The 72,089-nt window shown below is 37.3% G+C and overlaps 2 protein-coding genes across 3 annotated transcripts in view; one reads left to right on the forward strand and one right to left on the reverse strand.

Moving 5' to 3' along the window:
* Positions 1-12,027: 12,027 nt before the first annotated feature.
* LOC127100709 (uncharacterized) lies at positions 12,028-13,928 on the reverse strand. Its single transcript, XM_051037968.1, has one exon. The coding sequence runs from the start codon at positions 13,750-13,752 to the stop codon at positions 12,274-12,276; it is 1,479 nt and encodes a 492-aa protein (XP_050893925.1). The 5' UTR covers positions 13,753-13,928; the 3' UTR covers positions 12,028-12,273.
* A 37,304-nt stretch (positions 13,929-51,232) lies between these two features.
* Positions 51,233-72,089, forward strand: part of LOC127100711 (MADS-box protein AGL24) — a 22,573-nt gene continuing 1,716 nt past the window's right edge. The window contains exons 1-2 of one of the 2 annotated variants that reach the window (XM_051037974.1): positions 51,233-51,499; positions 51,683-51,885. In XM_051037974.1, the coding sequence (XP_050893931.1) occupies positions 51,704-51,885 (182 nt within the window). In that variant the 5' untranslated portion in view covers positions 51,233-51,499; positions 51,683-51,703. The remainder of the gene's footprint in view (positions 51,500-51,682; positions 51,886-72,089) is intronic. The other variant, XM_051037973.1, reaches the window with a different exon arrangement.

The raw sequence follows: 72,089 nt of genomic DNA on the forward strand, positions 1-72,089 counted from the left end.
TATACTCTAAGCCTACTTTCGACAACATTATCAGGTCATAAATCCCCATATCTTTCCAAGTTTGGGCTTTGAATTTCTCTATTTTGTTTAGCCATTCTATGTAATCGGTTGGGTCTTTAAATGAGGGAGTGGAACGAAAAAACCTAAAGACATTGTTCATAAATCTTAAATTTATGGTTTCGGCTGTTTTGGGTCCTTTAGCAGTGGTTGGTTCAACCCTAAGTTTCTTGGCTTGCCCTATGGGTTTACATTTGTGATAAGTAGGGAAGTATTCCTTAAGCTTACTAAAATCAGTATCTAAATCAGGAAGAGGTCCAAATAACACATGGTTTTTACCAGAAACAGAAATGGGAATAAGTACCTGAGAGGCGTAAATCCTGCGTTGTTCTTTAGTTTTTGGTTCTGGGATATACTGTTGGTTGCCCACCGTTACTAGACCATGTAATGTAGCGATAAGAGGTATTTCTGAAATCTTCTTGTGGGTTTTTGATTTGACAGACACCTTGGCGACTTTACTTATGTCCTTGGAGGTTTTACTTGAGGTTGCCATTGTTGTTAAGTTTTGAAGGAAAGGAGAAAATATGAGTTTGCTTGAAGGTTGTTTGAGAAGATAATAAGTTAGAGTGTTTGAGATTTCAGAAAGCGTAAAAAATGGAATTGATATGAGGTGTGTCTTTTATAAGCGTTTTGGAAGAAAAAAACGGTTCAAATCAACATTAATGGTTGACAAGCTAGTGGGACATGTGTCTTTCCTAGATTATGCGTTGAAGAGGTGGTAATTAATGCCTAATCCCATGATCTCCTAGGATCTAGGAAACATGATGATTAAAGAGATTTGGTTACGGGCTGAAAAGACGTTGTTGGGAAAAGGGTAATGATGACTCTGACGTCACGAGACAACTGGGAGAAACTTTTTTCGTAATATTGGGTCATTAGTGACATGCAAGAATTGTCTAAGGCGTCGAAGCATGTTCTCAAAAAATGCCTTTTTCTTCGATGTGTCAAAAATGACATTTTTGGGGGGCAATTTGTTAGCTCCCAATTTTGACGCCCATATGAATTAAGAGAATAAAGTCTCCTATGAAGATGTTTCGGAAAATTATGCATTTGAAGTTGTTGTCGAAGATGTCTTGGTACAAGGGTAACAATGTCGCGTAGACTTAGAAATATTTCTAAGTAGTTTAAGGTGTTTTTTAGAAAAAAGTGTTACTAGTTGGGGATTCGACGAGAGATTTAAATTCAAATAAAGGAGGAAACTTTTGTTCTTATCTGGATGGATGAAGATACACGTGGAGCATAGTGGATAGTTGCATTCATGCAAAGCACCATTTGTCTCGATATGGTATAAAGGCCGTTAGAAGCGGTTATTTCGATTAGTATAAATAAAAGATCTTAGTGCTATGATTGTGTGTGTTCAAAGTGTGTACAAAATATGTAAAATTTACCAAGTATCTGTGTGTAGAGAAACAGTAAAGTGAGAAATGTATGTTTGATTTACACCATTGTCATTTACTTTGAAGTAATTCAATTCATCTTTTATTTCCAGAAATATCTCTTTATTTAAAGGATATATCTTTGTTGCCATTTATCTTCGTTTTTACAACATTCTATTTACTTTATGTTGTTCATCTCCTTTTTCGAGTATTTTCACGAATTTCTATTATTATAAACAATATCGAAGTGTTTATGTTCATTAGAATTCACTTTAACAAATAATTAGCACATGTCCTGGGATCAATCTGATCGATCTTGTAAGTAACCAAATTTAGTAATTTGGAAGATCAACGATTGTTTACCAATTTTCACGGTAAACAGCATGTCAGTTAAAATGGTCATGATGAACGGTAGCAGTTAAAGGCTAGCCACGATCTCCTAGGGGATAGGAGACGTAATGATTACCTAAAGATCCTCACGTGGGTTTTGAGGAGATGTTTTGTAAAATTTGTCATCATGACTGTGACGTCATAGCAGATGAATAATTTGTGATCTCGAATTGGATTGTCAAAAAATGCCTTTTTCTTCATTATGTCGAAAAAGACATTTTTAGGGGGAAATTTGTTAGCTGGAAGTTTTGACGTCAGGCTGGAGCCAATAAGCGAAGAAGAGACAAAACTTTTGAAAACAAATTGGACTTCGACATGAAAAACATGGTATGAGAAAGTCAATCGAAGTTTATCTTGTGTAAGAGGGAATTGCCGTGAGGCTTAGAAATGCTTCTAAGTTCAGAGTGGTATTTTGACAGAAGGTTGCGTTTGACACATGTTTGAGTTTGAATGAAAGAGGGATAGTTGTATTTCATTCTTATCCAGTTTTTAAAGAAAAGACACATGGAGCGTTATCATGAATTGAAGACATGCAGAGTGCGATGTGTCATTGCCTGGGAGAAAAGTCGTTGGTAGCGGTTATTTCGATTTAGTATATATATATATGAGTCTTAGTGTTAGGATTTCGGGGTGTTCAATTGTTGTACCATTACTCAAAATTACTCAAAGTATCTAACGTGTTGAGAAACGAGTATCCTTAAGAATGTACGTTTGATAACACCACTTTTTTTATATCAATCAAAGTTTATTTATACTTTTTGTCCAGAACTTACCTTTTATTGCAAGTCATTCATCAAGTGCTTTTAATACACTTTCTTTACATTCTGCAATTTATCCCTTTGAAAACGCTTTAAACAAACAATCTTCATATATGAATAATGTCGAAGTGTTCATCATTTTTCAAATACAATTTTAAACAATAACACATGTCCTAGGATCAATCCGGTCGATCATGTGAGTAACCAAAGTATTCTTGATTTGGAAGATCAACAGTTGTTTACCAATTTTCACGGTAAACAACCTTCAGTACCACTGGTGACTTAGGTACCTCGGGCGCTTGAATAGGTGAAACCTGACGCCTGCGGAAAGATGGTTGGAGATGTGTCAGTAGGTGAAACTCGTCTCCTAAGGGAAGAAGAAGACGAATAAGCATTAGGAGAAGCACGGGCCCCAGAAATAGATGGCTCTGCATGGCCAGATGGACCATGAGCATTTGAAACCTGTTGACTCTTCTCCCGCCGCTTTGTGAAACCCTTCAGTGCCTCAGTATATCGTGACTATCAATCATTATGCATAAGTTAAAGTAAAGCATATAATTAGTACAAGCATACAACACCACAAGCAAGAGAAACAAACAAAAAAATAACAGAGAAAATTCTGGAGATGCATCTCCGGTTGCTAAAAAACTAAAACGTTGAAAAATTCCAGAGATAATCTCCAAAAATTTATGCAACTCATCAGTTGCGTCAATGGCGTCAATGCAAACATAGAAACCAAATAAATATTTCATTGATCATCATTTTCAACCAATTATCATATTTTATACTATGTATGAACTATCAATCATCCAATTTCTACTCATTTCCTAATTTAATCATCAATTTCTATTCATTTACACAAAAACTCAAATTATTCAAAACTTCAAAAAATTTATAATTTTTCACTTTGCTTAAGTGTTAGATGATGTTTCTGATGTTGATTGATGTTTTTACATATAAGAAATTGAGAGAGTTTGAAGAGGTTTTGAGAAATATGAGAAATAAGGAAGGAGAAAGGTTCTAATACAATTTAAGCTCTAAGACATTTCGAAGATGCATCTCTAATAGTTAGAAAAACATATAAAAATTCACCACCACCTTAAATAGTGAAGATTCACCTCTAAATATTTCTACGTGATGGTTAAAAAACATATAAAGTGCATTAAAAAATTCCCTAAATCTTAAAAGATTCACCGCCAATCTTAAATAGTGAAGAGTTGAACGCATTATCCAAAACTTCTGACTAAATATTTAGCTATTGTGATTACTGGTTTCTTTAAATATGATGGTATGCTAGATCAATTAAATTAGGATAAAGATAATGCCCAACTCAATTGTAAAGAAAACATGGATTAAATTATGATGTCTTAGAGGGAGATGTTAGATGTGTCGATTTCAAAACATGGATTAAAGTAATAATATCTTAGAGGGAGACGCTAGATGTGTCGATTTCTTTGGTAAAGGAGAGTTTGAAACAAATTTGACTCCTTGAAATTTAATTTCCTAGACACTAAAGGTGTACTCTTATTTTGTCTCTGTTGTAATTAGAATTTACTCAAATTTGAATTTATACTGCTTTATTAGAAATTCTTACAAAAATAACCCACTTTTTCAAGGAAATTCCCAAAATACCCCTAGTTTCAAAAAAAATCCCAAACTACCCCACTTTTAGGAGGAGTCGTCAATTGAATTGGTGACTCATCTTAAAAATTGAATGCAGGTGCCAATTGGATTGGCTAGAGCAGGTGTCCTAGCCAATTGGATTGGCGCCCCTGTGTATACCTTGAGAGGAGGCGCCAATTGGATTGGCGCCTCAGTGTAAAATGCAATTTTTGTGTTATAAATAGATATGTTGTGTGAGTCATTGTTCCACATCTCAATTAATCATTTGGCAATCATGTTTGGTGTTCGTCGCCGATACGGAAATGTGATTTATGCGAGAGACAAACCTCAGATGATGATGTTGTTCTGGAACATAACTATGTTCGATCAACTGAAGAGGTAGCTGGTTCGCTGGTTAGATGGGAAAATACCATAAGGGGAAAAATTAAAAGTATTGAGAGACTTGACGGTATCTTTGGTTGGGTGCGAATGAAGACTGATAAGGATCTAGGGAAATGATGTTCAGTCGAGATGACATCAATTTGATTGTTGTAATCAGTTAGAAATATTTCTGTTTTCAGATAGCTTATTTTGTACTGATGTTTGTTGTGAACCTCGTTGTAACAAAAACTTAATGATATATAATGATTGAAGGTTACATAAATACAATGTTACAAAAAGCTTAAGACCCAAATGATGCTCCTCGATTGGGACAGTTGTTCTTGTTGTGTCCTGGTTGACGACAGATACTACATAATCTTATCATTTTATCTATGGAATCCATCTCTATCCTGATACGTGTGTTGTTTGACCTTCCTTTTATTCTTTCTATGTATCTCGTAATTATGCCAAACTATATCACCTTCATATGGAGGCCAGTATTTCTCCATTGGTAGTACCGAGAAGCTTTGATTATATACATTCATGACGGTGACGGTCTTGTACACATCAGATAAATGGTTGTAAGCGTCTTGACGGGTATAAGCGCATGCTGCAATGACATGGGAGCAAAGAATGCGGAAGGCCTGGAATTTTCCATAATCGCACCAACTTCTGTTTAGTCTAACAGCATAGGCTAAATTTGGTCTCCCCTCGTTGTGATCCATTGTTTCCTGGACGCTGAAATTTTGCCTATGACGGTCAAAGACTGTTACAGCGTGTGTGCTAGCTTTAATGCTCTCCTCTTTCATGACCTTCATGCAACACTCACTGAACACTTGCCCGAACATTAACACCGCACTCCATCTTTCACCTCTAGTTGCGAACATAGAAGCCAACCTATAATAGGTCGATCTTACCAAGGCGGTTATCGGCAGATTTCGAATTCCTTTGAATACCCCATTCATGCATTCCACAAGGTTTGTTGTCATGTGGCCCCATTGACAACCTCCGTCAAATGCCCTTGTCCACTGCTCTACTGGTATGTTATTTAGCCATCTCCATGCGCCTTCATTAGACAGTCTAATTTCATCACGATAATATTGAAATGACGGTTGAGTTAGAGCATACCCAGCATTCACCATCTTCTTGCGAAGATTCTTATATTTTATAGCACGCATGAAGTTTTGTGCAATGTGTCTGATGTAATAGACATGGGTAGAAGGAGGATCATTCCATCAATTGTCATGGTTGTTGTAGGCACTCTCAATGGCAGTGTGTCTATAAGAAATCAAATAGAGATTGACTTGTGGAGCCACATGCATTCTGAGATGTCGAAGAAAGAAACCCCATCCACCAGCCATTTCACCTTCAACCAGAGCAAAGGCAATGGGAAAGACATTGTTGTTTCTGTCTTGTGCAACCGCCATGAGCAAAGTACCCTTGTATTTTCCATATAACCAAGTGCCATCAATTTGAATAATAGGTTTGTAGAATGCGAAACCTTTGATGCACGGGTCAAATTCCCAAAAGAGACGGTGAAAGATTCTATTACCTGTAGCACAGGTTCCGTCTGGCATCATCGCTGGCAATGTCTCCATAATTGCCACAGTTCCTGGGAGATATGTTTTTAGTGCCCATAAAAACCGTGCCAATTCCTTGTATGAATCCTCCCAGTTGCTGAAAACTTGTTCAACAGCCTTTGTCCTCACAATCCAGGCTTTCTTGTAAGATGGAGTATAATTATATGTTGTTCTGATATGGGATATAATTATACCCACCTTCACATATGGGTCTTTATTAACCAACGGCAGAATGTCTTGACATATCAACGTTGGACTTAGTTTACGGTGATCTTATGCAACGTTAGTTGCAATGCAACTGTGAGGTGGGCCTATTGAAGCGATCTCCCAAGAGTCGTTTTTCTTTTTGTAAGACGCAGCCAAACGAAACTTACAAAGCATGTTACGACATTCGATAACATACCTTCTAGAATCAGTGTGTTTCATTGTAAAATCAGCAGAGTTGTTCATGTGGAATTTTTTGATAGCTAGAACACATTCTTCTTCGGTACGAAACATGTCTCCCACCTTTAATTCGCCTTCTGATCTCGGATACGGATTATAGAAAACACTGTTGGATGTTTTATCGTCGTGCAGATCCATATTTGTCATATGTTGAGGCGGATTATAGACATGACTAAGAGGTATTGGTGGTGGTTGATCATCATCTTCAATGTCGTTGTTCAGCATGTGATCAACTTGTATCCCGGTCTCCTCTTTTTCTTCATCAACGACATCCACTTCTGCTTCTACTTCTGGGTTGACGTCATCTGACCATTGTGGATCAAATTCACCATATTCATCCTGACTGGTTATTTGTGACTGTTGAGATGGTATACATGGTTGAAGAGTAACGTACAACTCAATATAGTTGCAGCTTGAATGTTCATGACTAACAAACATGTAGTCAACATCTTCATCATCTCACACCTTTAGGGAAAAAAACTTGCATTGACTATTCTCAAAAAATATTGGATTTCGATATGTGATCTTTGACACAATACCCGATCCTATACATGATTGTATTCTTTCTTTCAAATGCAAGAAGGTTACATTTCTCTTGATCGTGATTCTAATGGTATCAGTGTTTCGAAAATAAAAACCATACAACTCAGACTCGTACGTTTCACCGTTGCAGTGAACATTGACAATGTATTTTGGTGAAGATGACATTATGCAGATGAAAACTATTTTCTTGCTGCAGACGAATATGAGTGAAGTGTCTTGGATGTTGATAGTAAGACACTTAAATAGAGGAGTGAAGTGTCTCACATGCTAGCTAGTTTGAAGTGACATGTCACACATGCAAGCTACTCCGAAGTGACGTGTCGCACATGCAAGCTACTCCGAAATGATGTGTCAGCCATGCAAGCTACTAAGAAGTGACATGTTCAGCATGCAAGAGAGAGGACAACCACGTGCCAGACATGCAGACACACACTCCAAATGAATTGGCGCCCCCATTCATTCCTTGCACATGGGTGCCAATCCATTTGGCGACACCTTGTCAAAGCATGCATTTAGACCTCAAAACCAAGCAATCAGACCTAGGTCTTGCATGCATGTCCCTATGGAGGCGCCAATTTGAATGGCGACCCCTCTTAAAGGTTGTACATGGTCGCCAATTCAAGTGGAGACACCATGCAAGCATAACTTTTCATGCTCCCATCCATTTGCCTATAAATACATCCACTCCATCAACACTTCTTCCACACCATCACTCTCACTACTTCTATAATACTTCTTCTAAAATTTCATCTGCAACAACTTCTTGTAGTTTCATCTACACCAACCCCCCGACAAAATGTCTATCCTCACAATGGACGAATCACATAGAAGAACGGTTGCAAACATCGCAACATATGTAAGTTTTTTCTTTTGTTAACTTTTTATCTTTCATCTTCACCAACCCCCTTTTCTTTTAATATACCAACTTAGTCAAGTTTTTTGTTCTTTATTTTATAGGATGTATCAAGGTTCCGGACTCGGGTCCACGAATATGTCCATATGGACCTGATGATTCAACCTTATGTTGAACTCGCCGGTTTTGGTCATATAAGCAAGATTTTATCTTGGTCCGTAGATAACAAATTCATTCTAGCTTTATGCGAAAGATGAAGACCAGAGACACACACATTTTGGTTCCCAACCGGTGAGTGTACCGTGACGTTAGAAGACGTCTACATGCTTTTGGGACTGCCCATTGAAGGTAAGGCTGTTAATGGTAAAATCAACTATGCAAATTCAATTTGCATGGATCTCTTGGAGACTGATTTGTTAGATGATAACACAAGAGGTCAAGGTATACTACTTTCGCTCCTTAAGCCGTACTATAATAGTTTATACTTAGATGAGCATTCTACCGAAGATGCTCGAATAATAAAAACTAGGTGTTACATTATGTTGTTAATTGGCTCATTTTTATTTCCCGAAGGTAGTGGTTCTAGCATGCATATTATGTATTTACCTTTACTTAGACATGTAGATAGAATAGGAAGTTACAGTTGGGGATCTGCTTGCCTAGCATATCTCTATAGCTCCTTGTGCAAAAACTCACACAAAGACACATCTACATTTTCTGGATGTGTTGTTTTGCTATAAGCATGGGGTTGGTCAAGACTATCGTCCCTAGCACCAGTCAACAACAACTCTTTCACATTTCCGTATGCACAAAAGTAAGTTGTTTAAATTGATATATCTTTAGTTACTTCTTTAAAGATTATTATCTCTAACTAATATTTATTGACTTTTTCGTGTAGATGGTCTGCACGTGGTATGAGTTACAACAAATGTCCAAGACAATGTATTACTCAGTATCGCAACATGTTGGATCACCTTCGACCGACAGACGTAAGGAAAATAACTTAATAATTTTGTTATATTTTGTTAATTTCTTCTACCTAGATTATAATCCTATCTTCTTTCACATTTCAGTTCATTTGGTGTCCATACCTTAATTTGGATCATGACCATCAGGTCAACGCTGAAGACGCGGCCGTATGGACTGCATGCACACCGATAATACGGTTCACAACTGTGGAGATGCACAACAGTGATCGTGTGAAGCTGCAATTCGGTATGCCCCAAAACATCCAAGATCCCCCAACTAGCCTAGGAGAATGGCATCTGCGCAAAGTTAACGACCAATGGAAATTCAATCCATGGCAAAGCTTCGCAAGATCGGAGTGTCGCAAATGGAAGCACCGTCATGACCATGTGTTAACTGACACAGTCATGCCAACTGAAGAAAAACCAAGTCGTACTTATATAGATTGATACAGATCGGTTGGTTTTTAGTTCATCGCCGAGGATATGTACTTGTACGACCCACACCAGATGACTTACACACATGACACCTCAACATCAAACCCCCAACAACAGTGTCAGACCGGATACACACAACCCTCTGTCCGTCAAACGTTCTGTTCAACCAACACACAAACATACAACCAAAACATACCATACACCCAACCCCAATACCAAGAGCATACCACATACCACCACCACCAAATTGACCATCAACCTGAGACTCAACATCGCTTCGCACCCACCCCATCACCCTACCAAAGTCGCCTAAGCCAGAACACCCAATGATCATTCAACACTAACCGCCCCTCCTTCTACCATAGCCAAGAAGCACAAACCTCACAAAACCAAAACATCCAACAACCATATCTCTACCAAACACCCCAACAACCTTTCCTCGACGCATCGTTCACACCCATGTCTTCCTTCAACTGTCCTGGTCGCCCATCAATGAGTCAACCACAACCCAACTTCTCTGGCATGGGTCATGAGCTCAGCTACGGCGGTACACCATCGATGCATACTGAAGACTATGCCGACTTGTCTGACTACCTCAACAGGCCTTCTCCTGTAGTTGGAAGTGACGTTCCTGGCCCCTCAGATGCTCAAACACCGGTACCGAATCATCAACGTGGGTTAGGGTCACGGGTTAGGGTAGCAAGAGGATGTGGGACCGGAGGTCGGTTATGTGATCCCGGTCATCACTATTAGATTTCTTTGTGTAAACGGCAAATTTTATTAATATCAATTGGTCTTATATCAAATTTATCTATCACATATACCATTTACCAAAAAAAATATCATTTTACACTGAGGTTCCAATTGAATTGGCGTCTCCTCTTAAGTATAACACAGGGGCGCCAACCCAATTGACTAGGGCACCTATCCTAGCCAATCCAATTGGCGCCTCCATTCAAGTATTTAAGAGAAGGCGCCAATTCAATTGACGCCTCTTCCTAAAAGTGGGGTAGTTTGGAATTTTTTTTGAAACCATAAGTATTTTGGAAATTTCCTTGAAAAAGTGGATTATTTTTGTAAAAAATCCGCTTTATTGTGTGTACTATATTTAAAATTTTAATTTGAAAAATAAATGTGAAATTATGACAATTTGTTATGTCTTGTGAAATTTTTTAAGTGTTATGATTTTTTTCATAATTTTTGAGATTGAGTTATTCATACAATATTTTTATAGAGACCATATTATTTGACCGAATTGTTCAATTTTATTAGAGTCAGTCAAGCATTCTACCGGTGACCATGTAATTTAATCATCGACTCTTAACCTTGTCGGGGTCAGTTTCTAAAACATTAAACAGGGTTACTTTTGTCTTCTCAAGCAAAATTTGGTCTCTTCTTGTTTCCCTTCAATCTAGCACCGAAAAGATTTTGGTTCCATCAGAAACATTTCTTTCCTTTCCTTTTGCATTGTTACCAAATAATGAAAAGGGGTCAGTCCACTCATTTTCCTTTTCTCTTGTCTTTCCAGAAAATCAAACACAATATTAATGTGAAATTATATTATCATCTCGCAATTGGTGCTTACACAAACTACACTTCTTTCAAATGTCACAACAAGTAACAAGGATCTATCTTTCTTGAGGCATCGAGCACTTTGCAAATCCTTCTCTTTTGGTTAAAAAAATATGAGTCGACACTGTACCATTTAGCAAAGACAGGGAGAGGCGAAAAATCATCTATTCATGGATAATATCCATTATCCACCACATCCAACTACCGAGAAATGCCGGCAAAGCAACAAAACACTCTTATGAACAAAGGTCATTCTTGCAAATACTCTTTAAGCACCTTCAATGATCCATGTTCATGATAAGGTAGTATTATAGGTGACACATTATGTAATGTTGATAGTGCTTCGAACTGATTCTAACCTTATTTACACTTGCAATCAAGAAAAAAAAATTGAAATAAATTGCATATTAGCACCTGACAAAATGACATATCAAAGTTCAGAAGCACAAGCAGATGAGGGTACCTACACTTTGAAAAGGCGAATCAGAAGCACAAGCAGATGAGGGTACCTACACTTTGAAAAGGCATGATACAGAAGCACGACATAAGTCGCTCAACATACAAAAAGTCATATTAAACTCACAATCAAATACCAGATTGTTAACTTGTAAGCAGTTTGAAAATGCTGAATCGCTGACTTACACCACCAAAGACCTGACGTATATCACCACACCCTTGAATTGCATTCTAAAATAATGGCTGAGGTTTTTAAGCCTTGATCAAACAGACTTGTAAGGATACAATATCATACAGGAAGTAACCTCAACTTACAACATAGCAAAACTTATAACAAAATGAATTCACATAACACCTAAGAAAATGACAGAACCAAACAAAATATCCAAAATAAATACCTTGCAAGCAATAGTGAAAGTTTTATGCAGAAAATGATTACTACCAAACATGGTTAGAACACCATCAGATCAGACAATACATGTGAATGTGTGTGCGTGTGTTTAGCTACGCATACAGAGTATGTGTGTGTTTAGTTATGCATACAATCTGGAGTTTATGACCAATTAAAACTCCAAAATAAACTATTCTTGCCCTACAAATGTGAGACAGTGGTTGACTTTTGTAAAAACATCAATCTATAAATCCTTCCTCAATGATACAACCATAATCTACATGACATGAAGTAATCCTCCTCAATTACTTCAAAAACTATAACGTACTCACCATCATAACTTATTATAAAATCTAGCAATGGCAATAATTCGCTCACCATCAATTTGTGCGATAATTGCAACCATACAAGTAAAACGAACTATAGTCTACAAAAATAAAATTAGAAAGATCTAAATTGCAAAATGGCTAATGACCCTTAACCTTATCATCTGCCACTGCATTAAGAATGGGTAAGCTACTGAGAAACTCATCGAGACCTTCAAAAAAACCAATCCCTTCAATATTATCCTCTGCATTGCCAGTTGCATTCCCTTCACGGTCACGGACTCCACGGGAAGGCTCCTCTGCGTCGTTACTGCACTCAACATTCAAATCCAACTTCCCCAAGTTTACAGCACCCTTCTTATTGGAACTACCTGACACAGCTTTCTTACTAGCTTCAGCCTTTACACCAGAAGCATCAACAGCACCAACATCACCAACATTCTTCTCGCTCACATTCCCTGCTGCAGCACCAGTAGCACTCCTCCTAGGTCTCTCCACAGTTTCTCTACCACTAGCATTACCAGAATTTTTCCTAATCTTTTTCCTGGTAACACTTGAACTCTTCAACCCTCTTTTCTTACCAGTACCACCCCTCCAATCCCCATCATCAGAATCATCATCACTTGGATCAGAAATATCGATGAAGGCCGCAGTTGCCGCTTCATCATAGTAAACCCAATTTTTTTTCCTATTCGTCGATCCTCCTTTCAAGGAGGAAGGAAACAGAGGACAAACCGGGTTCCAATTGGAAGAAGTTCCACTCACGTCCTTAGAATCACCAGAAAACCCTAACGGAAAAAATCCCCAAGTGCAAAACGAAGCATCTATCTCGTTCAACGGCGGCGAACGTATCACCACCGCATGAAACCCTCTCTTACAACTCTGGCACCGCAGGGTACACTCTTCATACCCCTTCGGATACTCATAATAAACGTAACAGTAAGGACACAAAGTCCAGAAGCTAATGTTACCTTCAGTTTCAGCAGCACTCGCCGTCCGCGTCTGCCGAGTCGACTCAGCTGGCTCGCAAGGGTCCCGATTCGGTGTCTGCCGAATCGGCTCAGTCGCACCCGCACCCGCACTCACACCGTCCCTCGGTCTAGGAATTTTCTTCGGCGTAGTGTTATGAGTTGGAGACTGCTGATACTGCGGCACCGGTTGCGGAGGAGGTTGAGGCTGCGGCTGCGGCTGCGGTGGAACAGGTGGTGTAGTGAGCAACCGCAGGTCGCTATCGTACATAGCCTTCTTAGCAGAATTGGATAGAACAGACCAAGCATCATGAACGAGAGAGAAAGCATGACCGGAGAAAGCAAACGGGTTCCGGTTCGGGTCAAGGAGGAGAGCGAGGCGGCGATACTGGTTAGCGATGTGGTCTATATTGGTGGTGTAGCGGAGGATTTGAAGGATCCCATACCAATCACGGTGGTGATCGTTGATCCGCGATTCTCCAGCTAGCAGAGTGTCAATCACAGCCAGGAGAAGCTCGGAGGCATCGAAAGTCGGGTCGGACTCTCGGGCACGAATCGCAAAGGAACGTGCACCGTGCAGATCACGTGCGCTCAGAAGCTTGTTGGCTGTGTAAAGCCATCGCTCAGCTTCAGGTCTGTTTCCACCCTCCATAATGACGGCGGAGGTGGCGGTGGTGGTGGTGCCGATGAATGGAAGATGAAGGAAGGACTCTCAATCATGAAACACTGGAGAGTGGAGCGAGGATAGTTTGGTAATTGTACTGAATTGGTATTATTGGGATTAAGAGGGTGATGATGACGTGGTTGAAGCTATCCGGAAAAGGAAAAGAAAAATGAAAATGAAAAAAATAATAAATGAATGAATCTAAACTAAATTCGACTATTCACTTGAGAATTGAGATCATTTATTTATTAAAAAAAAAAGTCTTGCTAATTTATAAATGCATCAATTTCAAGAATATTTTTATAAATATATCATTAATTTATGCCTTTGAGGCACATGTTATCATTAGAAGAAAAAAAACACAATTGAGATGTGTGTTCTGATTCTACTATTGACAAATCTAAAATAGTAATGATTTGAAAGAAGTCGTTGATATTCGAATACATTAATTATTTGATGTTGGATTCTATTTTGAATTAGTATTTATGGAAAAATATATTGCGAGGAATTAATTTTTTAAATATTTGATTAGTTTTTACCGTTATCGTGGAGGATATTTTAATTTACCGAACTAAAAATATTGTCATTCCTCCCTGTTGTCAAAAGAAGTCTAAATTTTCTATTTTTCCTAAGATGACACACTCTCAAATCTTATCAATAATTTTAAAAAATGAGATGTTTTGATAAGATTTTAAAAAATAAAAATTTAATATAATGATTTTCTTTTTAAAAGATTTGAAAATGTTTGAATTGCCATTTTGAAAGACATTTATAATTACTGAAATAGATTCTACGTCAAACAAAATATTAAGAATACGAAAAGTTATAAGTCCGTTTATAATTTGAATTTGACAAAAAAATGCATTATGATATTTGTATATGATCTCGATAAAATCTCAAGTGTTTTGGTGAATTTGTTAAGGATCCTCCTATTAATGTATTTGAACAAGGATTCAGGATAATATTTGAATGATATGGATATTATGATTATTGTAGATTGAGAACAAAATTATTTGAGTTTTTGTTGAACCTTTTATTTATAGGTCGCTTATACAATTGGTCATTATGGAAATGGTTGGATAACAAATTTTCAATAATGGGCATATATATGTAAGAATATTGTAATTGGTTTCTTTTTCCTTCTAACATGTTATCACGTCGAGGTGGTCGTCTTTCCTATTTGGGTTAGGAGATCACTTTATCTCTTATTTCTCTATATTAGACATATGGGTTAGTTGGAATCGGGTTCTAGGCCTACTATAGGATAGTAATTGGTTTTCTGCCTTCACCTCTTCTTGTTCTGATGTGTTGAGCCTAACCTATATAAGTGTAGTGGACTCTGAGTATTATAGTAAGGTTCATTCTTATGTAGTCAACGTGAATTTGAGCTTATGGTCTGCAACCTCCCAAGTACAAGGTCTGGTAGTGGTAAAATACCATGACCATAATTAACACATGAGTATAATGATGACTACACCTAACCCCCAATAAAAGAGAATTAGATATGCTTACTCATCATAGCTTTACAATTGAATCCTAGAGGAAAGAGGTTGAATAGCCTCTACAACAATTCCTCAAACAGTGCTTCAAACTTAAATACTCATCTTCTTATTCTTTCCTTTAAACGACACCCTTATTTATAGGCTTGGAAAAGGTAGGCTTGCTAGGCACACCACCCATCTTCATCTAATATGCATATTTTCTTCCTTGTTAAGAAATACCAAATGTCCTGCAACTTACCATAGTCGTCATGCCTCGATAGGCACACCACCCATAAACTAGCGCACAAACCCTTCATTCACCATGAACTAACTTAGTCTTGAAGTCATGAACTGCCTTTTCTCGCTAGGGCCACCTATGATCTTCGCTTAGCAAGACTGATTACTTCACCATGAAGCTATTTATCCATGAAGTATTCTTGGCCTCTTATGCTCCCTAAGCGTGGTTGTGATCTTGGCTTAGCGAGTCTTTCTTGTAGGAAAAGTGTCTTGATAAGGTATTTGTGTGTTTCTCGGTGGGTTTTCAATCATTTTTATCTATTTTTGGTTAATATGCAGTTAAAAAATCCAAACAAGTATTTTTTTTCATTGATAAACTTGGGGATGGGGTTTCTATTGATTACTTGTAAAATAAGTTAATAAATACCTACGTATTTTACGTAATTTTTGCACTACACCAACTTTCTCCAATTTATCTTTTTGTTTGTCCTCAAACAAAATTCATTCAAATGGTTGAGAAATTTTGAAATGCATGTTTCATGAGAGGTTGAATGACTAGATCAAGATTTTTTTAAAGCATTTATTTTGTGACATGAAATTCTTTCTAATGGAAGTTCATGATCAATATCATAAATATCCACAAACCATAGTATGAAAATAAACTACTTGTTTGACCAAAGTAACATTTTAAAATATGTTTAGATCAACAATTAATTATTCGTCAGAATCAAAATCTCATTGAGTATCTCTCAATGGTTAGTGTTTCATTCATTATTGGACAATGCACAAACTATATAAATATTTTTTATTTTATCTAAGGGATATCACGAGATACATTATTAGTCATGGATCACTAGAAGTGTGTTTAGATGAAGCATTCTAATGAGAGAAAGTATTTTTTGATGAAACCTAAAATAATTTGACGAAAACCCATTATTTGGATTAAAAAATATGGAGAATTATTAAAATAATGTAAATTTATAAAGTATTTTATTCAAGTTAAATTTAAAGAATTTCAAATGACACCAAAAAGTAAATAATTTAAAATTGTTCATTGACTTTATATAATGTGAATGTTAAATTGTTTATTTTTATTTTTTCAAATTTTGCAAGATGGTCCTCATATTTTACGAAAATTTTAAATCCATTTTCAAAATTTTCAAATATTTGTAAATAAGTCCCTTATAATTTTAAAATTTTACAAATTAGTCTCTTAAAAATTTCAAAAGTTGCAAATTGGTCATTGTTTTTCATACTTAAATTAGACCCAAAACTTTTAAAATTTATAAAAATGACCCAAAAATTTTGAGAATGAATAATTTACTACTATATCCAAACAAATTAATTTAAAATTGAAAGGATTTCAATTAAATCATTTGAATTGATTACAATCCTAAATTCTCTAAAAATTTTGAATTACCTCGTCAAAACATACTCAAAAGTCTTTCTTTTGGTTGTAACATGGTTGAGCTTACAAAAAATATTAGTTTTTCTTTGGATTCAAAATACCTAAAGATAAGAGAGCAAAATCTTTATATTTTTTTCTTCCAAAAAGTCTCTTTATTTTGATTCCACTTCTTACAACCATTTTTCTTTTGGTGATTTTCTTATGTATGCTTTGACATTTGATTTCTTTTTCCTTTTTGTTTTCTCAATAGCATATTCTTTTCTTTTCTTTTCACCATTACTACTTTATTTTCTTTTCATAATATTTTCTTTTCTTCCCAACTTTGTTTTTTAAATACCCTTGCAATTTTAAGTGACCTCATATCCTTAATACAAGGTGGTGAATGTTGTTTTTCTTTTAAAATTGACTAAGGGTTGCAACATTGAAAGAACAAAAACAATTCATTTTAGACTCAAATGGGTTGTCAAAGGATCACACCCTCACAAGACAAGTCTTTTGGTAAAGTAGTTTTTTACTCAAAATCAAATAATGCCTTGATGATATCCATGACATCAAATATGTTAGATAATAGTAAGATAGATGCAAAATTTACATAGTTAACATGCATGTTCACTCTCATTATTTATATAAAACATGAGATTACGCATATTTCACTTTGGTAGACTTATGATTCTTGACTTCCATTAACACATTTTCATTAAACATAATTAAAAGTAAACTTTCTGTAAGCAACTAGTTCATAGTCATGCTATAATTCCCAAATAGTCAAAAAAATTATTCATGAATGAATCGTTTAAAAGAATAAAAAAAAATCATGTCATTTGTTCTTGACCTTTATCATTAACCTAAATTTTTGACTCGTCAACTGAAACGTCTGCAGACAAACCTCTTTAAAGAAATTCTTTAAAACAAATCAAATTGAACAAGTACTTAATCAGGAAAACAATTTAAATTTCACAAGTACAAACTTTAGCTTTTATCATCTTTGTAGTCCATCCCCTGTAAAAAATATTTGCATGTCCTTAAGCATCAGAAGGGAAATTACTTTATCGGTATTCTTGTTTAGCCCAAAATTTTAGCAAAGTGCAACAAGCGCACATAAAGCTTGACAAATGAGCCTTCTACATCCGGATCTTGTACATGTTGTACTTGTTCAAGTTTTAGTTCCAAAAACACATCATAATTTAGGGGAAAAGGTATTCTAATAGAAAAATACTTAAATGTTGTTGAAACTTAGGTGTGCTCATATACCCGATACAAAATAAACAACACACCCAAGTCCAATGTACATGGAAATTATTAGTAACATAAATACATAAAATTAAAGGAAATAGTTCAACAAGAAAATAAAATAAAAGCAATAAAATTTCATAGTGATACAGGTAACAAATGTAGAGTATTCTTGATTAGCAAATAACAGAGCTTGCCTAGCGGGATATTTGCATTATTCCTTAATTCGGCCAAGTTCATGTGACAATTGCATATAAATATCATAAATGTAAACTATTGCTAAAACATCAGGTTTCCTCCCAATAAGTATTTGTTTAACGTCATTATCTCGACACCTATTTTCTTTTCTACGGATCATTTAGAGGAATGAAATTGATGTTATTGTCATTCTCATTGAGGTACGATTTTAATAGTTGACTGTTAACAAGCACTTCTCTTAGGTCATTTGGTCTTCCACTGCCACTGCTCCATAAGGATTAACTTCTTTAATCTTGAATGGCCCATACCATTTTAACCTTAATTTTCCTGAAAATAGTTTAAGCCTGGAATTTAACCCTGAGACTAATTCCCATGGTTTAAAAATTATTTTCTTTTTAAGCACTGATCATGATGTTTCTTTACCCTTTCTTTGTATAGTTTGGAGGATTCATATGCTTGGCTTCTCATTTCGTCCAACTTATCCAATTGCAGTTTCCTTTTTTGTCTTGCTCGTGATTGGTAAATATTTAGAAATTTGATCACCTAGTAAGCTTTATGTTCCAACACGCCTAGGAGATGACATTTTTTTTCATATACCATTTGAAAAGGTATAGGTGATTTAAATGTTGTTCAATAGTCCCACTGAGCTTCGTCTAGTTTTGATGATCAATCTCTTCGTGATGAGGATATTTTCTTTTCTAAAATTCTTTTAATTTCCCTATTTGATACCTCTGGTTGGCTATTTGTTTTAGGGTGATATGGGAATGACACCTTATGTCTTACTCCATTATGTTTGAGAGCCATGGTTAGTTGGCTATTACATAAATGAGATCCTCCATCACTTATGAGCACCCTAGGTGTTACAAAACAAGCAAAATGTTACTTTTGAGAAATTTCACCACAATTTTGACATCAACTTTGGGTGATGCAATTGCTTCAACCCATTTTACACATAGTCTATTGAAACTAGAATGTAGTTGTTGGTGTATGAGGGTGAAATGGTCCAATAAAGTCAATTCCCCAACAATAAACTAATAACTTAATCGTAGAGGGCCAACTAATACTTAAAATGTTCCTTTTGATGGCTATACATTCCAAACTTGGAACCATTAGGATAATTATGCATACTGATCCTATAGAGAATGTCCTGGTCACTGTATAAGTCCTGCATCACTTACACGACTCACCCATATCAAGATTAATCCATAATGACTATGAGTTCATGTCCTGTGCTTATTCGAGTATGTCATTTGACAATTTCTATGTTATGACACTAACATTCACTATACATGTTAAGGTGTTATGGTAACTATATAAGTCATGTACATTCACACGACTCATGACAACTACGATTATCCAAGTGTCTCTTCCAGCAATTTATATGATGTACCATACACCAATTTATATGATGTTAATCACTATTCTAGGAGATCCCATGCAGTTAGAATTCCATGAATCAACACACCATGAGGTGCCATTACACTAAGGTATCAAGTTTAATTCAAGCCAATTAAGGGTAACTATCACTCTAAAGTAGATTTTCCAATTTATTGGGCCTTCTAGATATAGGTTCTAACTAAACATAATATTATAAGAGACCAAATCTCAAGTTCTTCTCAATACTTCAACTTATTACGAAGGTCCTCCATTAACTAGGGGTCATGTAGGGTATATTTGGATTGGTGGAATGTGATAGAATGAAGTGGTATTTAATCAGATTCTATTGCTTGGATTTGAAAATAATGGATTGAGTGGAATGGAACATGACATAATCCATTTCATCATATTCCATCAAATTCTTCAATTTTCATTCCACCAAATTTGGGGTGTATGCAATGGAATGAACTAAATTATTCTATTATGTTCCGTCAAATCATAAAAAATGCACAAACACTGGAATAAAATCTCAGTTCCGTTCTTCTCCATTACACTCCATTCCATCATGTTTCATTTTGCCCCCGCTCCGTTCTAGTCATAAATCCAAACATACCCATAAACATTCACCAATCCAATTCAGGCCATTAGGTTCCCAAAACCAAAACATAACAATATTTATGTCTAAGATTTTCCTAAGGATATAAGGGATCAAAGGCTAACATAAAAGAGGTTTTAACACATGAAAAATAGGGATCCATACACATGACAAACAAAATTACGGGTGGATGGTAATTCCTATTACACCCGTAATTTCTCCCACGTTTCCTAATTGTGGTAGGAATATAGAAAATTACGGGTGGGTCATAATTATAATTACGTCTGTAATTTTCCTAAAACACAAATTATGTATAAGGCAGAGCAAATTACTGGTGGGTAGTAATTTCTATTACACTCGTAATTTTCCCATAAATCATTTTTTTTAATTTTAGTAGCACTTCACAACTCTCAATTCTCACTCAAATTCAGTCTTTTCTAGCAATCTTAGCCATACTTTCCCTATAATCCTACCATAAATTAAAAAAAAAATCACATGCGTTAAGTACAATCGTGTTCATCATGCTACTCAAAACACATAACATTTCCTATAATACATTAAAGAAAACAAAACATCAATTACTAGCATGCATTCATCAAGCTCAAGCTCAAGCTCAATCTCAATCTACACATGAAACACTAATACACAAATCTAATTTGTGATCAAGACCTAAGTATAAAAACCATCTTTGTTAGGACCTAAAATGCCAAGGAGATAAGGAGATGTCGCATTTGTCAAGTTGATGCTTGAGATGAATTAAAAGCAAATTTGAGAAAGAGATGTGTACCATCACATTATAAAAGGGAACTACAAAAAAATCCAATGGTTGAAGCAAGGTTCCAAGAGTGTGGAGCACTATTATAAGGACTTCGAAACTTTGAGAATTCTCTCCTACATCTGAGAGGATAAATATACTATTATAACTAGGTTCTTAGATGGCCAAAGCTATGATATTAAAAATGTATTTGAGTTACAATACTTTATGAATAATTAGGAGCTTGTTCATAAGTCATCCACCATGGAACAACAATCGAAGAGGAAAAATGCTTATAAAAGATATTCCTCAAATAAAGACTAATTACTTGGAAGAAAAATGACAAGAGGGATTGAGCTTCTCTACATTGGCTTCGACCAAGGAAGGTAAGATTTCTAAACTTAGAGACCCCCTAATTCATATTCGCATTCTTCAACTAAAATTTTCATATGTTTGGGAAGAGGTCTTATAGCATAAAATTGCCCAAATAAAAAACAACAATGATTGCAAAAGGCAAATATGTATATGTAATCGCTTCCTCTTCATCATATTCTTCTTCACAATAATTCTCAAGTGACAATGAGAGTGAATGTGAAGCGACTTCCATTGAAAGAGGTATCAGCATGGTTAGAATACTCCTAGGAGTACAAGTTAAGGATAATGATGAATATCAAAGAGAGAATGTTTTCCATACTAGATGCTTAGTTAGTGAAAATATCTGCTCTTTGATAATTAATGGTGGTTGTCGCACAAATGTAGCTAACACTACATTAGTCACCAAACTTGGATTGAAAAAAACTAGGCAGCCACGACCATATAAGCTTCAATGGCTGAATGGAAATGTTGATATTTTGGTTGATAAGTAAGTCTTGGTTAATTTTATCATAGGAAAATATCATGATGAAATTTTGTTTGATGTTGTGCCTATGGAGGTTAGAAATATATTGTTCAGAAGGCCTTGGCAATATGATATAAATGTTTTTTATTTCATAAAAGCTTACATTTTCACTTTTGTGCATAGAAATCATAAAGTGTCCCTTTTACCTCTTAGTCCCAATGAAATTTGTAATGATTCAATATTATTGAAAAAAAATGGAGAAAGATGTTAAGTAAGAAAGAGGAAAAGCCATCAAGAATGCTAAAAAATCAAGTAGCCATAACTCTATGCATAAGGTATGAAGATTGTTTATTATAGAACATGTGGTTATGAAAGCTTTGTTGACTAGACAAACTTTATATTTCCATTTAGAGGCATTGAGCACCACATTGGTTTTATTCTTAGTGATTCTTTTCCTAACATGCTTACTTATAGGAATAATTTGGAACAAACTAAATAAATTTAAAAAACAAGTCCAATTTTTTTTATGAAATGGTTGGGTTCAAAAGAGTTTAAGTCCTTGTGTCATGCCGGTCATTTTAGTGCCAAAGAAAGATGACACATGACACAGGTGCATTGATTGTCTTGACATTAATAATATTACCATCAAGTATAGGAATATTACACCTAGGCTTGATGATATGATAGTTTAATTACATGGTGTAGCACCTCAAATTTGCACCTATCATTGTACATACATTTTCATATTAGGTCATAGCATATCATGGTCCATTGCATAGCATTTGCATTGTCCTCAGTTGCCTCAAGAGCAAGCAATCAAGAATTAGGTCAAACTAACCTCCTGATCAGTCAACCAAGCAAGCAAAGGAATTTCTCATTGAATCAAGGCCTTGAGGTTTGTCCAACAAGTTCACATGGCTTGGAGGTCTATTTGAAGTATTTTGGTTAAGGGTTGAAGGCTCAGAGATCATCAGTTCATACACAGACAGTCAAAAACCCTAAAAAGTCAACTGTCAGTCAAAGCAGTGGATGGTGGTCATTCTTGTGGAATTTGGGCACCATGGTCAATAATCAAGAGTTCATACAACTTGGGACATCATTTGAAGTCAAGTCCTCAAGGAATTAGGGTTTGGAAGTCATCAGTCAATGCACAATCAGACAGAAACCCTAAAAGTCAACTGTTGGTCAACTGTCCATTTAATCAGTGATTGGATGATTGGAATTGGTTTGTGAGAGTTCATTCATGTCCAAATAGTCATCATACATCATGCCAAACACCATCATGGAAGAATTTGAAGCCAGATCATGAATTTCCCAAAATGGAAACTGGGCCTGTAACTGAAACCTGCCATAAATGGAAAGTCTTGATCCTCAAACTTACATTTTGATACAAGCCTCAAATGAATTTTTGCCCAACATGAAAGTTGAAGATCTTGTTCTCCCATTTCCAAAAAGTCCTAGAACTCTCAATTCCCATGTGTGGTTGGCAAGTTATGATCGAATCGATTTCAGAAAATCTTGAACTTCAGAGGGCCATATCTCCCAAACCGTTTGGCCAATTTTGGTGGGGTTTTTTCCTACAAGTCACATTTGATCCCCTCTTTCCAAAAATATAAATTTCATGAGCTAAAACTTCACCAATCAAAATGGCAAATTTTGACCTTTTTCATTTAAATGTAAGTTTGACCAAGAGTTGACTTTTTGACTCAAGCATTTTTTCAACATTTGGCCAATTGGAACAGCTCATAAATATCATTTTAAGTGTGTTTGCAAAGCCAAATTATGCAGAACATGTGAATCTTGCTTGGTTGCTTGATTTGTAAGAAAGGTACAAATGCACCATACTTGTCTATGCTTCCACCATGCCTTGCCTTGTACCTCAAAAGGACAGCAATTATGCAGCATTCTTGATCATTCTTTCTGTCATGGTGAGCCTCATTGTGCAGCCATACTCCAATAGTAAAAGGGCCATGCTTAGTTGCTAAAATTGGGCAAAAGTACATGTGTTTACCATGCTTCCACAACCATACTTGTACCATGGCCATGACAGCTTTGAGGATTTTCCTTTTCTGCAGTAGCAACACAGCAGGGACCATTTCTTTCACTCATCAATAGATTTTGACCCTTGGCCATTCTTCACTAATGCATTGGTACACAAGCCATATTGGATTTTAATTTTGCTGTCAAAAACATCCCTGTCATGAAAAACCAAGGGCAGCCTCACAAATTATTTTGGCCAAGGCAAATTGATTGTGCACTCTCATTCTAAAAAACACACATTGCTTGCCATTTGCATTTGGCTGTCATCAAACAAAAGAACAAGTCATGGCAGCAGAAAAATCATGATTCCTCCTTGCCCTCACCTTGCTTCTTCTGCCATAAACAAAAGCACCTAAGCCAAAACCTTTGCCCTGCATCCCACAAGACCTGTCACAACCCTGCTAACAGCCAACACATAATAGACCTTGCCCTCACTTGCCCTCACTTTCCTCTAAAAACCTTTCACACTCTCCCCAGCTCACCCTGCTATTGGCAGTGCATTGAACTTGTCCACAAGCACAAAAGCAAACCAGCAGCAGAACCAACTTTACCCTGCATCCCACAAAACCCTGTCATGAAACCAGCAGCAAGGCATGGCATAACATCTGCAACCAACCATCACATAACATTGCAGCCAACATAATAGCATCACTAAACCAACATGACCTAACCTCATTCATTCAAGCTCATCCCACAAGAAACATCCAACTTCACTCATCACTCACTCACTCCCTCATTTTCAACCTTGCCCTCATTTTGCCATTTTCTGTCAGCAAGCATAACAAACCACACTGCATACAACCCTCACTCAAAAGATCCACTTCACCTTGGCTATTTTGATTTCCAATTTTTCTGTCCAGGCAAAAATGAACCAAAACCCTTGGCATTTTTCTGTCATACACACACATAGGACAATAGAAAACCTGCTGCAGCAGCCCAAGACCACACCTTGTTGTGCAAATCAAAGATGACCAATACCATGCCATGTACTATGCAGCAGAATTGAGGCCATTTTTTCTGTCATGACAGTAGTAGCAAGGACAGTAGGACAAAACCTTTTCTTTGGCCAAGGCAATTGGAGGAGGCATGCTGATTTCAAGGAACCTACCTTGCCTTTTGATTTCTTTTTGTTCTGTCCAAACACAGTGACCATAGGCCATGCTTTCACTCAAACCTTGCTTTGGCATTTTAGAAATTTTCTTCCAAACTCCACAGTGGAAGAACAGTACCTTGCCACTGAAGCAAGACTCAACAGCATATCTTAGGGTGTATTTTCCTGTCCTTTTTAGGACAGTAACAGCAGGGCATATTGGTGGGGACAGTAATAGCAGCAAAAAACCAGGGGACCTCTCTCACTCATCCTAAAAAGAAAACTACATTCAGTTGGCATGGGGCAGAAAACAAACCCTACTGTCAAAAGCTCACAAAAGAGGACCTTGGCTTGGCTGGTCACAAGAAGGAAGCACCTTTTTTTGTCATGAGCAATCATTGCCTTGCCAACCTACACAACCAACCTCACACTCTCACAAGACTTCACTCATTCATTCTTTGCATTTCCAAAAATTCTGTCTAAAACATCAAAGGACTTAAGCCTTGCATCGTTTTTTTCAACATCCAAACTGCACTGTCCTGTCACTAAAAAAACCTGCTAGCAGAGATACCACAACCACCCTCACTCATTCTCAATGACCTCATCCTTTGCATTTTATCAAGGTCTGTCCAAAAACTCACAAAAGGAACAAAAACCTGGCTTGGCCTGAGACAACATTTTTCCATCATCTCCTGTCATGTGAAAACCCTAGGGTGGCAGCCACAAACCAACATAACACAAACAAAATCACTCTCAAAAGACTCATCCTTGGCACTTGTCCCAATTTTCTGTCCAAAACACCACAGAACCTAGGCTTTGCAGTGATGTTTCACTATCCACTCATCAAAATGAACTAGCCACAACCTTAAAACAGCAGAAAACTCATACTCTCTCATTCTTGCTTTGTTGCGCATAGTTTCTTTTTGATCAAAACCTGCAAAGACTCGAGCCTCCCTTCACTGCATCATCACCTGGACCATCTTTGGAAGTATTTCTCCTCATTAAAACTCAGCTGTATTGTATTTTCTGTTTCTGTTTTCCTCAAGCCATAACAATGGTGAATCGAGTTTTGAGGATTTCCAAACATAGCTGAGCTTACCTACTTCAAGTTCTCATCATTCCAAAGCATAAGGAAGGGCTGTTTCAGGCTGCAACATCAAAACAAGCACTGCATCTTGGTTTTCTTCACAACCAAGTAAAAAACTCGAATCCCTTTTTTCTCTTAACCATGCTATATTTTTTGTAATCCTTGCCTTGCTGATTGTTGTAAGCCTTATATTATTTGATTTAGTTAACAATGTTGGAAGAAATCTGGAATTTCATTTTCATGAACAAGATTGTTTTCCTTCGATTTGGCTTGTCTAGGGTGATTTAATGAAAATGGATAGCACATTCATGTTGTATGTTGCATATTGATTCTATTGATGTGCTGGTTTGGTCATGCTGGGTGTTTTGAAAATCCAAGTTGCATAGTGATGATGAATGCTTGCTGCTGTTAAACCTTATCCCTGCCCATGAAAATCCTTTTGAATGGCTGATTGTTATGTTTGTTCTGTTGTTAGTGATGTTGCATAAGGATGTTACTTCATGGCCATGCTGGATCATTGTTGCTTCTGTTATGTTTGGTTGTTCATGACTGTTTTTATGATGATGAAATTGATGATACCCTGTAGCTGCAACCTTGAACTGTCCAGAAATTTGCCATGCTTGTGTTTATTAGTTGCTGGATGATATTACCTAAACCAATACCATGTTGATTGTGTGCTGATTGAATTTTGTTTGGATGTTGGTGACAACATGAGCTGCCATGCTAATTGAACCCTGTTGCTGCTACAGCCAAGCACATAAACCTTAGCCATTTCCAAGATTCCTGTTGGCTGCTGTTGTCTGTTATTTGCATGAACCATTACCACTTGCTTTGCTTTTGTTTGGTGGTCGAATTTTGTGATGTTAATGATGAACATAAGCTGCCATACTGGTTATGCCCTGCTGTTTGAAGCCTTCTGAACATGCTTAGAGAATCCATGTGGATGATGAATGCTGCTTTTGTTTAAACCAGTTACTTTGTCCATAATTATGCTATGCTGTTGTATGCTTGGTCTAGTTTTGTTCATAATGCTGACTGCTTGAATATGCCATGCTGCTTGTTTGAAACTCTATGAACATGTCCAGAAATCCACCTTGGTTCATGTTCTGTTTGTTTGTGTTGAATGCTGATGAGATTACCATGCTGCTTGCTTGATGCTTATTTTTGAATGAGTTCATGATGATGATGGTTGTATGCTGTTGTTCTAGAACCCTAAACATTTCCAGAATTCTCCCTTGGATCATGTTTGTTCTGTGGATTGGTTAATGTTGTATGGCCATTGTTTGCTTGCTGTTGGTTATGATGATAACATGATGATGATGAACTTGGTTGATGATCTTGAAGCTGAAACATGAGCCTTGCTGTGTTAGAAACCCCTAGGGTTTTAGAAACTCAGAAAATTTAGGTTGTTTGGCTGTGCACTGTTTCATTGGCTGAGAGCCAATCAAAACATTTCGTTTTGCAAGGCCAAAACGCAGCACTTCAATAAGTGACTGCAGAATTACCATTATGCCATGCTGTTGACTATGTTGACCACTTTGCTATGCTATTTTGTTCATATTGCTTCAATTATTTCCTCATCTTCCACAATTCATTTCTCTTTCAATTTTCACCCAAAATTATGAAATTTTTTCCTCATGTTCATGAATGTGTCCTCTATTTTATGGTGAATTTTAATTAATTTTTCATTGGCTGGATTTTTAATGATAATTATTTTCCCAACATGTATGCATAAATGATACATTGTGCCAAATCTTTTGTGAAATTGTCATTTTGTATCCAATGAGCTTGAAATTTTTTGTGGTGAAACTAGACACCTTGACCTTCATTTCCATATAAAGTTTGTGCATTTATCATGTGTGGATTGAGAGTTATGATTTTTTGAAGTTGAAGTGTACATTTGGTGTCACAACATGATCATGCATTTTCCCTAATTTCATTACCATGCTTCTTGACCTCAAAATGACTTGATTTTTTGCATGAGCCTACTCTTGTATGTCTAGTTGACTTGTGAATTTTCTTGGATTTAATTGAGCTATTTTCCATTTGTTTGAGATTTTTCTTCCCTGCCTAGTCAATAGTTGACTTTGTGTGACACATGTTCCCATTTCATTTGTGAAATTCTCATACTTTATTAGATGGACATGAAATTTGATATGTGATGACTAGACATCTCAAGCTTGGCATTGGTGTTAATCTCATCATTTCTCATCTGTTTTCAATTTGATATGATTTTTTGAAGTTGACCCATGCTTGTTGACTTTCTTTGTGCTTACTTGAAATTGTGTTGACTTCATGATTTTAATTGACTGCCTTCCTCTCATCCAAATGCCATGAAATTTTACATGCCTACCATGTTAGATGTTAAGATTGAGTGTGATTTATTTGATGATTTCTGAAAATGTTTGGGTTGACTTTTGATGCAAGTCATTCTGTTGACTTTTGTGTGTTTCCTTTGCCTTACTTTGACTTCAAATGTTCATGAAATGATCATAGTGCATGATTTGAATGTGAGCCCAATTGTGTTTGCTTCCTAATTGTTTGACCTTGACTTTGGTTGACTTTTACCTGCTGCTTTGACTTTTTCTTCCATCCTTGACCCTAGGCTAGCCCTAGTGGTCTTTTGTGCTTACTATTGAGTTCCTGTTTCAGGTTAAGCATCATTGCCATGGAGATCATACAAATGTGATTGGATTTTGGTTTACATATGAACTAACCTTTGTTTTGTAGATGGTTTGACTCATGTGTTTGAGTCTTGCTTTGCACAGTTGACCTTCTGTGGTTGACTGCTTATCCATTACTTTTGGTTTTAACTGTTTAATTGCATACTGATTTGTTTGGTTTTTCTCAGGTACCCTTTAGTTGCTTTTTGCTTGCTTTGCTTTTTAGCAATTGCTTTGAGGTATAAATCTTTCTTCTTCATGTAGTCTGGAGACCCGGTCTGTTATTTGACCGGGCAAACTGTCTGAAGTCCTCCTTAAGAGGCAATGTTTGTGATTGTTTACTTTTGTCCTTGCATAGAGTCAAAGTCCTCCTAAGTGAAGAGGCAATTGGTGGAAGGTAGGGATATGCAATCTATCCCCCACTATTCAGTGTGTCATCTGCTTTGCTCACACCACTGTGTTGATGCATTACAGATACAAACCCAAGATCTTGTACAACTGTACAGTTGAGTCAGTTTTAATGTGTAGAAGGGTTCCCACTTTCTGAACCCACACATTCTTGTCTTGAGCTCTCCCAGGCCAGGGATAAGAGCTGTGAAGTCTTACCTTCACTTACCTTTCATCTGCTTCACCTTAGCCCCTCAATGGCAAGGTTAAGAGCACACTCACCCAGTTCCAGAGGTTTGTTTGTCGAGGTTGATATGACCCCTTGACTAAAACCTAACCCTTGTTTGAGCCACTTGTTTGTGTATAGTGTGTGCTATCTGTGCTTGTAGGATTGTTTGACTTGCTTCCTGTGCAAGTTAGGATTAGTTTATACTTGCTTCCTGTGCAAGTTAGGTTTTGCTTGGCTTGCTTCCTGTGCAAGTTAAGTGTGTGTGGCTTGCTTCCTGTGTGAGCCATGCTTAGGATAGGTTGGCCCTTGTGCCATTTAGCTAGAAACCTTAACTTAGAGATGATTTGCATGATAACATCTAGGCTCGAGTCGTAGTCTCCCTAGTGTTGTGTCTCCCTCTGTTATCTGGTTAGGCTAGTCCTTTACCCCTGCGTAGGGGAACTACATCGCCCTGATCTTCATACCAGATGAAGTATGTAGGCAGGAGATTGAGCTGATCTCTCCGGGCGCCCTTTTTCTTTTTTGTGTGTGTTGCTTGACAGTTATAGGCTCGAGTCCCGTCTCCCTATCAACCTGTTGTTTTGTTGTGTGCTTGGAAGCTAATGTAAGTCCATCGAGTGGCAGTTAGGTTCCAGGGTGCGTGTGTTCGGTTCGGATGCTGATGTAAGCCCAGCTATTGGCATTCAGGCTCCACGTTTGCCTCTTTGTGTGTGTTTAGGTTCGGATGCTGACATAAGTCCAGTGATTGGCAGTCGGGCTCCACGTTTGCCTGTTGTTTTGTCTGTTTGTGTGCGTGTCAGCCGAGCTACGAATGCTCTGATTCTTCTCTCGTCTGAGAAGATACGTATGCATAGGATGCGATATCCTAGCGAGCATGTGTCCTTTCCCCGGTCCGAACTACTTTGACTCTGATGTCTATGCCTGATAGACTAAGTAGGCCCAGGATGCGACATCCTGCCGAGTCCAGTTTCAGTCAGTCTCTTTCGTTTCTTTCAGCCAGTGTGTGTGAATATTTGAGCAGTGTTTAGCAACCAATTTTCCTTTCTAGTGTGCGTGGATCCCGTAGAGTACTACGGATGCGTAGGGGTGCTAATACCTTCCCTTCGCATAACCGACTCCCGAACCCATACTCTTTGGTCGCGAGACCATGTTCTTTCCCAGGTTTACTCTGAGCGTTTCCTTTCCCTCTTTTGGGATAAATAACGCACGGTGGCGGCTCTGTTGTTCTTTCTTTTCCCGCCGGTTTTTCGCGCGATGCGACAGCTGGCGACTCTGCTGGGGACATAGAGAAGTTGACCTCTTGCTGGTCCATCTTCCCTAAGCGAGTCTCTCCTAGCGCTCTCTAGGTTAGGTTTTTGGTTGCTGTGTGTTGTGTTTATTTATTGCATTCATTTGTATATATTTGCATTTACTGATTGCATTTATTTGTTTGCATTAATGTTTGCATTTATTCATATTCATCTGTTCACCTGGCTGGTTGTCTGTTTCTCTCTGTTGGGGTGGGAGTTCTATGAGGTAAAAGGCCCAATACCCAGGCTATGAGTGAAATCTAGGAAACCTAGGAATAGAGTGATTCATGGGAAGCGGGTGGTATGGCGCCACTTAGCGGAACATTGATATCACGAGCAGTTCAGACCCTGGTGGGATATTATCGGTGCATACATCGGGTGTGCACAGGATGATATTCTGCGAAAGGTTATTTATGCTGCGTTTCTCTCGACCTTACCCTGGCCTAGACGACACCCGTGAGTGGGGAGGGTTTGATCATTACAGGTACAGTTGCTGATTTGTTGGTGACTTGTTGGTGACTCTTGGTATTGATGGTGACTATGGATTGTGGACATTTATTTCTGGGACGCCAGAGTTCTGTCCGTGGTTTATTAGCGGGTTCCGTTTATTTCGGATCCCCGGGCTGAGCTGAGAGTACTTGTTCAGAGGACCCGTTTGTCACCCGTTCAGTGGTTGTTCCTGTAAAGATGAGTGATATAATCTCCGGTTCCGTTTATTTCGGAACCCCCCAAGTTGGATTTATGGTGACTTGACCCCACAGATTGACTGATTCAGAAGAGCAGAGGGCCTACAGTTGACTTGGTGGCACAAGGGCCTGCATTCATGCATTTGCATCATATCATCTCGCATTCATCTGCATTCAACTCATGTCTGTCCGTATTCAGGGTCCATTATTTTTAAATTAAAAACCCCGGTTGAGAGACATCCAGATGTCAAAATGTTGTTGATTAAATTTTATCTGTCTCAATGAAACCAAAAAAACAAAAAGAGAGAGAACTGAATATTCCTAGTATGGACAGACATTGCATGTGTGAGTCATACTAACCCATTTGCTGTTTTGTAGGTTTCAGTATTCAACCGGTACGCATAGCTCGTCTGTTCAGATAACCTGCTGAGGGTCAACCAATCCAAGCTGATGGATCTTCTCAACGCCGACGTCCTTGAGTTGAAAGGGATGATGAGGGAGTTGTTCAGTGTTGTGCAAGGGCTTGCCTCGGGGCAGAAAGCCATGTCCGAAAGACTGGAAAGGATTGAGAAACGGTTGATAATGGAGAAAGTTCAGGAGAAGGCTCCGTCCTCCGAAGTAAACAAACCTTCTGGTACTGCAACAAAGAAACCTTCTGACAGTGGTCCATTCCAGAAAGAGGATAAGCCAGTTGGTGTGCCCGCGAAGAAAGAACGTAGCAAAAACCGTTATCATCCTTATGCTGTCACTGTAACCATTCCTGTCAGCAATCCCCCTGCTCAACAGCAACAACTGCCACCTCAGCAGAAGACACCAGGAGCTAAGAGCCAGGTGAAGAAGAAGAATGAGGATCGTCAGTTTGAGGAACCACCGGTGACTTATGCCTCTCTTTTGCAAAGGTTGAGGGATTTGGGATTAGTTCGACCGAGAATTTTGATTCCTTTAGAACAGCAGCGGAGGCCTGCCAACTATGATGAGAGTGCCAAGTGCGAGTTTCACTCTGGGGCACCCGGGCACAGCATTGAAGGTTGCAGAGCTTTTAAGCATATCGTCCAAGATCTGGTGGACTCCAAGGATATTAGCTTGGCCCAGATAATGAATGAGGATGTCGACCCCGCACTCAGGCAGAGACCAGCAAAAGTCAAGATGGTGAAGAAGGCCAAGAAAGGAGTAGAAATGATTGAAGAGGGTCAGCTAAAAGGTCCAAAGGCTATGTTTCCAAAACTTCTGCTACAGGATGGAGCCTTACCTGCTGCTGATAATGCTTGTGCAACTGTCACTACAGAGGAGTGTATGTTGGTAAAGGACCCGACCCAGAGGATGAAGAAGGTAGAAGTGGATAATGTAAGACGCAAAGCACCCAGTCTGACAGTTGAAACCATCCAGGTAGAGAATGCCCTTGCTGCTGAGAAAAAGAAGAAGCTGTCCATTTCTTCTTATAAACAAGCTCTGGAGGTGGTAAAGAACCAAGAGGCCCAAGGCTGGGGAAGGATCATTGACATCGTGGCAAAAGCAGACATGTTTGGAGTCGGTTATCATCCGGATTTAGAGTCGTCTAGACCAGACAGAGGATGTTGTCCACTGTACGCCTTCGTCAGTGCAGGAATGTTGGATCCTGGTCATGCCCGTGCAGAGGGTGAAGATGTTGACAACGACCGCGAGCTTGAGGCGTGGATAAAGTCATGCGTACCAGGCAATTGGAAGGCCTCCGAGAGCATCACTGTCACTCATTCTGAAGAGTAGTATTTCTGTTTTTCAATTTTTGTTTGCATGAAAGCCATACGTTTTGCCCGAAACGTAATGGTCCATTGTAAGGGCCATCTCATGTGTTTCATTATGCAACATTTTGCATCAGTAATGAATGGATGTTTTTGTAGTTAAAAGCGGTGTTCCCTGTTTTTCATTTAATTTTGCAATTTAAAAAAAAAACGAATAAAAATGGCAACGTTTTTATTCTCTTTCCTTTTGATTTTGTCTCGTTCCAAAGTGATTACTCTCCTGATCTCACCGATAACGATTTGGTTACACCTCTATATGACTTCGACGATCCAAGCTATCATGCCGAGGAAGAAGGCGCAGAAGATCGTGATTTGCTGGAATTTGCCAGGTCATTGAAACAAGAGGAGAAGGTGATTCAACCACACGAGGAGCGATTCAAGATTGTTACTCCAAGCTCCGCCGAGGTTAGAAAGCAAAAGCTGAGGCCGACAAAGGATGAGAAAGAGAGAAGGTGTGAATAGACTATCAAGACGCGAGCAGAGCTAATCAGAAAGATGCATTCCCGGTACATCACGATGAAGTATTGGTTGATTATATGGCTCAGGTCTCAGTGTTTATCTTCATGGATGGCTTCTTGGCCAAGACCAGATTGAATTGTTTCCAGATAATATGAAGCAAACCAGGTCCATCACACAAGGGGCACCTTCTTGTTCTAAGTTGATGTCGTTCCGTCACGTGAGGCCGGTGCCACGTATCAGAGGTCTACGGTGACTTTGTTCCGTGATATGATTCATCGTGAAAGCAAATTCCATGTTGATGACATGATGGCAAAGTCCCAAGCAGAACAGGGGCATCCGGTAGACTTGGGGCAAGTTGTTTGACCGTTTGAGACAACTCATACTATTGAGTCTGAAGCAGTGCACTTATGGAGTGTTGTCCGTCAAGCTACCGAGGCTTGTTGTGAGCGAATCAGAGGAATCGAGGTCAATCCTGCTAAAAAAAAAAAAAAAAAAAAAAAAAAAAAAAAAAAGATAAATTGCAGGAACCTCTGATTCTGATACCTCAGTAAAAGAGATAACTGTTAATCCGGTACTTGATAACCCTCGAGGGGTCTACGAGGTGCGTATTGAGTCAGCATGACTAGTCTTGTCGAAAAGAGTATGCAATTTACCTAAGCAAAAAGTTTATCGACTGTGAAACAATACACTCACTATTCGAAAAAAACTTGATGTACTTTGGCATAGGCTGCTCGCCGACTGAGACAGTATATGCTGATTCATACCATTGTATGAATGTCCATAATGGATCTGATCAGATATGTGTTTGAGAAGCTAGTAACAATCCATGGAAGGTTATCAACCAAGGAGGTTTGAGGTCCCTGATGAGGACATCTCAAGGTACTCAAATCGAAAGATTGAGAGTGACCGATCCCGGAGGAGGGGCCCGACCCTGAATCCGAACGGATTCCGATGTCTGAGGGGGAAGAGATGAGGTGAATAAGTTAGTACTTCCCGGATCCCAGTTGGTTGCACCAACAATGGTGGCTGAACATAAAGTCTGTATCCTGGATATTGAACCTAGGGATGTGCATCTACCTGGGACAGTGTCTTCCTCACGGAGGCATGAGAAACCAGAGAAGGCTAAATGGATAAAGACTCAGAATGACACGTTGAGTCCAACCGAGGGAAGGGATGACAGTTACTTGTCATGGGGCAGTTGTACCCAGTGAACGAAGCATGTTGTTAACCAAGAAGTGTGACCTCGCGCGTACCACGTGGAAGAATTGGTTAAAAAGGATCCTTCCTCCTCAAGACAGTTGTGGGGCAAATGGACAAACAGTTATGAATGTCCATTCGTGGTCAAGAGGGTCCCATCTGACAGAACCTTGTTGTTTACGACCACGGATGACGACGATTTTCCATCCACTGTGAGTGCGGACGCAGTTAGAAAATACTTCGTGAAAGAAACCCGCTGGACAAAAAAAGAATAAAGAGTCCAGGCAAAAATGGGCATCCCGGCGAACCAAAAAAAAGGAGAGAAAGGTTCGGGCAAAAGTTAGGGATAATAAAAGAAAAGAGCTGTACACCCGGCAAGTTGAAAACCCGCAAGGGCGACTTGGGCAAAAAAGGGTATCCCGGTGGACTGAAACCCGAAAGAGCGGTCCAGGCAAAAGAGGGATTGAAACGAACAACTGCGTCCAGCGTGATCATTTGTGCTCATGATGACTTGGATAATCTCCGACAGAGACCGATCGGAAGCGTCTTGTTCAGAAGACAGAAGGTGCGGAAAGTCCTGAGGACATATGAGGTGTAACTGAGTTGGAACCCGATGAGATCGCAGTTTCACGTTGCCACTAGGATAGATTTTTCTTTTATGTGCAATCACCTCTTTCCAGGGTTTGCTTCCTGTGTGTTGCTCAATTGTGAGCCATCTTTTATTCCAGTCAAATAAAGCGTGTGTTCGGTCAAATAAATTTTGTTTTCGTGTCATTACTGTTTTGATTACGAAAACATCTATTCATTTTGATAAGAATATTTGCATTTTGAAACATAGAGGTCCCTTCTGATGCATGCTTGTGAGATTGAAATCTGGAAATCTTACTTGGAAGTCTGAGTGACCTAAGTGTCGAAACACCAGAACACCTGGGGCATACCTGGGGCACGTTTTTATAACGATCTCTTGTACAAGTACTGTTGGATATATTCATTCACTTGTCAGTGGTGATGTGAAGCCTTTACGACCAGAGATCCCCTCAGAGTCCAATCAGGGGCAAGGGACAGTTGAACGGTGAAAAGACAGTGAAGGATTACGACCACGGTCCTGGAAAATTAATCAAGAAGACTCTTCAAAGTCCGATGATTGGGAAGTTTGTATGAATACCAGGAGTTCGATCCCCGTGGAGTACGGACGAGATTTGGAATACAAGATGATGGAGCAGAAAGGTCCAGAAGAGTCTGGGAGTTCTTAAAAGTGGAAAGTCAACACTATGGGCGAATGATGGATACTAGTGTTCGACGAGTCGACCGACATCCCTGTCCAACAAGCTGTATCTCCCCAGAGGATTGAGAGTGTGATCTCCCTGGCAGATTCGAGATCGTTGTCTCCTCAGCGAGCCTGAAGGTTATCACGTCCCCAGCCCAAGTCAGTATTGAAGCTATCAGAGTTATTTCCCCTGCAGAGACACCTGTGGACAGTACCTTCTTTCCCCAACAGATCTAAGGATTGCTTCTCCCCAGCAGGCCTATGCTTGCAGATTTCCCCAGTTGAGAATCCCCGCTGAGCGCCTGGCAGTTATTTTCCCCGGGAGCGCCCTAGTGGAGTTTATCAGTAGACTGTTGGTGTGTTCCCCAACAATTGGTTTCGTGATGCTATTATCTCCAGTATGGCCGTGAGTGCTTATCCCAGGCAGGTTTGTGGGAATTCATCTCCAGTATGATATGATGTGTTATCATCCTCAACAGAGTTGTTACTCTCACTATGGTTGTTCTCTCCACTAGGATCGTTCTCCCCAGCAGAACGGTGTGGCTTTTCCTCAGCAAGTTCCCCGAGTGGAGCGGGTCTCATGAAATACATCTCCAGCAGTGATTCTCCTACATATGGATTGGTTGGGTCGTCCCTAATGGATTAGCATTTATTTCTCCAGCAGAGTTCATCCTACCAGTGGATTGGACGGGTTTCTGTAGTAGACTGATATCGGCATCCCCAGCGGAGTTGTGTTTGTTTTCCAAGTCTGAAGCTGTCTTCCCAGCAGAGATTGTGTTGATGGTTTTTCCCCCAGCAAGTTTGTCTTTCTCCGGCAGGATGGAAGTTGACATGGTTATAGGATCCCCAGCACAGTTCCTGGAGCTCCCCGGTGTTGTCTCTGAAGGAGACGTGAGTTTATGCATTCATCATTTAGATAAGCATAGCATATCGCATCATTAGTGCATAGCATTTTCATAATCATGGGGCATTGTGTAAAGCAAGAAAAAACTCATGCATCAACATTGCAAGCATATCCATTAGCCCTAGGCCGTGGCAACCAGCCGAGGTTGGGTTGTTGGAAAGAGTTTAGCATCGCGCCATTGGAGCGGCTTCAGAATTGGGTTCATCAGCATGGTTGAGAGGTTGGTGTTTTCCCAACAAGTGATTCCTCAGTCGAGTGGGTTTCCCCAGCAGTGTTACTCCCCAATTGTTAGCGTCTTGCCAGCTTGGGTCTTTTCCCTTAAGCAAATATGGGTGTGTCTGATCTCTCCATGTAGAATCTACCCCTTAAGCAGAAAGTGTCAATCTTTTCCTGCCATTTCCCCACTGAGATACATCCTCGTGGATGACGGTTGCTTCCGTTCCCTCCCTAATGGGATGGGTTTTCCCTATTGAGTTCTTTTCCTCATTAGGATGAGTCTTGACTCAGTCTGCCTTTTTGGATCGATCCTAAATTGGCTTCTTGTTGGCTGTCTCTTGTGTTTCCCTGGGGCATAAATGAATAGTTGCTCACTAACCAGCACTCATTCATCTTACACTCAGTGGAACTTGGTGGCCTCTACCTACAAACCGGTAGTTATAAGTCCTATCTTTGTGGTTTTCTACCTACAAGCTGGTAGTTGTAAAATCCCACTTTCACCCCCTTGGTGGAGTTAACCCTGTGTGTTCATCCTATCGGTGACTGGTTACTTTTCCGTGGTTTTCTACCTACTAACCGGTAGATGTAATCCCCTCTGTGCAGTTATTAGTATCCGGTTCGTGATATCGACATTCTTTCTCCTCTGGATACTTGCCTTGATCAAGCAGTATTGTCCCCGTTGGGTCTTCCCCTTCTTTTTGGATACTTGCTCCGAGTAAGCAGCTTTATCCCCTGTTGATTGGTCATCTTTTGCATACCTAGTCTGGTACCCAGATGCCTTTCTTTTCGGTCGATTATTCATTTAACAACCTACAACCCGGTTATGGATAATCTTCCATGCGAGTGTATTATCTACGTTTTGACGGCTATAGATAATATGTACTTATGATTTCCCGGTATTCAGACCGAAGGAGTTTCCGACGATCAGGTCGATGTACTCATGGCACAAGGCCAATTTTCCGGTATTCAGACCGAAGGAGTTTCCGACGATCAGGTCGATGTACTCATGGCACAAGGCCAATTTTCCGGTATTCAGACCGAAGGAGTTTCCGACGATCAGGTCGATGTACTCATGGCACAAGGCCAATTTTCCGGTATTCAGACCGAAGGAGTTTCCGACGATCAGGTCGATGTACTCATGGCACAAGGCCAATTTTCCGGTATTCAGACCGAAGGAGTTTCCGACGATCAGGTCGATGTACTCATGGCACAAGGCCAATTTTCCGGTATTCAGACCGAAGGAGTTTCCGACGATCAGGTCGATGTACTCATGGCACAAGGCCAATTTTCCGGTATTCAGACCGAAGAAGTATTCTCCTCTCCGTTGGTGTCGATAAACGTCGAGTTTTTTCCGATCATCCGTTGATGATTTGGTTGTGTCCTCCTTCCCAAGTGAAGTATCCTCCTCTCCGTTGGTGACGATAAACGTCGAGTTTTTCCTAGTTATCCGATGATGTCTAGTTGTACCTCTCTCATGTGGACTTACCTCTCCGTTGGTTTCGATAAACGACGAGTTTTTCCCAGTCGTCCGTCGACGTCTGGTTGTGTTTCTCTTATTCCCATTCATCTGTAAATGTCTGGTCGATCCTTTTGGTGTCTGTAAACATCATCTTTCGATGTCTGTAAACGTCGAGTATTCCCATTCATCTGTAAATGTCTGGTCGATCCTTTTGGTGTCTGTAAACATCATCTTTCGATGTCTGTAAACGTCGAGTATTCCCATTCATCTGTAAATGTCTGGTCGATCCTTTTGGTGTCTGTAAACATCATCTTCCGATGTCTGTAAACGTCGAGTTTTCTCCCATTCATCCGTTGATGTCTGGTCGAGTCTCCCCAGTCATTCATTAATGTCTGGTTACCTCTCCGTTGGTTTCGATAAACGTCGAGTTTTTCCTGGTCGTCCCCAGTTGGTTACCTCTCCGTTGGTCTTGGTAAACGTTGAGTTTTTCCCATTTCGTCCGTTGACGTATGGTTGTATCCCTCCCAGTCATTCATTAATGTCTGGTTACCTCTCCGTTGGTCCCGATAACCGTCGAGTTTTTCCTAGTTGTCCGTTGGCATCTAGTTGTGATTTCTTTCCCCCATTCATCGTCGTTGCGATGTCTGGATGTGGCCGTACCCTTTGAAAACAAAAAACAAAAAATGTATACCCAGTAATAAATATCAAATCCCAGTGGACGTTTCCATTGGCGGATCCCTGTATTGTGCAAATTCTACGGTTCTTGGTATTCAATCCCTGTTTACCCTGAAAGTCTGACAGCCGTTGCTCTCATCCATTCGGGTTCCCAGCTGATTGAATAGGGGCAGCTGTAGCACCTCAAATTTGCACCTATCATTGTACATACATTTTCATATTAGGTCATAGCATATCATGGTCCATTGCATAGCATTTGCATTGTCCTCAGTTGCCTCAAGAGCAAGCAATCAAGAATTAGGTCAAACTAACCTCCTGATCAGTCAACCAAGCAAGCAAAGGAATTTCTCATTGAATCAAGGCCTTGAGGTTTGTACAACAAGTTCACATGGCTTGGAGGTCTATTTGAAGTATTTTGGTCAAGGGTTGAAGGCTCAGAGATCATCAGTTCATACACAGACAGTCAAAAACCCTAAAAAGTCAACTGTCAGTCAAAGCAGTGGATGGTGGTCATTCTTGTGGAATTTGGGCACCATGGTCAATAATCAAGAGTTCATACAACTTGGGACATCATTTGAAGTCAAGTCCTCAAGGAATTAGGGTTTGGAAGTCATCAGTCAATGCACAATCAGACAGAAACCCTAAAAGTCAACTGTTGGTCAACTGTCCATTTAATCAGTGATTGGATGATTGGAATTGGTTTGTGAGAGTTCATTCATGTCCAAATAGTCATCATACATCATGCCAAACACCATCATGGAAGAATTTGAAGCCAGATCATGAATTTCCCAAAATGGAAACTGGGCCTGTAACTGAAACCTGCCATAAATGGAAAGTCTTGATCCTCAAACTTACATTTTGATACAAGCCTCAAATGAATTTTTGCCCAACATGAAAGTTGAAGATCTTGTTCTCCCATTTCCAAAAAGTCCTAGAACTCTCAATTCCCATGTGTGGTTGGCAAGTTATGATCGAATCGATTTCAGAAAATCTTGAACTTCAGAGGGCCATATCTCCCAAACCGTTTGGCCAATTTTGGTGGGGTTTTTTCCTACAAGTCACATTTGATCCCCTCTTTCCAAAAATATAAATTTCATGAGCTAAAACTTCACCAATCAAAATGGCAAATTTTGACCTTTTTCATTTAAATGTAAGTTTGACCAAGAGTTGACTTTTTGACTCAAGCATTTTTTCAACATTTGGCCAATTGGAACAGCTCATAAATATCATTTTAAGTGTGTTTGCAAAGCCAAATTATGCAGAACATGTGAATCTTGCTTGGTTGCTTGATTTGTAAGAAAGGTACAAATGCACCATACTTGTCTATGCTTCCACCATGCCTTGCCTTGTACCTCAAAAGGACAGCAATTATGCAGCATTCTTGATCATTCTTTCTGTCATGGTGAGCCTCATTGTGCAGCCATACTCCAATAGTAAAAGGGCCATGCTTAGTTGCTAAAATTGGGCAAAAGTACATGTGTTTACCATGCTTCCACAACCATACTTGTACCATGGCCATGACAGCTTTGAGGATTTTCCTTTTCTGCAGTAGCAACACAGCAGGGACCATTTCTTTCACTCATCAATAGATTTTTACCCTTGGCCATTCTTCACTAATGCATTGGTACACAAGCCATATTGGATTTTAATTTTGCTGTCAAAAACATCCCTGTCATGAAAAACCAAGGGCAGCCTCACAAATTATTTTGGCCAAGGCAAATTGATTGTGCACTCTCATTCTAAAAAACACACATTGCTTGCCATTTGCATTTGGCTGTCATCAAACAAAAGAACAAGTCATGGCAGCAGAAAAATCATGATTCCTCCTTGCCCTCACCTTGCTTCTTCTGCCATAAACAAAAGCACCTAAGCCAAAACCTTTGCCCTGCATCCCACAAGACCTGTCACAACCCTGCTAACAGCCAACACATAATAGACCTTGCCCTCACTTGCCCTCACTTTCCTCTAAAAACCTTTCACACTCTCCCCAGCTCACCCTGCTATTGGCAGTGCATTGAACTTGTCCACAAGCACAAAAGCAAACCAGCAGCAGAACCAACTTTACCCTGCATCCCACAAAACCCTGTCATGAAACCAGCAGCAAGGCATGGCATAACATCTGCAACCAACCATCACATAACATTGCAGCCAACATAATAGCATCACTAAACCAACATGACCTAACCTCATTCATTCAAGCTCATCCCACAAGAAACATCCAACTTCACTCATCACTCACTCACTCCCTCATTTTCAACCTTGCCCTCATTTTGCCATTTTCTGTCAGCAAGCATAACAAACCACACTGCATACAACCCTCACTCAAAAGATCCACTTCACCTTGGCTATTTTGATTTCCAATTTTTCTGTCCAGGCAAAAATGAACCAAAACCCTTGGCATTTTTCTGTCATACACACACATAGGACAATAGAAAACCTGCTGCAGCAGCCCAAGACCACACCTTGTTGTGCAAATCAAAGATGACCAATACCATGCCATGTACTATGCAGCAGAATTGAGGCCATTTTTTCTGTCATGACAGTAGTAGCAAGGACAGTAGGACAAAACCTTTTCTTTGGCCAAGGCAATTGGAGGAGGCATGCTGATTTCAAGGAACCTACCTTGCCTTTTGATTTCTTTTTGTTCTGTCCAAACACAGTGACCATAGGCCATGCTTTCACTCAAACCTTGCTTTGGCATTTTAGAAATTTTCTTCCAAACTCCACAGTGGAAGAACAGTACCTTGCCACTGAAGCAAGACTCAACAACATATCTTAGGGTGTATTTTCCTGTCCTTTTTAGGACAGTAACAGCAGGGCATATTGGTGGGGACAGTAATAGCAGCAAAAAACCAGGGGACCTCTCTCACTCATCCTAAAAAGAAAACTACATTCAGTTGGCATGGGGCAGAAAACAAACCCTACTGTCAAAAGCTCACAAAAGAGGACCTTGGCTTGGCTGGTCACAAGAAGGAAGCACCTTTTTTTGTCATGAGCAATCATTGCCTTGCCAACCTACACAACCAACCTCACACTCTCACAAGACTTCACTCATTCATTCTTTGCATTTCCAAAAATTCTGTCTAAAACATCAAAGGACTTAAGCCTTGCATCGTTTTTTTCAACATCCAAACTGCACTGTCCTGTCACTAAAAAAACCTGCTAGCAGAGATACCACAACCACCCTCACTCATTCTCAACGACCTCATCCTTTGCATTTTATCAAGGTCTGTCCAAAAACTCACAAAAGGAACAAAAACCTGGCTTGGCCTGAGACAACATTTTTCCATCATCTCCTGTCATGTGAAAACCCTAGGGTGGCAGCCACAAACCAACATAACACAAACAAAATCACTCTCAAAAGACTCATCCTTGGCACTTGTCCCAATTTTCTGTCCAAAACACCACAGAACCTAGGCTTTGCAGTGATGTTTCACTATCCACTCATCAAAATGAACTAGCCACAACCTTAAAACAGCAGAAAACTCATACTCTCTCATTCTTGCTTTGTTGCGCATAGTTTCTTTTTGATCAAAACCTGCAAAGACTCGAGCCTCCCTTCACTGCATCATCACCTGGACCATCTTTGGAAGTATTTCTCCTCATTAAAACTCAGCTGTATTGTATTTTCTGTTTCTGTTTTCCTCAAGCCATAACAATGGTGAATCGAGTTTTGAGGATTTCCAAACATAGCTGAGCTTACCTACTTCAAGTTCTCATCATTCCAAAGCATAAGGAAGGGCTGTTTCAGGCTGCAACATCAAAACAAGCACTGCATCTTGGTTTTCTTCACAACCAAGTAAAAAACTCGAATCCCTTTTTTCTCTTAACCATGCTATATTTTTTGTAATCCTTGCCTTGCTGATTGTTGTAAGCCTTATATTATTTGATTTAGTTAACAATGTTGGAAGAAATCTGGAATTTCATTTTCATGAACAAGATTGTTTTCCTTCGATTTGGCTTGTCTAGGGTGATTTAATGAAAATGGATAGCACATTCATGTTGTATGTTGCATATTGATTCTATTGATGTGCTGGTTTGGTCATGCTGGGTGTTTTGAAAATCCAAGTTGCATAGTGATGATGAATGCTTGCTGCTGTTAAACCTTATCCCTGCCCATGAAAATCCTTTTGAATGGCTGATTGTTATGTTTGTTCTGTTGTTAGTGATGTTGCATAAGGATGTTACTTCATGGCCATGCTGGATCATTGTTGCTTCTGTTATGTTTGGTTGTTCATGACTGTTTTTATGATGATGAAATTGATGATACCCTGTAGCTGCAACCTTGAACTGTCCAGAAATTTGCCATGCTTGTGTTTATTAGTTGCTGGATGATATTACCTAAACCAATACCATGTTGATTGTGTGCTGATTGAATTTTGTTTGGATGTTGGTGACAACATGAGCTGCCATGCTAATTGAACCCTGTTGCTGCTACAGCCAAGCACATAAACCTTAGCCATTTCCAAGATTCCTGTTGGCTGCTGTTGTCTGTTATTTGCATGAACCATTACCACTTGCTTTGCTTTTGTTTGGTGGTCGAATTTTGTGATGTTAATGATGAACATAAGCTGCCATACTGGTTATGCCCTGCTGTTTGAAGCCTTCTGAACATGCTTAGAGAATCCATGTGGATGATGAATGCTGCTTTTGTTTAAACCAGTTACTTTGTCCATAATTATGCTATGCTGTTGTATGCTTGGTCTAGTTTTGTTCATAATGCTGACTGCTTGAATATGCCATGCTGCTTGTTTGAAACTCTATGAACATGTCCAGAAATCCACCTTGGTTCATGTTCTGTTTGTTTGTGTTGAATGCTGATGAGATTACCATGCTGCTTGCTTGATGCTTATTTTTGAATGAGTTCATGATGATGATGGTTGTATGCTGTTGTTCTAGAACCCTAAACATTTCCAGAATTCTCCCTTGGATCATGTTTGTTCTGTGGATTGGTTAATGTTGTATGGCCATTGTTTGCTTGCTGTTGGTTATGATGATAACATGATGATGATGAACTTGGTTGATGATCTTGAAGCTGAAACATGAGCCTTGCTGTGTTAGAAACCCCTAGGGTTTTAGAAACTCAGAAAATTTAGGTTGTTTGGCTGTGCACTGTTTCATTGGCTGAGAGCCAATCAAAACATTTCGTTTTGCAAGGCCAAAACGCAGCACTTCAATAAGTGACTGCAGAATTACCATTATGCCATGCTGTTGACTATGTTGACCACTTTGCTATGCTATTTTGTTCATATTGCTTCAATTATTTCCTCATCTTCCACAATTCATTTCTCTTTCAATTTTCACCCAAAAATTATGAAATTTTTTCCTCATGTTCATGAACGTGTCCTCTATTTTATGGTGAATTTTAATTAATTTTTCATTGGCTGGATTTTTAATGATAATTATTTTCCCAACATGTATGCATAAATGATACATTGTGCCAAATCTTTTGTGAAATTGTCATTTTGTATCCAATGAGCTTGAAATTTTTTGTGGTGAAACTAGACACCTTGACCTTCATTTCCATATAAAGTTTGTGCATTTATCATGTGTGGATTGAGAGTTATGATTTTTTGAAGTTGAAGTGTACATTTGGTGTCACAACATGATCATGCATTTTCCCTAATTTCATTACCATGCTTCTTGACCTCCAAATGACTTGATTTTTTGCATGAGCCTACTCTTGTATGTCTAGTTGACTTGTGAATTTTCTTGGATTTAATTGAGCTATTTTCCATTTGTTTGAGATTTTTCTTCCCTGCCTAGTCAATAGTTGACTTTGTGTGACACATGTTCCCATTTCATTTGTGAAATTCTCATACTTTATTAGATGGACATGAAATTTGATATGTGATGACTAGACATCTCAAGCTTGGCATTGGTGTTAATCTCATTCATTTCTCATCTGTTTTCAATTTGATATGATTTTTTGAAGTTGACCCATGCTTGTTGACTTTCTTTGTGCTTACTTGAAATTGTGTTGACTTCATGATTTTAATTGACTGCCTTCCTCTCATCCAAATGCCATGAAATTTTACATGCCTACCATGTTAGATGTTAAGATTGAGTGTGATTTATTTGATGATTTCTGAAAATGTTTGGGTTGACTTTTGATGCAAGTCATTCTGTTGACTTTTGTGTGTTTCCTTTGCCTTACTTTGACTTCAAATGTTCATGAAATGATCATAGTGCATGATTTGAATGTGAGCCCAATTGTGTTTGCTTCCTAATTGTTTGACCTTGACTTTGGTTGACTTTTACCTGCTGCTTTGACTTTTTCTTCCATCCTTGACCCTAGGCTAGCCCTAGTGGTCTTTTGTGCTTACTATTGAGTTCCTGTTTCAGGTTAAGCATCATTGCCATGGAGATCATACAAATGTGATTGGATTTTGGTTTACATATGAACTAACCTTTGTTTTGTAGATGGTTTGACTCATGTGTTTGAGTCTTGCTTTGCACAGTTGACCTTCTGTGGTTGACTGCTTATCCATTACTTTTGGTTTTAACTGTTTAATTGCATACTGATTTGTTTGGTTTTTCTCAGGTACCCTTTAGTTGCTTTTTGCTTGCTTTGCTTTTTAGCAATTGCTTTGAGGTATAAATCTTTCTTCTTCATGTAGTCTGGAGACCCGGTCTGTTATTTGACCGGGCAAACTGTCTGAAGTCCTCCTTAAGAGGCAATGTTTGTGATTGTTTACTTTTGTCCTTGCATAGAGTCAAAGTCCTCCTAAGTGAAGAGGCAATTGGTGGAAGGTAGGGATATGCAATCTATCCCCCACTATTCAGTGTGTCATCTGCTTTGCTCACACCACTGTGTTGATGCATTACAGATACAAACCCAAGATCTTGTACAACTGTACAGTTGAGTCAGTTTTAATGTGTAGAAGGGTTCCCACTTTCTGAACCCACACATTCTTGTCTTGAGCTCTCCCAGGCCAGGGATAAGAGCTGTGAAGTCTTACCTTCACTTACCTTTCATCTGCTTCACCTTAGCCCCTCAATGGCAAGGTTAAGAGCACACTCACCCAGTTCCAGAGGTTTGTTTGTCGAGGTTGATATGACCCCTTGACTAAAACCTAACCCTTGTTTGAGCCACTTGTTTGTGTATAGTGTGTGCTATCTGTGCTTGTAGGATTGTTTGACTTGCTTCCTGTGCAAGTTAGGATTAGTTTATACTTGCTTCCTGTGCAAGTTAGGTTTTGCTTGGCTTGCTTCCTGTGCAAGTTAAGTGTGTGTGGCTTGCTTCCTGTGTGAGCCATGCTTAGGATAGGTTGGCCCTTGTGCCATTTAGCTAGAAACCTTAACTTAGAGATGATTTGCATGATAACATCTAGGCTCGAGTCGTAGTCTCCCTAGTGTTGTGTCTCCCTCTGTTATCTGGTTAGGCTAGTCCTTTACCCCTGCGTAGGGGAACTACATCGCCCTGATCTTCATACCAGATGAAGTATGTAGGCAGGAGATTGAGCTGATCTCTCCGGGCGCCCTTTTTCTTTTTTGTGTGTGTTGCTTGACAGTTATAGGCTCGAGTCCCGTCTCCCTATCAACCTGTTGTTTTGTTGTGTGCTTGGAAGCTAATGTAAGTCCATCGAGTGGCAGTTAGGTTCCAGGGTGCGTGTGTTCGGTTCGGATGCTGATGTAAGCCCAGCTATTGGCATTCAGGCTCCACGTTTGCCTCTTTGTGTGTGTTTAGGTTCGGATGCTGACATAAGTCCAGTGATTGGCAGTCGGGCTCCACGTTTGCCTGTTGTTTTGTCTGTTTGTGTGCGTGTCAGCCGAGCTACGAATGCTCTGATTCTTCTCTCGTCTGAGAAGATACGTATGCATAGGATGCGATATCCTAGCGAGCATGTGTCCTTTCCCCGGTCCGAACTACTTTGACTCTGATGTCTATGCCTGATAGACTAAGTAGGCCCAGGATGCGACATCCTGCCGAGTCCAGTTTCAGTCAGTCTCTTTCGTTTCTTTCAGCCAGTGTGTGTGAATATTTGAGCAGTGTTTAGCAACCAATTTTCCTTTCTAGTGTGCGTGGATCCCGTAGAGTACTACGGATGCGTAGGGGTGCTAATACCTTCCCTTCGCATAACCGACTCCCGAACCCATACTCTTTGGTCGCGAGACCATGTTCTTTCCCAGGTTTACTCTGAGCGTTTCCTTTCCCTCTTTTGGGATAAATAACGCACGGTGGCGGCTCTGTTGTTCTTTCTTTTCCCGCCGGTTTTTCGCGCGATGCGACACATGGTGCTTGTGAATTTTCCAAAATTTACTTAAAAAGTGGTTTATCATCGAATTCGGATTAGAGAATAGGATGAGTGGAAAATGGTTTTCAAAACTAAATTTGGTCTTTATGAATGGTTAGTCATACCATTTGGATTAACAAACACCCCTAGTACTTTCATGCGTTTGATAAATCACATTTTGAGACATTTCATTAGAAAATTTGTTGTTGTCTATTTTGATGATATACTTATGTATATCTTGAAAATGCATGATCATATTGGCATCTTAAGAATGTTTTACAAGTCCTAAAAAAAGAAAAGTTGTATGCTAACTTCGAGAAATCTACTTTTTTTCAAAGTGAGATTACCTTTTTAGGATTTATAGAAAGTGAACAAGGTATCAAGGTAGATGAAGAAAACATTAAGGCTATAAAAGATTGGGGAACACCTAAATGCATGAGTGGTGTTAGGAGTGTTTATGGCCTTTCTAGCTTCTATAAGCATTTTGTACCTAATTTTAGTACTTTGGTTGCTTCTTTGAATGATATTGGTAAGAAAAATCTTGCATTTAAGTGGGAATAAGAAAAAAAGATGTGTTTAGTACTTTAAAATAAAAATTTGTGAATGCCCTTATCTTGCACTTGCCTACTTTATAATTTTTTTGAAATTGCATGTGATGCATCTAATGTAGGGATAAGAGTTGTTTCGTTACAAATGGGTCATTTAATAGCATAATTTAGTGAGAAATTGAGTCGATCATACTTTAACTACTCCAGTTATGATAAGGAATTGCAAGCATTAGTTAGAGCATTGCATACTTGACAACATTATTTGTTTCCTAAGGAATTTGTGATACATAATGATTATGAATCCTTAAAACACTTAAAAGGTTAATCTAAGCTAAATAAGAGACATATAAAATGGGTTGAGTTTTTGGAACAATTTACATATATCATTAAATATAAGAAAGGAAAAACTAATGAGGAAAATTCCCATCTAACATTGAATATGAAATCCTTAGTTATTGCTTCCTATTCATTAAACTTAATCATTATATGTTTTTTCTTACAACTATCTTCATCTTCCCTACTATCAAGTTCACTAGTTACGTAATCTTCTTCTATGACATGTTCCTTATCCATCTCTTCTATGGCAAAGCTACGGTTGGATGGTTCATTGGTGGCAGCACCATCAACATCCTCCCTCATAGGATCACCTTTATCCAACCTTAACCTAAACCCTTCATCAAAATCTTCATCAAAATCATGTATTCTCTCTTCTTCACTATTTTCAAAGTGTATACCATTGATAGTTTCATCACTTGGTCCACTATACTGACCATCATTCTCAACACTTTGATGCCCCTTATTTCTCCCTCTTAACCTCTCCATATATGTGAACTCACCTAAAGATGGTTTACGCTCAGTATAAATTTCAACTTCACATTGATTATTCTTAGCAAACAAAGATAACAATGATGTATCCTTATCATTTCTAAAGGGTTTTAAACATTTTTCCAAACTACAACCTCCATGCTTCCACCATATTTTCATACCATCAATATTAAACTCTGAGTCCATCCCCTTAATTAGGTCATGAGCTTCAAAAAAGAACTAGAAATCAGTGTCTTGTCCATTGTATGCATAGATATCCCCACATTCATATCTTAACTTAGGGTCTTTTACAAAACAACCCTTGGTGTAAAATACCACATTAAATAATCCCATCTCCTGTGCATTACACACATGGAAATGGCTAAATTTGGCAATACTTTCACATAACTACACTACTTCAGTTAACATAACATCAATTGGGCATTAAAAATTCAGTCAATATAACATTAATGTTTTACAAACCATAACGAAATTTCGGTCAAATGTAAACAACAATCTATGTTAACCTATTATATTCCATTGTTTCAACAGAACAAAATTGGAGTTTGTTAACATTTCCATAAAGAAATCCTAAAATTGTGGGACAAAGCAAAATGAAACAATTCTAAAAAAACAAAAAAGAAAGAGACATGTGGGACAAACCTGTATGAAATCTATGTGTGTTTATGGTTTCAAAGGGATTCCAGGTTTCAATGCCCTAACCTTCTTCTAGGACCACACCAAACGAAACTTCAAAATCTACAAACAAAAATAGAATATGATACCCTCCAAACTGTTAGTTTTATGACGACATTCAAAATTCGACCTTTAACCTAGTGCTGGCAATGGAAGGTGCAAACTACGTCATTGGGGAGGTTGAGAAGTCATCAATGATGTTTTGGAAAAACCAGGGTTTCATAAAAAGACAAATGAAAAATTATTTATATTTAAATGAAGGTTATAATGCAGTAATAATAAATGAACATAGTAAATCTCATGTTGGCATTCATTTTAATGTAAGCCATCTTTCCGGCCAATTCACATTCTCCTATAGACACTTAACATTAGAGACTAAATACGTGGAAGACCATTCTATAGATTTTTTTTTAAAGAACTAAAAATAAAATTGACGGGGAATAAAATCATATTTAACTTTATATATAGTATTATATATGAATCTTGTTAGTTGTTAATTCATAAAGATCATACTCTTACATTGTTAGGGATTTGTTAGTGGCTTTACTGACTAACTAAATAGTTAGTTAAATTGGTTTATTAACCAACAAACTATTATAGAAAAACTTATGTAGATTCAGTTTAAAATTCAATAACTTCTGGAGAAGTTTCAACACTCATTCCATTGATCATTATTGACTCTTGTCTGCACCATTAAAAAAATGAGTTCAATAGATATCCAAATTTGTCATCAAAATACCAAATACACGGCAAGTCTATAATTAAAACCTGTCTATGGGACCACAAATGAATGGCTACCATGAATATGTCTGTGAAGTGTTCTTTCGATATGTCATCGATGCAAGTTGCAATATGGCTTGCATGTACGGAAATCAGAAAAAAACTGGACAAGTATTTACACTTTCAAAAACCATCTTATAATACTATCATGAAAGAGCAAATTCGAGGTAATTTATCAATAAAAAAAATTCATTTTGACAAAAAATATATATTTAGAATTTGAATTTTTTTTATGATAACTTTATTGAAAATATTTCTTTTTATATATTTAACTAATTTTCCATCTATATTCAACAGAGAAAGATACAAAATAAAATTCTTTTGTTTTTAAAATGATGCAATAACTCTAAGCTGTATTTAAATTATCATCAGCAATAATAACATTCATATATGTTATATTATGTAAATCATTTTTATATTTAAATTATATCCGTTCTCTAATCTAAACTTGTTTTGATATTATTTTTATTGGCTGTAGTTTTTATTATTTTTGTTTATCTTTGCAACTAAAACAATCTCATAAAATATTTTTTTTAAAAAATTAATCATAAATACTCATCTTTAATTTTTATCCCAACAATTTTTTAAAATTTATAAATATTTTTATTATTTTTCTTTGTATTTTCATGTTCTAATCTCTTCCTTCCATTCAATTTTTTTCCGCTTAGACAAAAAAATAAAATAATAATCACACAAAAAAAACTCACTCACACAATCTTAAATATTTAAATAATAACATTCAGTTTATGAATATTAATTTCTGATTTTCTGAAATCATTTCAGTCTAAATATAATATGATAAAATAATGTATGAGAACTAGAGTTGTATTTATTGAAAGTAGAAAGAAAAATGTAATACAAAAATAGTATTGTACGGAAACAGGAAACAAAGATAGGAACATGACCATGAAAAGAAAGGAAACAACCTCACCCTCACATCATTTTTATTATATCTGAATCTCAACTTGCACAAAATAATAAATTCTGTTTGGGAATCGTAAATAGTTCCCTTCCGATCTCAATAAGATAAACTGGTTCGGTTTGTTCTTGTAACTTCCGCTTTCTCTCTCTCTCTCTCTTCATAGTTCATAAAGTAACCTAAATTTTGAGGTGAGTGCAGTTTAAGGTACAGATGCAAATTAAGCATAGTTATTATGTGTTAAGTTAATACTTTTTTTCTAATGCTTCTTCTGGATCGAATCTTTCTTTATTTCTTATTGAATAATAATGAATCCACTTGGATCTATGCACTGCTATTTTTGAAGTTTTGTATAGATGTGTAATGGTTTAATTTGGCTGTTGTTTATAGAGAGAGAGGAATAATAATAGTATGACAAGAAAGAAGATACAGATCAAGAAAATCGATAACATCAGTTCAAGGCAAGTGACTTTCTCTAAGAGGAGGAAAGGGCTTTTCAAGAAAGCTCAGGAGCTTTCAACTCTCTGTGATGCAGATGTAGCTCTTATGGTTTTTTCTGCAACTAATAAGCTCTTTGAGTATGCTAGTTCCAGGTATTATTTCATTTCAATATCACACTATATATATATATATATATATATATATATATATATATATATATATATATATATATATATATATATATATATATATATATATTCAAGCATGTATGTATATATTTATATATCTTTATATGCTTTGTTATGTTTCTGTCCTTAAATATAAAGAGAGAAAGAGAACTAGAGAAATGGTATTGCTTTGCCACATTTATGATTAAGGATGAGGGAGACTTATGGTTTATGAGTCTATTAGTTAGTAGCTTTTATTTGTTTCTAAGGATTATTGTGTTTGCCCTTTTGATTGGGAGAATATCTATTTGAATGTGTTGATTAATAAAAATAATAATTATATATATTTTTTATTTCAAAAATAATTATTATATATAGTTTTTATTTCAAAAAGAAGAAAATAAAGTGATATTAATATTTCTATATATTATACAAAATATAAATATTTCTATTCAATATTAGCAAAAACTTGAAATGAAAAATCTATTTTATCTTGACCAAAACACCATCAAATTAAACCTATTTATTTTGTTTCTTAGATGACTCCAAATAAACATAGGACAATTGGGCCTATACATAGTATCTAACACTACACATATAATTAGCTTGATATTGATTACCATCTTAATAACTTGAACTTCACCTTTGAAGATGTCATTGTTCTTCATATTCCAAATTCTTCAAGTAGTAGAAAGGATACTCTTCACTCTTAGGGAGGTAATGTAGGATGTAATAAAGAATGCTACTTTTTCCCATTTTGTTTGGGTGTCTTAGGTAATGTAGGATGTAATAAAGAATGCTACTTTTTCCCTCCAATTATTGCCAAACAAAGCGAAAACTAGCATTAGTTGTCAGCTTGATTCCTAACAATAGAATTTTCAAAATGGTGTGTTTGACTTTCATTTTCATTTTCTTATCACTCACCATTTTCTTTTTGGGTTGTAATATCTTCACAAGATGATGATCATATTTGTCTTTGCTAAACAAATGGTTATACTTTTATGAAATAGATAAATTAAAAATAAAAATAAATGCTTATGCTTCAAAACAAATCACCCTAATTGATTATTGATTTCATGAACAACATTATTTTGTCTAGCCCATCATGTCAATAGTACAATAGAGTATAGAAAATACAACCTATAGAAAATCACAATTTACACGAGGAATTCATAAATCTAACATTTCACCTTATCAGCACCAAATATTATTGTTGGTTTATCAACACCAAATATAAGGAGATGGGTCATTTCAACAACAAGAACAACAATGACAAAAAACAAAATCAAAAGAATCGTTAAACATTAAATATCAACAACAACAACAAAAATATCAACAACAACAACCACAACAAAAACAAAATCAACAGAATCGTTAAATATTTAATCTCAACAATAAAAAATGACAATTTTAAACATTTTACCTGACACAACAATAAAAGCACCTAACAATGCTAATTTAAATCCATACTTTCGTTACCTTTTAGAGTTTGGAGAAGAGATGATGGAGATCCAAAACTCGTTAATGGAGGAAATGATGTTTTTTAGTTTCGTCTATGGAGCAAATGATACTTTTGAGTTTGGTTTAATGGAGAAATAGAGTTTCGTTAATAGAAGATGAAGTTTGAAGGTAGAATGTGATGTTCGTGTAGGTTTCGTTAACAAAAGATTTCATTTATGAAAAAGTGAATGAATCTAGAACGTTATATATCTTAGAAAAACGAAACTAGGTGACTTTTCTCCTCAGTTGAGAGTTCAAACCGAGAGAAAATGTATTTTTTTAATTTAAAAAAGGAAGACGTCACATGTATTATAAATAATCTTATAATACATGTATCATAATTGAATTAATCGTAGCTAAAATGTTCAAGAAATTATACATGAATCAAAGATTAAATATAATCTTCAATAGTGTTGAAGCATCAATCTCTATCTCTGGAAATCTGGAAACCACAGTCTCTCTATAAAAGTTCTTAGCACTTCTTCTAATTTGATATTTTTATTTTATAGGCTAATTTTCCAGTATGCCAAATCGCACCATGATTTGAATCAATCCCACCATAATTTTCCAATTAAGACGAATCGCGACATGTTATTGGTACCTTTATGGTGCCACGATCTCAAGCAATTACAAGGCCATTTATGTTAGGACAAGATTTGGTTCTTTATCTGACTATTAGTTTTAAAGATAACAATGCATTATTTCTTAGAGAACAATTTTATACACTAATGATTTTTATCTAGTGTGTAGCTTTTACTAACATGTTTTGACTCTGAAGCAATGACGTGTGACGTCATCAGATTCTAGAATCAACACACTCTGACTATGACGAGATTCAATGCTTTACAAGATGCTGTCAAGTTATAGAAAGCTCTTAAACAACGATTCTGAGGAGCGTCCATGTTAAAGCTTCTGATTGTGACTCTGATTGAAGAGCCTCTGAAGGTTTGTCTGCCTTTAAGATTTTGCGCTCAAGTTCTAAAGATTCTGAAGAACAAGCTCTGAAGACTCTCAAGACCACATTCTGAGGAACTGTGTCAAGACTCTAAAGACCAAGGTTCTGAAGATTCTTATAAGTTGTCTTTTGATCCTTCTAAGCATACTTCAACATCATTTTATCATAATCCTCTGAAAATTAGGAGATTTGATCAAAAGGTTTTGCATCAGGAAAATAGTACACAATACAAGATCACATGCTCCTCCACTACCCTGATTTTATGGGCTAAGGACACTACTATTGTACCATTCTTCCTCCCATATGCAAACTGTAATGAAAGAGACAGTTGCAATTAAGTATTCAAATTCTAGCCCCAACGTTTCCTTTATATGCCTATATAAAAGAGACTTTAAGATTGGAAGAAGTTGTTAATTCACTCTGCTCATAACTACGCTACTACACACGCTCTTGCTAAGATCATATTATTTATGTGTATAATTTTGTAAACACACATGAGTTTTTTGCTCGTTATTGTGTGAGAAATATTTATTGTATTAACTTGTGTTAATCTTCTTTTTATAAGCATTCTTTGTAAACACAACTTGTAAATCTCAAATTTGTTTAAGTGGTTTCCTTGAGTGACTAGGTTTTAGTCAGATAGATTCAAGAAGACAAGGACGATTTGTCTTTGTGGTGTATGTAATCAGGTTTTGGTTATAGATGATTAAGTCTTTATTGAGAAGTAAAAATTACTTTGGTATGGTGGGCTGGAGGTAGCTTCGTTAACAGCGAACCAGTATAAAAATAACATTGTTATTTATCTTGTTCGTATTTTTTCTTTGTTGAGTTGGTTTTGAAAAAAACTTTTTTTTAGAAACCTAATTCAAACCCCCAATTTCTTGTGTTTCTTGCCACCTTCAATTGGCATCAGAGCTCCGGTTCTGGTCTTGATAAGATATCAAACACTTAACATTGTCAGATAAAGATCCAGCGTGAAACACAATGGTTGCCATTCCACCACCAGTTGCTCAAATAAATGATAAAGATTATTAGAATTCTAAACTTCCAATTTTTGATGGAGATAGATTTGACTATTGGAAGGATAGAATATAGAGCTTCTTTCTAGGTCACGATGTTAATCTATGGGATATGGCAGTTGATGGCTACGTACACCTAATAGATGAGAGTGACAATAAAATGGAAATAAGAGTGATGATTGATCAACAAAAGAAAGACTATAAGAATCATCACAAAGTAAAAACCATCTTGCTAAATTCTATTTCATATACTGAGTATGAGAAAATCACCAACAGAGATACTTCGAAATCTATATTTGATTCTATGAGGACGATACATGAAGGGAATGCTCAAGTAAAAGAAACCAAAGCTCTTGCCTTGATTAAAAAATATGAAGCATTCAAGATGGAGGATGGAGAAACTATTGAGAACATGTTCTCAAGGTTTTAGACTCTTGTTGTAGGACTTAAGGTCCTTGATAAAGGGTATTCTACTTATGATCATGTTAAAACGATCATCAGAAGTTTACCTAAGTGTTGGAGACCTATGGTAACAACTCTGAAGTTATCAAAGGATCTTAACAACACTTCTCTTGAAGAACTGGTTAGTTATTGAAGAAGTCATGAGATTGAGCTTGAGGAAGATGAGCCCAAGAGAAAGAGAAAGTATGTTGCTCTAAAGTCTTCAGGAATATCTGAGAAGACTGAAACTCTTCAAGTGAAAACTAATGAAGAATCTGAAGAGGAATAAGAATAAGATGATGAATTGTCTCTTCTGTCCAGACGTGTTAATCAACTCTGGAAGAAAAGGAAAGGAAATTCCGAGGACAAAGAAGGACAAATGGTCGTTCTAAGTCCACTTCTGGATCCAAGAAGGTTGAACCTGGCAAAGAACTCACATGCTTTGTGTGCAAGGAGCCTGCCACTTCAAGAATGAATGTCCCAAGTTAAAGAAAGAAAGGCCCATAAAGAACTTCAGAGGAAAGAAGAAGGGTCTAATGGCTACATGGGATGAATCCAAGTCTTTAGAAGATGATTCTGAAGAAGAGCAGGCTAACGTGGCGCTGATGGTTTGCACATAAGCTCCTGCAGAAACAATTCAATTAGAGTCAGAATTTGAGTCAGATTCTGAAGAGGTATTTTCCGAACTATCTCATTCTGAGCTTTAATATAGTTTATCAGAAGTTCTTGAAAAGTATCAGAATCTTCTGAACAAATACAAGGATCTGAAAAATATTCATGTATCTGAATTAGAAGCTTTTGTGCCTCAAAGACTTTTCAAGTTTGAGTGAAGAAAATCTCATTTTAAAAAACAACAACTCTGTGCCTCAAAGCAAGAGTCTCAAACCTGAAAAGAAAATTCTTTCTAAAGCCTCTACAGGTTATGGAGATATCATAAAGAAATATAATAAATCTTTCCATAAATTTCTTGCTAGAAACCTAAATAGAAGTCTGATGGGTTCCATGATTTATTCTGTTAGCATAAACGGGACAAAGGGTATTGGCTATGATTCTGATGACGAATTTGATTCTGAAAAATATGACAAGCAAAATACTCTTCATTCATATTTTGTTTCTTCTAGGAAACAAAATGATGTTAGGCCTAAAGGTAGAATTATTTATAAACCTAAGTCTAAAACAAAACCTCATGCCCGTTTCAATTATTCATAAATGTATAGATATCTTGCACAGAAGCCCAAGTTTGTTAAGAACTATGGGAAGACTAACTCTAAAGGACCCATAAAGTTATGGGTACCTAAGGATAAAATATTATGTGTTGCAGATATCTTTAGCAGCGGAGTTAAGACACCACTAATGGTACCTGGACTCTAGATGCTCGCGGAATATGACGGGAAGAAGGCCTATATTCCAAAGCCTGGAACTTAAGCCCGGAGGCGTCGTCGGTTTTGGAGGTGATCAAAAAGAGAAAATCATTGGCTCCGGAATAGTAGGTAACATTACACTTACTTCCATTACTAATGTTCTTTTAGTTGAAGGATTAATGCATAATATGTTGTCCACAAGTCAATTAAGTGACAATGGTTATGAAATTATTTTCAATCAAAAGTCCTGTAAAGTTGTTAGTCAAAAGGATGGCTCAGTTGTTTTCAATGGAAAGAGGAGGAACAACACTTACAAGATAAGACTTTATGATTTGAAAATAAAAATGTAAAATGTCTTATATTTGTGAATGAAGAGCAATGGACTTGGCATAGACGATTGGGCCATGTTATCATGAGGAGGATTTCTCAGCTAAACAAGCTTAATTTAGTCAGAGGCCTGCCAAATCTGAAGTTTGCTTCAGATGCTCTTTGTGAAGCATGTCAGAAAGGCATGTTTTCTAAAACGTCTTTCAAGGCTAAAACTGTTGTTTCAACCTTCAGACATTGGAGCTCATTCACATTGACTTGTTTGGTCCAGTGAAAATTGGCTTTGTCAATGGTAAGAAGTATAGACTAGTCATTGTTGATGACTACAACAGATAGACATGGGTAAAATTTCTCAGACACAAGGATGAATCATATTTTGGGTTTTCTACCTTCTGCTCTCAAGTGCAAAATGAGAAAGATCTCAGAATTGTAAAAGTCAGAAGTGATCATGGTGGCGAATTTGAAAACAAAGATTTTGAAAAACTCTTTGATGCTAATGGCATTTCCCATGATTTCTCCTGCCCTAGAACTCCATAACAAAATGGAGTTGTAGAGGACTACACAAGAGATGGTCAGAACCATGATAAACGAGACTAATGTGACCAAACACTTTTGGACAGAGGCAGTTAACACGTCGTGTTATATTCAGAACATGATCTCAATAAGACTTATTATGGGTAAGACTCCTTATTAATTATGGAAGAATATGAAGCCCAACATTTCATATTTTCATCCTTTTGGATGTTCTTGTTTTATGCTGAACACTAAAGAGAATCTGAACAAGTTTGATTCTAAGGCACAAAAGTGTATCATGTTAGGATACTCTGAACGCTCAAAAGGTTACATAGTGTATAACACTGAGACACAGATTGTTGAAGAATCAATCCATGTCAGATTCGATGATAAGCTTTACTCTGAAGAGTCAAAGCTAGTTGAGAAGTTTGTAGATTTGGATATCACTTACTCAAGTTATCAAGGAAAGAATTCAGAAGCCAATGAAGTTGAAGCTAAAGACTCTGAAGCTCCTCAACCAGAAGTTGTTAAAGCTTAGACTCCTCTGAGAAGGAACATAAAAAAGATCTTTATATTCTGAAGAATTGATTATGGGTGACAAGTCTGAACCTGTCAGAACCAGATCCTCATTCAAGCCCTCTAAAGAAAGTCTTCTGGGTTTGGTGTCTTTGATAGAGCCTACATTACTTGATAAAGAACTTCAGGATATAGAATGGATTATGCCTATGCAATAGGAACTCAATCAATTCTCTAGAAATGATGTGTGGATCTGGTGCCAAGACCCAAAGGAACTCACATTATTGGAACCAAGTGGATCTTCATGAATAAGTTGAACGAACAAGGAGAGCTGTTAGAAACAATGCTCGATTGGTTGCATAAGGTTATAGTCAAAAAAAGGGGATTGACTATAGAGAAACCTTTGCACCGGTTTCCTAGTTAAAGTCTATTCGTCTCTTAATCTCTTTTGCAGTTAATCATAACATCATCTTATATCAGATGGATGTTAAGAGTGCATTTATGAATGCTTACATTACTAAAGAAGTGTATGTACACCAACCCCTTGGTTTTGAAAATCCTAAAAATCCAGATTTTGTTTTCAAACTGAAGAAATCATTGTATGGTCTGACACAAACTCCCAAAGCATGGTATGAAAGACTAAGCAATTTTCTTTAAAAAATTGATTTCACTAGAGGGAAAGTGGATACACCATTTTTCTGTAAGTCATTCAAAAATGACATTCTTGTTGTTCAGATTTATGTTGATGACATAATATTTGGTTCTGCTAATGGTTCCTTGTGCAAAGAATTTGCTAAGTCTGTATGAGCAGAGTTTGAGATAAGTCTGGTGGGAGAACTCAAGTTCTTTTTGGGAATTCAGATCAATCAAAGTTCAGAAGGAACTTACATCTATTAGAGAAAGTACACCAAGGAAGTTCTAAAGAATTTTGACATGTTTGAATGCAAGATGTCAAAGACTCCTATGCATCCTACATGCATCCTTGAGAAGGATGAGGTAAATGCTAAGGTAGAACATAAGGTATACAGAGGTCTAATTGGTTCTCTCTTGTACTTGATTGCTCTAGACCTGACATTTTGTTTAGTGTTTGTTTGTGTGCTCATTTCCAATCAGATCCTAGAAAGTCACACTTAACAACTATTAAGAGGATCTTTGGGTATTTGAAAGGTACAATTAACTTTGGCTTGTGTTATAGAAAATCTAAAGACTACAAGCTAGTGGGTTATGGTGATGTTGACTATGTTGGAGACAAACTTGAGAGGAAAAGCACTCTTGGAAGCTCTCAGTTTCTGGGAGAAATCTATCTTATAGTCCAGCAAAAGGAAATCAACAATAACACTTTCAACTACTGAAGTTAAATACTTAGTAGCCTATGGATGCAACACTCAGGTGCTCTTGATGAAAAGTCAGCTAGAAGACTTTCAGATATATGAGAGTAACATTCCTATACTTTGTGATAATACTTATGCTATTTGTTTATCTAAGAATCTCATTCTGCATTCTAGAGCAAAACATATCGAGATAAAACATCACTTTATACATGACTATGTTCAAAAGGGTATTTTAAATCTAAAGTTTATTGATACAATTTAAATCTACTTTATGGATATTGAACAATTTATTTCATTAATAGTTGTCAATCAATCTCGATAAATGGAACATTTTAAAGACAAATGTCTTAGAAAACTGAATTGTTTCTGAACAGATGATGTGACACGTTGGGTGAATAAACCTTGGGATTAGGTAAAATCTATCACGCTTTACCCCCATTGTCAGAATTGTTTGTTGTTTGCTTTATGTTTGTCATGATTGCAAAAATTTCTATTTAAACTCACTCCACTCACTTCAAACACTTTCACTACTCTCATATCCTACACTTTCACTCTCTGAGTAAATATTCTCTGTAAACCCTAAAACCTTTTTCTTCAACAATGGCTTCTACTCAACAAACTACTCAACAAACTCAAGAACATCAACAAGAACAAGCTTCAAGAACTCACTCTATATACTCCAGTTGAAGATTTAAGAGTTTTGTGTGAATTAATGGTGGATTTTGACAACCTCAAAGCCAATGGATCTAATCTTTTGGGAACTCTAAGATTTCAAGGATGGCTAAGAAGTCTAAGGTTTCTAGAGAGCATCAAGAGACGTCTGTTGAAGCACCCAGAGCTCCTTAAGCTACTTCTGCTGGAACTTATGTTCCTTCTGATAATCGTCTGATTACTACTGTTAACAATTCATCCATTCCACCCCACTATCACTTCATCCATCACAGCCACATTTCCATACACTGTTCAATTTGTTCTGGAACCCATGCCTACTTCAGCTCCCCAATCCAATAATCTAAATGTCACAATTCCACCACCCTACCCATCCATATATGAAATTCTAACCTCCATTATAATACCATATTTTCTCCTATCACAACTCATCCATCCAAGAAATCATCCATTAGATCTTGAACCATCTCTCCCCATTCACTCAGATGCTCCCATTATCGAATCAAACTTTAATTTTGACACTGATTCCTCAAACCAAAATTCACCTTACACCCACGGCTGAATTATTAACTCAGTTTGAAGGTGGGGCTGCTAGCAGACTCCACTCTCTCTCTCTCTCTCTCTCTCTCTCTCTCTCTCTATGAGGCTTGTGCTTCTAACATAAACCTTTCTGAGGTGTGTGCTCTGAAAAACGACTTCAGAAGCAGGATTGAAGACAGTTCTAAGGTGCTGGAGATTGCTATTCTGAAGGAAGCAAAGAGGAACTTCCATGTTGGACTCTCTAGTATTGTTGAACCCCTACTTCAAAAGGTTCCTCTAACACTCCTGCTTCCTGCTCCTGTTGTGACCCCACCTCATTCTCCAGTTCAGGCTCCTCTTGTTATTTATGAACCTACTCTAGAAGTTGGAAGTGCCTCCGGTGAGCAGAAAACTTCGAATTCCAAGGAGTTCATTCTGAAGGCTTTGGAGCGTCTTTCTGCTGAGAATTTTGAAGTGAAGGAAAGGACATCATAACTAGAAGGGATGCTTGGAGAGATCTTATCAAGACTGCCACCCCCTCATAAACCTTAGTTTTAAAAACTTTGTTATTGTCTTTGTTTTCTTTTCACTTTTGTACTCTGGATTCTCTTATTGAATAAAATGATTTTTTTTAGTAAGAATGAATATGTTTACTTTGTCTTTATATTATTTTTGAATAAAGACAAAGGGGGAGAAAGAGTGACTAATTTTGGTATATATAATTTCCAATTCTGAAACTTAAACATGTTTTATATGTTTCTAACATTGGTAACTCTTTTGAGAACTTTGAATAAGTTCATCATGTTAACCAAGTGTTTCAAGTGCTTAAGTTGAACCAGGCGTATACAAGTTCTGAACTAGAATCTGATGAATACAACAAGGATATGAACCTGGCATCAGTTATAATGAACAATCCAACCAGGCTATGAAAGTGTTGAGATAACTAGGCTATGAAAGTTCTGACAAATCATGCTCTGTGATGATGCTGATATCCAGACTTTCTGACACTCAAGCGGGACTCTGAATGAATTAATTATAAACGCAAGCTGATGCATTCTAGGAAGCTACTTCATCCATTACATCCAGTTTTATGCCTTATGGGAAGATATCAATCAGATAGTAATCAGGCGTCTGCCTTTCTGAAAGAGAGTAACAACTAGACTTTTGCCTTATCGGAAGTTATTTTTTCATGCTGATTGAAACTTGTATATATGTTAAGATTATTTTTAGTCTTGAATTCAGGGAGAGCTTGCAAACCTAACTCTCACATTCTAAGTTAAAAAATAATTTTTAACAGTATAAAATTCAGAGGGGGCTTACAAACCTCGTTGTAATATTTTTATGTGATTAAACCAAGTAAAAATATTTCACCAAAATACATGGTTTTGTCATCATCAAAAATGGGGAGATTGTTAGAACAAGATTTGGTTCTGCATTTGGCCGTTAGTTTTGATGATAACAATGCATTATTTCTTAGAGAATAATTTTGTACACTAATGGCTTTTATCTAGTGTGTAGCTTTTGCTAACGGGTTTTGACTCTGAAGCAATGACGTGTAACGTCATCAGATTCTGGAATCAACACACTCTGACTCTGAGGAGATTCAAGTGCTTTACAAGATGTTGTCAAGTTATAAAAAGCTCTGAGACAATGATTGTAAGGAACGCTCATGTTAAAGCTTCTGATTATGACTCTGATTGAAGAGCTTATGAAGGTTTGTCTGCCTTTAAGATTTTGCGCTCAAGTTCTGAAGATTCTGAAGAATAAGCTCTGAAGACGATGAAGACCAGGTTCTAAGGAACTGCGTCAAGACTCTGAAGACCAAGGTTATGAAGATTCTGATAACTTGTCTCTTGATCCTTCTAAGCATGATTCAACATCATTTTATCAGAAGCCTCTGAATATTAGAAGATAAGATCAAAAGGTTTTGCTTCAGGAAAATAGTACGTAGTACAAGATCATCCTTTCCTCCACTACCCTGATTTTGTGGGCTAAGGACAATACTATTGTACCATTTTTCCTCTCATATGCAAACCGTTATGAAAGAGACAACTGCAATTCAGTATTCCAATTCTACCCTCCAACGATTCTTTTATATGCATATATAAAGGAGACTTGAAGATTGGAATAAGTTGCTAATCTAATGCACTCTTAACTACGCTATTACAGACGCTCTTGATGAAATCATATTATTTATGTGTATAGTTTTGTAAACACACAAGAGTTTTTGTTTGTTACTGTGTGAGAAATATCCATTGTATTCGCTTGTGTTAATTTGCTTTTTAGAAGCATCCTTTAAAAATATAAGTTGTAAATCTCAAATCTGTTTGAGTGGTTTCCTTGAGGGTCTAGGTTTTAGTCAGATAGACTCAAGAAGTCAAGGACGGTTTGTCTTTGTGGTATCTGTAATCAGGTTTTGGTTATAGTGGATTAAGTCCTTCTTGAGAATGAGAAATCACATTGGTATGGTGGATTGGAGGTAGCTTCATTAATAACGAACCAGTATAAAAATAACTTTGTTATTTTCCTTGTTCGTATTATTTCTTTGTTGAGTTGGTTTTGAAAAAACTTTTGTTAATAGAAACCCAATTCACCCCCCCACCCACACACCACCACAACTTCTTGTGTTTCTTGTCACCTTCAATTTACACATGATTTTCACATTTTTTTTACCATTTCACTAATCACTCCATGATCTAATCTGATCATGAGGTGATTTTCACATCAATCATCATTTTCTTCTTTATCATGTTTATGGGTGTCTTTTTATATTTACCTCTTATAAACATAAAAGTTACAAAGTATAAGTATCTTAGAGTTGTATGATTAGAGTGATTCGAGGTACACTGATGCTTTAAACACGAGTCTTAACTTATTTTATAATCAACTTAATATCATGCAACAATAATCAAATTTCTATATAAGTAGATCTAAAACCAAATATAAACTAATGTGAAAGAGTGTCATCACTTGTGAGAGGCGTAGTATCGACAAGAGAACATCGATTATGGATTTTAAAAGTATAAACATGGAGAGTTGAAGACTTTCTAGGGTTAATACATATCAATGTATGTGCACTAACGAGGACACCTTTACTCTACAATCATGGGCATTTCGTCACCTTTGTTTATGATTTTGATATAATGACGTGGGTAAACTCCACAACAACAATAATAACCACCAAGCTTTTCTTACTAAGTGGGGCCAAGTACATGGATCAAAAGACATCATAATGTTCTATCAAAATCCATGCGTCTATCCAACTTATTTATCTTTAGACAATTCTTAACATTTTATATTAGATTTTTCAAGGTCTTACTCTACCTATAGCGATTTAACTACCCTTCATCTAAGTTTCTATCCTCACTACCAAATTCATGAGTTTTTTTATCTACGTTTCTAAACCATCTAAGTCTAGTTTCTAACATTGTATAACTATATATGATACCCCAACACTCTCTCTAATATTGTAATTTTTAATCTTAGCTTGTCTAATAATACCACACATCCTCATATTTTCTACACTTAGTTTATTTCTGTGTTGGTTCTTTACAACCCAACATTTTGTCCAATACAACATCGACATTCTTAGAGATGTCCAATCAAATTTTACCTTTAGTTTGAATTCTACTTTGGTATCATATCAAATACTTGAGGCCCTCCTTTATTTTAACATCCAATATTGATTATAATGGTTTACGTTTCCTTATATTTCTCCATAGTTTTGTACTATGGACGCAATATATTCAAACTACATAACTTGTGGTAGGATAATATCTTTAATTTATTCCTTTAAGGTTGAAGCACTTCTCTTTTTGTTAAACTTATATTCAGTATAGTTTGTCTTACTTTTTTTGTTAAATTCAAGTGTGAGTGGTTAAGTCCAACATCGATTAGAAATTATGGAAATATTGGATTCATAAGAGAGATGACTCATATACCCGATGCCTTAAGATTTTGGGTAGATATGTGGTGTCAAAGTCTCTTGAATTTTGAATGTTAAGCCTATTGATACTCCTGACATCCCCCGACTCCCCCAACAAGTTGTATTATAGCCATTTTAGATTCGATGAGGGAGAGGGAGTTGGATGCTTGTATGGATCAAGGATAGTGATGTGGGTGACTCACACTTGTATAGTACACTGTCAAATGACAGTGTTATTGACATTTGTCATCATCAAAACCATTTGATGATATTACCTACACAACATATATAACCACACTTTTTAGGCAGAAGTCATATGCTTCTAAGCCATGTGTCCAAGTCTCTAATTTTTCATTTAATTCCACCCTCGACTCCCAAGTAAGACTATATCATCTCTAAAGAAACATACTCCTCAGTACTTACTCTTTGATGTGTTCTATAAGTACATCTAAAACTAAATTAAATATGTAAGGGTTTGGGTTAAACCTTCGCGTAATCCTGTTCATGTGTCCTCACACTTGTCAAGACCCCCTCATGCATATCATAAATTTCTCAAATATAGGAAATTCTAACCATTTTTTTTGGGTTTCCACAAAATATCTCTATGAAATCTACCACGCACCTTTTTCAAAGAAATGAAAATCAAGCGCAAGTCTTGTTGATCCATCAAATAACGCTTCATCACATATCGCGGTAAATCTATCGCTTCCACGGTAGACCATTCAAGCATATAACCAAATTGGGTATTAATAACTTGAGTCTATTTTTTTAGTATTTCCGAATCACTTTTCCTATAACTTCATGGTAGGGCTCATTCGAAATTTTCTTTGACCTCATAGCTTCATTAAATAGTTTTATGTGTCACTCAATACCTCTATTTACAAGACTTTTCCACCATTCAATAGGTACATTTTCTTGCTCATCTTCCTTGTTATCACTCATCATTTCCAATGCTTATTTTACCTCAGGTTCTTGAATTTAATCAAAGTAGTTATAGTTTGGTCATATTCTATATTGTCTAGCATATTCAAGTATGGTAATATCTCATATACTTCATTAAACAAATTATGGAAATACTTCTTCAATCCATCATTTATATCCTTTTCCCGAAAACATTTTTTCTTTTTCATCTTTAAAACACTTCACTTGACCCTAGTGTTTTTTTTAATTTCTTTCTCTTCCCTTAAAAAGTATATATATATATATATATATATATATATATATATATATATATATATATATATATATATATATATATATATATTGATTTTTCTCCATCCTTGGTTCTTAAGGATTGGTATAACCCGTCAAAAGCATGAGCTCTTCCTTCATTCAACGCCTTCTTGGTCATTTTCTTAGCTTTATTGTAATTTTCTCAAGTTTCAACATTTTTACACCTATGTTAGTCTACAAAGTATTCTTTGTACTCTAAGTTTACCCATAACACTTTCGTTCCACTACCACGATTCTTTAACTCTAGGTCAAATACGTTTTGACTCTCCTAGCATCTCTTTTGCTATTTTTCTAATCCCTTGTGCCATTTTGTCCAACGTATCATTTTCACTTCCTTGTGGCTTCCCGAAACCTCTCTCCAAGATCTTATGTTGGAAAATAATTTGTTCTCACCCTCCAAATGCTACCACTTGATTTATGGAGCCCAGTGTACATTATTCTCTTTGATTTCCTCTTTATTCCTAAATCCATAACCAATAATCTATGTTTGGTAGTCAAGTTCTCTTTAGGTATAACTTTATAGTCCAAACAAATATATCTATTTGAGTTTCTAATAAGAAATAAATCCAGATGAGAATAAGTCACCACACTCTTGTATGTGGGTAGATGCTTACCTCTTTTCGTAAAGCACATGTTAGAAATAGTACTATCAAAATCCGACGTAAAATAATGGATGAATTTACCTTCCACACTAACCTCCAAGAGGTCATACCCCCTCCCATCACATGTACTCCCTCCAAACCTCTCGATATTCTTCCTACATGTCCATTTAAACCCTCATATAGAAAACACTTTTCTGTTTATGGTATATCCTAAAATAAGCTTCCCAAAAATTTACTTTAAGGTGTTTTGCTAACCCAACCTTAGGCGCGTAAGGACTAATAACATTAAAGATGACTTGTTCCTCTAGAAATGTTAGGGCTATGATCTGATCTCCTAACCATTTTACATCCACAATATCATTCTTCCACTCTTTGTCAGCAACATTTCCGATCCTATTTCTCAAATAAAAATTAGATTATGTTAGAATACTTTAATAGTCTAAGACCTTTGTTAAAAAATAAACATATCATAGTTCTAAGAAGATTTTGAGGCATATATTTTGATAAATATTGCAAGGATGAAGGCATCAAACAAAATGTTGTCTTAGAGAAGAAGAATCGAAAATTCATATAGATGGCTAGATTAATTATGAAGGATAATAAATTTTCTAATACCTTTTAGGCCGAAGCAACATATACCCAACTAAGGAAGTTCAAGAAAAGAATCCTATTGACTCTTGGTGTGGCAAAAAGACATTAATTAAACATTTAAGAGGTTTTGGATTTATCTAATATATGCATGTTTCTAACCAAAAAAGATACAATATAAAAGACAAGACCATAAGAAGTAATGTCTTGAAGTGTAACACGCAATTAAAGGGCCAGAAAGTTTATAACCTGCAAACAAAGAAGCTTATTATCAATCGAGATATTGAGGTTAACGAAAATGGTAGTTGAAATTAGGATGAAGGAAAAACTAAGGGAAGAAATATTTCGATTCCAATACCAAAATCTCAAAAAGAATATGTAAAAAATGTATCCGAAAACCTATGCATGCCATCTTCACTTCCTCACCAAGTAGTTTCTTCACATGAGTTCATTACAAGGCGAATATAATCCCTGGTGGATATATATGGATCTTGCAACTTGGTAATACTTGAGAACTATGAAGTGGAGTCAAAACAAGATATATGGGTTAAAGAAATGGGGGGGGGGAGAGAGAGAGAGAGAGAGAGAGAGAGAGAGGAGGGGGAGGAAGAGGGATAGAGAGAGAGAGAGTATATTCACATTACATTAAGATGATAATGCCTCCAAGGAATTTATACAAGTGTTACTAAATGATTGGGACCTAGACCATACAAGTACATAACTAAAAAATGAAAAAACTCGGGCGTGTAACCGGTTACACCAAATGGTTAACTAGTTACAACTAACACTATAATGAAAAATACTTTAAGTGGTAATCGGTTAACCTCAGAGGTTAATCAGTTACGTCCTCGATAATTTGCCTTGTTCTGCAACTCATAAGTGAAGTTTATCTTGTTGTAATTGGTTACACCCCCGTGTTAACCATTTATAGCACTTGAATTACAAAAATCACTTTTAACACACCAACTAATTCAAGTGCTCAAAGTATTCCATGCTCATGTTCATATTTAACTCTTGAACACATCATTTGTGACTCCCTTATTCAACAAATCAGCCACTTGGTTTTCACTTCTGCAATATCTCAATCTTAACCTTCCTTATACTATTTTTCCTCTTTTTAATTTGATTCGACTCATAGGACGTGTGATTTGAATCACTCGCCTAAAATCTCAATTTTTAAAGTTCTTAAATATATTTTGAGATTCTACTTGTGACATGACTTTGATCTAATCTCAAATGTAGTTGTTGTTCCAAAAACTCAACTAACTGACTTAAAAGATATTGTTTATACTCCAACACAAACAGTTTGAATTATGCATGATAAAAATATAAAGATATAAAGCTCAATCTTTGAATATGCGCAATTAAAGAGGAGATCCAATGATATAAGACCAAAATAAAGTAAAGCTTAAGAGACAAGCAACAAAATCATATAGAAATTTGCCCTTACTATATCAAATGTATTAGAGACATACAACTTCTCCCATGCAGAACATAATTATTTACAAGATTTATGGGTGACTTGTTGTTGATCTGTAGCACCGGGGATTTCTTCACTTCGACCTCCATTTCTTCTAACACATATTTGATCCAAATTTCTTGACAAGCTGCATAAAATCCAGCTATATATTCATTCTCACATGACCACAATGCCACCACAAGTTTCTTTCTCGAGCACCATGGTGCACCAAACACTTGAAATAGATATTTAGTCATGCTTCTTTTATCTTTCTTATTTCCACACCAATCATAATCTTGTGGAAACAAAAATATTTGCTTTCAAAATCTCATGGAAACAGAATTCCACAATTTATTGACCCTTTCAGGTATCTCAAGATTCTTCTTGCAACCTTCATGTATGACACTCTTGGTTCACTCATGTATCTGCTTACTAATCCAACTGAGAAACCTATATCAGGTCAACTGTTGCATACATACCTCAAATGTCCTATTATTTGTTTGAACAAAGTTGCGTCGACTCTGTCTTCTTTTCCATGTTTTTCCAGTTTCAGGTTTGTTTCGACAAGCGAGGATGCAAGATTTGACTCATCCATTTTGAATCTCTTGAGTATTTCTTTGACATACTTTCTTTGATACAACACTATCCCTTGCTTGGTATTTTGAAATTCCACGCCTAGGAAATATGACAAATTTCCCAGACCCGACATTTCAAATTCCCTCTTCATCAGCTCTTTGAACTTCGACAAGTTCTATATGCTATTTTCTGTTACCAGCAAGTCATCGGCATACAAACAGATGATGGTTATATTTTGTGCCTCGACCTGTACGAAGACACCATACTCCGACCTGCATTTAACAAATCCCAATTCGACTAAGTAAGAGTCAATCTTCTTGTTCCATGCCCTAGGTGCAAGTTAAAGACGATATAACGCTTTGTGTAGCCTATATACTTTCCTTGCTTTCTCCTGAATCACAAGCTTAAGAGGTTGTGTGACATGTACAACTTCATATAAGGGACCACTCAAAAATGCTAATTTCACATCTAAGTGAAATGTCGACCAACCTTGCTTGCATGCCAAGGCTACCACTAATCTGACAGTTTCAAATCATGCTACTAGGGCATATACTTTAGAATAGTCGAGTCTTTCTCTCTGAAGAAATACTCGAGTTACCAATCTTGATTTATGTCTTGTTATCGACCCATCAGAATTGTGCTTCAACTTGAACACCCACTTCACTTTGATAGCTTTTGTATGTGCTGGAAATTCGACTAACTCCATGTGTTATTCCTTTTAATTGCTTTAAACTCTTCGACCATATATGACTTTCACAGTTTATTCTTTAAGGCTTCTCTACAGTTGATTGGTTCAACAGCTGAAAGTAAAGCAAAATGGACTAATTTGCGATTTGTTGTGACTTCATCATCCTTAGCAACTTCATAGTCTTGAAGCCTGGCTGGAAGAACTCTAGTTCTTTGTGGTCTTTGATCATAACTTTTCCACTATTGCTCCTCTGAATAACTATGTCGCTTGTACCTTCTGCTTGCAACGAGCTATTATCTGCAAGTTTTATCTTGCTCTTATTCAATTTGTCGAAGTCTACTAACCACTCTCTTCGACCAATCATGTGGTTCGAACAACCTGTGTCGAGGAACCAGATCTTGGAGTCGACATGTTCATGTGCAACTGCAGCCATAAACACCAAATCTTCATAATCATCTGAATCTTGACGTGCAAAGTTTTCTCCTTCGTCCTTGTCTTTTATCGCTTCCTTGTCTTTTCTAGACCAACAATTCTTGGCCAAGTGACCCAATTTTCACAGTTGTAACACTACACACCTTTTTTTTCTTCTTTATTAGTCGAAGTTCCTTCTCCTCTTTTGGAGGATTAAGAATCGACCTTATGCTTCTGAAGATTCGACCAAGACTTCTTACTTTGAGTCTTGCCTCTGAACTTGTTAGAACCATCATGCTTCTTCCATGTTTGACCCTGTAGTGCCTGTATCGAATCTTGAACGCCCTTTCTTTCAACAATTCTCAACTCATGTGCCTCCAACGAACCAGTCAAATCTTCCAATTTTAGTGTTTCAAGATTGTTGGATTCTTGAATAGCAACGATAACGTGATCAAACTGATAGGTTAACATACACATTATCTTCTCAACTATCATCTTATCAGTTATGGTTTCACCACAACCTTTCATGAGATGAACAATATTTTGCACCTTAGCAACATAACCTGCAATCTTTTCGTCTTCTCCCATCTGCAGTAATTCGTACTGCCGCCGAAGCGCCTTCACGTTGACGCCTTTAACCTTCTCATCGCCTTCGTAATACTTTACCAGAATATCCCATGCCTCATTTGCTGATTCAACATGAGAAATTTGATCAAAATTCACCGAGTCTACCGCCGATTGAATGCAGAACAACGTCTGACAATCTTTCTTCTTGGCATCCTTGTGGCTGACTCTCTGAGCATCAGTTGCATTTGCAGCAAGCACAAAAACGCCATTAGTAACCACTTCAAGGGTTTCATGGAAGCCAAACAACGATTGCATTTATTTATTCCACCGAATCCAATTCTTGTCGTCAAGAACCGGAAGAGAGTTTGGAATACCACCACTGTTGCCGTTCATCTTTGCAGCGATCAATTAACAACCCACAATCCCAGAAACACAATCACCAACGTGTGATTCTTAAAAACATGATCAAGAAAATTAGAGCTCTAGATACCAATTTGTTAATGCATGAGGCACTTCTGCGAGAGAAGGGTTTGTGTCAAACAAGAGAGAGAGAAGGATAGAGAAAATAGGATAATTATTATTGAATGAATAGAGTAGTACACAATTGAATGACAAACTATATCTATTTATATACCATTCAACCCTAATTAACTTTTGGAATTACGCCTAACCAAATAATTAACTTGGATTATATTCACAACAATACAATTCAGTTCAAGGGCGCCATTAGAATTTTAACAAAACATTCTTGCCGTCCCCCATTCTACATACCTTAGTTAGCATATCATTTATCATTCACGGGGTCATTAAGCATATTAAGAATGACGTTCTTTACCAGAGCATTGTCCAGACAATTATTATATGGATTAAATCCATATTTATAGTAACTAACCCCATGATTCTCTATTGCATCAAGGGCGGTCAGATGATCATCACCATGACTCAAAATAGAAATGTTCTTAGTAGTATATTTCACCTTAACAATCTTA

This window comes from Lathyrus oleraceus, chromosome 7 (assembly GCF_024323335.1).
Source record: "Lathyrus oleraceus cultivar Zhongwan6 chromosome 7, CAAS_Psat_ZW6_1.0, whole genome shotgun sequence".
Taxonomy (NCBI): Eukaryota; Viridiplantae; Streptophyta; class Magnoliopsida; order Fabales; family Fabaceae; genus Lathyrus; species Lathyrus oleraceus.

What these genes read in the sequence shown, in the direction of transcription:
- LOC127100709 (XM_051037968.1), bottom strand. Translation starts at nt 13,752, where the DNA reads ATGGAGGGTGGAAACAGACCTGAAGCTGAGCGATGGCTTTACACAGCC.